At 35.5% G+C, this 60,675-nt stretch overlaps 3 protein-coding genes and 1 long non-coding RNA gene across 53 annotated transcripts in view; 3 read left to right on the plus strand and 1 right to left on the minus strand.

Annotated features, from left to right (window-relative positions):
- LOC130589635 (uncharacterized) overlaps nucleotides 1–367 on the plus strand; it is a 759-nt gene extending 392 nt beyond the window's left edge. Inside the window, exon 1 of the mRNA XM_057391043.1 lies at nucleotides 1–367. This exon is cut by the window's left edge and continues 392 nt beyond it. Coding sequence (XP_057247026.1) covers nucleotides 1–367 — 367 coding nt within the window.
- Nucleotides 368–8,447: 8,080 nt separating this feature from the next.
- LOC104905818 (uncharacterized) lies at nucleotides 8,448–37,137 on the minus strand. 50 transcript variants are annotated; one of them, XR_008967824.1, is made up of 15 exons: nucleotides 36,899–37,117; nucleotides 36,722–36,813; nucleotides 36,509–36,600; nucleotides 17,758–17,842; nucleotides 16,848–16,936; nucleotides 16,637–16,725; nucleotides 16,489–16,543; nucleotides 15,976–16,020; nucleotides 14,564–14,634; nucleotides 14,306–14,387; nucleotides 13,908–13,954; nucleotides 11,737–11,778; nucleotides 11,624–11,663; nucleotides 9,943–10,011; nucleotides 8,974–9,115 (listed from the first exon to the last, which is right to left on the minus strand). XR_008967824.1 is itself a non-coding variant. In XM_048646485.2 (13 exons), exons 6-12 carry the CDS (start codon nucleotides 16,523–16,525, stop codon nucleotides 8,950–8,952), a joined length of 498 nt encoding a protein of 165 aa, XP_048502442.1. In that variant the 5' UTR covers nucleotides 16,526–16,543; nucleotides 16,637–16,725; nucleotides 17,758–17,842; nucleotides 36,509–36,600; nucleotides 36,722–36,813; nucleotides 36,899–37,091; the 3' UTR covers nucleotides 8,448–8,686; nucleotides 8,894–8,949. The 50 variants fall into 50 exon arrangements, 11 of the variants coding, with proteins under 11 accessions (XP_048502442.1, XP_057247891.1, XP_057247881.1 ...); XR_008967821.1 differs by having other exon boundaries at nucleotides 13,751–13,954; nucleotides 36,899–37,111; XR_008967816.1 differs by adding an exon at nucleotides 14,166–14,184 and having other exon boundaries at nucleotides 9,943–10,226; nucleotides 11,624–11,778; nucleotides 36,899–37,108.
- Nucleotides 37,138–43,815: 6,678 nt separating this feature from the next.
- LOC125494102 (uncharacterized) lies at nucleotides 43,816–46,391 on the plus strand. The gene is made up of 3 exons (XR_008970236.1): nucleotides 43,816–44,396; nucleotides 45,921–46,003; nucleotides 46,109–46,391. It is a non-coding gene; the product is annotated as an uncharacterized LOC125494102 (long non-coding RNA).
- Nucleotides 46,392–56,427: 10,036 nt separating this feature from the next.
- On the plus strand, nucleotides 56,428–57,836 carry LOC125494100 (uncharacterized). Its single transcript, XM_048637665.1, has 3 exons — nucleotides 56,428–56,656; nucleotides 56,760–57,519; nucleotides 57,764–57,836. The coding sequence occupies exons 1-3, from the start codon at nucleotides 56,428–56,430 to the stop codon at nucleotides 57,834–57,836; spliced, it is 1,062 nt and encodes a 353-aa protein (XP_048493622.1).
- Nucleotides 57,837–60,675: the final 2,839 nt, after the last annotated feature.

Raw genomic sequence — 60,675 nt, forward strand, 5'->3', positions numbered from 1 at the left:
GTGGGCTCAACACCCTCCTTGGATGATGTGGCCCTGGGCTTACCCTCCTTGCCCGTACCCCACTTCATCCTGGGCTCGACCCACTTATGCGCCTAGGTCAGCAGTAGCAGCACCTGGACAACAACATTATGGGGTTCTTGGGCCTCGTCCTCAGGCCTATTCCACTGATACTCAGACCACGGACATTGAGGCTGCAATGTACACCATGGGTATTAATCCACCGGATCCAAATTGGTATATGGATACGGGTGCCACTTCTCATATGACGTCTTCCCAAGGTAATATGTCATCTTATTTTAATTTGAGCAAACCTAATGGTATAATTGTCGGAAATGGTAATAGTATTCCAATTCATGGTTATGGGTGATGCTTCCTTACCCTCCCCTAACCCTCCCTTAACTCTCAAAAATGTCCTTCATGCTCCTAAATTAATTAAGAACTTGGTCTCTATTCGAAAATTTACTACTGATAATTCTGTGACTGTTGAGTTTGATCCTTTTGGGTTTTCTGTGAAGGATTTTCGGACGGCGAGCCCAACCATGAGGTGTGAGAGTCAAGGGGCCCTTTATCCTATTACTTCCTCCGTCACTTCTCGAGTTTCATCTCCATCTAGCTTTGCTGCTATTGCACCATCTTTGTGGCATGATCGTTTGGGTCATCCTAGTGCTCCTATCTTAGACTCTCTTAGGCGTAATAATCTTATTGAATGTAATAAACTTAGTTCATCTAATGTTTGTCATTCTTGTCCTTTGGGAAAACACGTAAAATTGCCATTTGTTGCTTCTACGTCTACTACTATGATGCCATTTGATATTGTTCATTGTGATCTTTGGACTTCTCCTGTTTTGAGCTTTATGGGCCATCGTTATTATTTGGTTGTTTTGGATGATTACTCTAAATTTATTTGGACTTTTCCTCTAGCTAAAAAATCACAGGTCTACTCTACCTTCCTACAATTTAGAGCATTTATCAAAACTCAATTTGAAAGAGATATTAAAAATATACAATGTGACAATGGACAGGAATTTGATTATGACCCCTTTTGGAGATTTTGCAAATCTAATGGTCTCTCATTTTGTCTTTCATGCCCATATACTTCCTCTCAAAATGGAAAGGCTGAGCGAACAATACGTACTATAAATAATATGGTGCGTACTCTTCTCTCTCACGCCTCTCTTCCCTCCACTTTTTGGCATCATACTCTTTAAATGGCCACTTATCTTCTCAATATCCTTCCCCATAAGACAATCGCCTATTATTCTTCACTTCATCTTCTTTACCACAAAGAACCATCATATTCTCATATGCGGGTTTTTGGGTGTCTTTGTTTTCCTCTCTACCCTTCCACAAATATTCATAAACTCCAAGCTCGTTCCCCACCATGTGTCTTCTTGGGCTACCCTTCCAACCATCGTGGATATAAGTGTTATGACCCGTCCTCACGCAAAATAATCATATGTCCCCATGTCATTTTTGATGAAAGAAAATTTCCATTTTCTTCACTTCATACTCCAACCTCTACCACCTATGATTTTTTGCGCCCATTAAGCCCCCTACACTTCCCTTCTCTGCCTAATCCAGCACCTCCCACTGTTGGCCCATCTCCCAGGCAGCCCTCTCCTAGCCCATCGCTTACGTCTGGGCCCTCTACGCCCATCAGGTCCTCACCTTATCCAAATGGGTCGAATCCTGTTTCTCCTGCTCTATCCTCTCCTGGGGCCCCTGTCCGTGTATCTTTTCCAGCTGGGCCGCCCCCACCTGCTGGGTCATCCGGCCTTTCTTCTCCCCTTTCTTCATTTGGGCCTCTCTCTCCACCTGCCACTCATTCTCCCTTGAGCCCCCTACTAGTCCGCCACATCCCCACATCATCCAAGCTAACCCACGCATTGCGACTCGCAACCAACACGACATTTTCAAACCTAAGAAATTTGTGTCTCTTCACACACAAGTCACCCGCTCTCCTCTTCCTAAAAATACTGTGTTAGCTCTCCGTGACCTTGCCATGGATGATGAATTTAATGCTCTTATTAAAAATGAGACTTGGGATTTGGTACCTAGACCTCCAAATGCTAATATTATTCGATCTATGTGGATTTTTGCTCATAAAGATTGATGGCTCTTTTGAAAGGCATAAAGCTCGTCTTGTAGGTGATGGAAAAACTCAACAGGTGGGAATTGATTGTGGAGAGACTTTCAGTCCAGTGGTGAAACCTGCTACTTTTCGAACAGTCTTGAGTTTGGCTCTCTCTAAGGGGTGGTCCCTTCGTCAACTTGACGTCAAAAATGCTTTTTTACATGGTACTTTGAAGGAAACAGTCTACATGCATCAACCTTTGGGGTATCGGGATCCCACATATCATAATCATGTGTGCTTGCTTAAGAAATATCTTTATGGCCTTAAGCAGGTCCCTCGAGCTTGGTATCGTCGTTTTGCTGATTATGTTTCTCAGATGGGATTTCAGAACACTAAGTCTGATAATTCGTTATTTATTTATCGTCAGGGTAAGGATACGACATATCTTCTGCTTTATGTTGATGACATTATCTTAACTACTTCATCTGATGCTCTTCGTCAGTCTATCATGTCCACCTTAGCATCTGAGTTTGCTATGAAGGACTTAGGTCCTTTGAGTTATTTTTTGGGTATTGCTGTTACCCGTCATGCAGGTTGTTTATTCCTTTCTCAGCGGAAATATGCGGAGGAGATTATTGAACAGGCAGGCATGTCTGCTTGTAAACCCTCCCCCCACGCCTGTTGATACGAAGCCTAAGCTGCGTGCTCACTCTGCGCGAGCTTGCCCAGATCCGACTTTGTATCGGATTCTTGCAGGTGCTTTACAATATTTGACATTCACAAGACCAGACATTTCTTATGCTGTGCAGCAGATTTGTTTATTTATGCATCAGCCCATGGACGAACATATGCAGGCTCTGAAATGTATCATCCGTTACGTTAAAGGGTCTCTTCATCATGGCCTCCATTTGTATCCCTCATCCACCTCCACTCTTCTTTCCTATACTGATGCAGATTGGGGTTGTTATCCGGATACTCGTTGTTCCACCTCTGGTTACTGTGTATTTCTTGGGGATAACGTACTTTCCTGGTCGTCTAAACGACAGGCTACGTTATCTCAGTCTAGTGCTGAGTCTGAGTACAGAGGGGTCGCGAATATTGTATCTGAATCCTGTTGGCTACGGAATTTGCTTCTTGAACTCCATTGTCCTATCAAAACGGCCACCTTAGTCTATTGTGATAATGTGAGTGCTATATATTTATCAGGAAATCCAATTCAACATCAGCGCACTAAGCACATCGAGATGGACATTCCTTTTGTACGGGAAAAAGTTGCTCGTGGTGAAGTTCGTGTCTTACATGTCCCATCCCGATATCAGATTGCAGACATCTTCACTAAGGGTCTTCCATTAATCCTTTTTGAAGATTTCAGGGACAGTCTCAGCTTCCGTCCTCCTCTGGCTTCGATTGCGGGGGTGTGTTAGAATATCAATGTAAATATAAAATATTTCCATAATGTATATTCTGTGATAATTTGTTCCCTTAATCAAGGAGATTAGTTAGGCTTGTATAGCTCTATACTATTAGACTGTAAACATGAGAAAAGGTCAACGAATCAATTCTTTCAGTCACGAACAAAACTCTTTCTTCAAACGACCTATACTAGCATACGTCAGACATTCATACTCTCAATTACCAACATCATGATCGTGATAAAGCTAACTCATAACTGTATAATGATATGATTTACAAAAAAAATTATCAGTCAAAGCATAAGTTATAATGAAGACAATAAAACAAGAATTCTAACCAGCAAACTCAAGCAAGAATAACAACACAACAGAATCATTGTCTTCCAGAATATTTAACACTCATAATCATTAATGTATAACAAGTATAACATCAAAAATATGAAGCTTTACCCACCCACAAATCATAGGATAAAATTTACCCCGCAACTTAGATATCAAGAACCAAATAATTCCTATACGGATGCTAGTCATGTTAGGTTCGCCATTAGTTACTTGAATTTTATGTGGAAAAACAAAACTAGAGCGGCGGAGAAAGAAGAGAATAACATGGCTCCCGAAGATCCCAAGAAAATCGCATGACTCGTCTGTTTGAAACGCAATCTGCGACCAATTCTTCCAGTATCTTCGAAACTTGATGATAACACGAGCAAGATATTTCCGAGAAGATGAATTTCGACTACTCACACGTCCAATTCCGATAAGAGACGAAAGAGATATGGGGCAAACAAGATGGGTGTGCAGAAATGGCCAAAAATGCGAGAAGGGAGAATGACTCTTTCTTTTTCTTTGTAAGGCTGGCGTGAAGGGAGTTTAGTGCAGCAAAAATAATGTGATGGTTCATATCATTAAGCAAAGGTTTAATTGCATTAAGATGGGTTAATGGGGGGATGACTCTTCACCTTTTGGTGGTTACAAAGAGGGATAGATAGAAGATGCTAATACTATGCTTAATACTTCTCCTCTAAATTTTGGACAACATAAGAAGGATATGTGCTTGCAAAAGAATTCTTTATGTTGGTCGACCCATATTATATACAACACGTAAAAACTAAAATCACACGTTACTTAAATTTATAGAATTACTAACTATATGATAAAATAAATACGCACATTATATACACTTTAAATTGATAATCACAACAACATAACACAATATAAATAATTATACACTTTAAAAATAGTTTTTAATAATAAATTATTTTATTTTAATAGAAAATGTCATTTAATGTAAACAACACCAAAAATAATGAGTGAAAATTACGTGGTGTTACAATATTCCTCTATTCAAGCTATATGATCATAAAAGATAGTGTATCCTAGCTAAAATTAATTATCTTTTCTCAAAAGTCTATCTTTTAGTTCATATTCCTATTCCTATTCCTATTCTTATCCTATTTATCCAACTAGTATAAATAGGGATCTCCACCCATCATATTCTTCACACCAAATTTGAGAAATAAATCTCTTTTCTCAAGTTTAAACTCTCTCTCTCCCTCTTAGCCTACCTTTTCTCTTCTCCCTAGTAGTTATTATTTTTCAAAGGTATGTGTATATGTAGATTCTTAATATATATTTGACATGTGTAGTATCATGTTTCTAAGTTGGTTATTTGGATTAAAATACATGTTTTATGTTGAGTTTAACTATTTTTTTTTTTTTTTTTTTTTTTGGTGAACAACCAAGGTATCCACCGCCGATAGCAGTGACTAATCCCCTCGCCCCGGGTGCTCCACTTAAGGGTAAAGGGCTGGCCAAGAATCTCTTTCCATTCCCAAAGGTTGAGGATCGAACCCCCGACCAATTGGTTAAGGGACAAAGTGAACAACCACTATGCCAAGACCACTTGGTTTGAGTTTAACTATGAACGATGTAATTTTGGAATAATACTTGCAAGTTAATGTTTAAGAATAAGAGTTGTTTAATCTACACTAATATGTTTTGGTATTATATCAATCTAAAAAAATAAGAAGACAGTAGGTGGTGATCTGTGATTATAGTAATTAGGAAAGGATAGTTTTGTTGCATGAGTTATGTTTTGGTATTCATCTCTACTGACGCTAATAACGGAATTACGGAATTACAGAAATAGCCTAATAGTAGGTGATCACTAATGTTCAGTATACATGGTTGCTAGTTACTTGTTGCGGCAGTCTTACTGAATTTTTTTTGTTAGTATTGTCATGGGTATTAGCTTACACTAATATGTTAGTATCATTAGTTTTTCCAAAGCTCAAGTATCTATCTTGTTATATTGTTGCCTAATCATTAGCATAATTATCATTACTATTCATATTAGTATTATAAAAAAAAGGTATTATTTCATGTATGATCAATAAGATTTTTCAAGATTATTTCATGAACAAGTTATCTATTTTATATGTCTTTATATGGCTAAAGTTTTATACAAGAATTACTATTATTTTTAAGGAGGATTATTTCCGAAAGATTTTTATTAGTTATATGATCTTTTATGATCACAATTATAAAGAGACAACGGCTTGTTATTTATTAGCAAGAACAGTAGCCATTATATTATTTACCCATGTACTTTTTTGTATAAGTCATGTGGACAAGGTAGTTTCCCCTCGTAATAGACTCATTAAGGAATACTAAACTTGGGGGGTGTGCACACTTTAGGAAAGGTACCTAGGCAAGGAAAATGAGTTTTTATTAAAGTTATATACTTTATATTATACAAGTTATTACAAGTATTCAAGGAAGGTTTATATAAATATTTTGAGTGTTTAATAAAGTATTTAAATTTCCGCATATACATGTACTCAGTATTTTTACTGACATGCATTTTGCTTGTTTGTTTTATAGCTTTGTCCCTGTGATGACCCTTTTGGTGAGCAAATTTTACAGGTTGATTGATGCATACTTCGTATGGGGGAGCTAGTGAGGAGTAATACATAGCTTAGTTTAGTAGTTGTTATTTTTGTATTTCCCCTTTGTTATAGTAGAAACAATAATTTTATTTATCAATAAAGAAAAGTTATTTTTATTAATTCCGCTGCATTGTTAAATTAGTAGGAGTAGTTAGTAGTTTTAGCCTTTAACGTTATCACGTGGCGGTAATGCTCTCAAGTTTCTCAAGTGTCTTATATTAAAATATATTCTTCAAAAATAGAGAGAAATTTGGGGGTGTTACAAGATGTCTCATATCGCATATAAAACCTTTACCATGAATTTTTTTACCAAAATCTTGTAATGGAGTTATGTAAACTTTTATTGCTCCAACACACATGTAATGGTATATTCTTTTGGATTTTCCTTTTGCATTTTTCTCTATGATATGTTTTTCAATATTACTCCAATTAATCATATTAATTAGGGTGTCTTGTTTTTCACAATCTTCTATAACCATACTACCTTCCATTTCTTCACAAACACATTTTGTTCTCAAATTAAGACTAAGGAGTGAAGTTCTAAAAGTTTTTTCTTTTGTTATACTTGAGATGTTACGTTCATGTTTGTTTCTTATTTGCTCTATTTCTTTATCATCTATGACATATTGACATATTCTACGTTCATCAAGGCTAATTCTAGGGCTTCATCTTCCGTAATCTCCACGTAATCCCAACTTCCTGGGGTTTGCATTAATTTTAGGTTCCCTTTTTTACATTCATTAGCATAATGACCTTTTAGGCCATAGGACCAACATTTAAAATTTATTTTCTTTTCAGGGAGATATGTAGACTTTTTGAAAAATCTACTTGGTCTCTTATACTTATGCTTGTAATGTTTCTTCTTATATTGTTCACCTCTATTTTTATCAAATTTATTCCTTTTGTAGAATTTTCTCCTAGAATACTCATTTTTAGAACCATACTGACTGGGAATGTCCCAACAAGTTAGAAGTTGCTTTTTAATTTGATGTGTGCCAGCAACTTCTCTACATTTCTTTTCAACCCATTTTCTTAAGAATGTTATTGTTAACAGTAAAGCTCACATGTGAGTTAGGAATAATTGTCCCACATTGAAGAATTAGAAAGAAAATGACTAACATATAGATTGGTGGGGACTCCCCCTATCACCAATTGGTTTTAGAATGGAACCCTGCCCACCTTTATGTGGTCACTCTCTCCTTAGTCTTACAAACTTACATTAAGTATTAAGATTAAGGACACTACTCATACTTCTCTTCCATTTTTCTAAGACTAGTTGTTGTACCGCGCACTACGCGCACGCTCCCCCAAAATATCGTAATGGCAAGGGTTAAAATTTTCTCAAATAGTTCAATTGTTAAATACGAAAACATAAATTTTGAGTAATACAAGTCAAAGCTCGTTCTACATAATATCGCCTTTTTTTAACGTAGCTCTACCTTTTTCGTAAGTGCATATATCTTCCTTATCTCGAGCTACCTTTTTTATAACGCGCATGGTTAGGAGTAGCTGGCATCAATGTCAGTCAACTGACTTACTATAATTTCTTGTTATTATAAAAATTGTCGAATATGTCATGAGAAACAAGCAAGAAAACAAGACGTTCATTTTCTCTCATGAGCATCACTCTTTATCGCGAAACAATAAAAACCCAAAAACTAAAATAAACAGGGGGGAGAGAGTGTATGTGTGTGTGTGAAGAGAGACCAATGGCAGTCAGAGGGAGTGTGAAAGAGACTGGAAACTAAAAGAGACAGAAATGAACACAAGTGTGGTTCTGAGGAAAGGAATTGACCTGCCTATTCCTAGTCTGACCGGGGAGCACATGCCATTCAACAGAGAGATTCTTAAATTCCTGAGGCTTGGTTCGATCAAGCCATTGAGTATTGGAAAAAAGCTACAACGCTTACTCCTGGGAATGAATGATAAAACAGAAGCTGGTATTCATTAATAGATTGTACTGCAATTATAACATTAGCAAGCACTTACTTTTAGCAGGAAAACAAAGATGGATTGGAGGAAAGAAAGAGCCATAAAGGCATATGATGTTTGAAATTGACTTGTAGTTATCATAGAGAGCTTATACAGTGCAATTGAGTGTATTTGCTAAGAAAGTCGTACATTAATGCCCATAACTATAAAATTTCATGTCTGTGGGCAAAGCTGAGTTGATAAACAGCCTCAATTGCCCAGAAGGTCGTGATTGCCACTATGTGTAATTGTCTTCTGGTTGCATCAGGCTTTCTATAAACCTGAAAATTGAGCGCATAGTTTAAGACATAACTAGAAAGCTATGATTGTATTTATCAAAAGGTTGTGTTTCACAATATTATTTCTATTACTTTGATTATGTCATATAATTTCTTCATCATTGGGTCCGTCTATCAGCGGATCCTGTAGCTTTCTGAATGCATCATTATTTCTAAGGATGATCCATGAAGGGAATTTGAACGTCTTACCTGAAGTAGCTCTGGTTTATCTTTTGAGGAGTGACAGCATTGAGCTGGACATCCCATTATGTCGCTTCTTTCTTGAACCACTGGATTTCATCATTCAGAGAAGCCAAACCAGCCAAAATAATTTCCATATCTGATTCATCATCTGACTCCTTACAAGCTTTTAAAAGGACGCTAGCGACAAAAGGAACAGATCTCCTGATGAATAAGTATCCTGACCCTGTACTTGAAGCAGAAAAGATTATTACTTGCGATTTCAGTGCCATTAGCTTCAACACAGCAGTAAAGATGGCATCAGTATATTAAGTCGACACCACGATTTATGGAGGGTTATGTATAGGCTTGTTATTTCGATTTTAGAGTGAAACCTTTCAGGAGAAAATAATTATAAGGGCCGATAAGTTCTGAAAAGAAAAAATATGATTAGATAGGCTATCTAAATTCAATTCACAACTAAAATAAATTCTGAAAAGGTTCAATAACTTCTATTCAGGGAAATTCAGACAAAATATAAAGAACATTGAATGGCACTTACAAGATACACTAAATACCTCAACTCAATACAAACATTCTATATTTGCTCTTCATTTTGCTATTACAAGTACCAACTTGTAGATGTTTCTCAATGGAAGGCAAAAGTGCATTATTGACCGATAAAAGAAGCAGATTAGTATAAGGGAGAGATCCCAAACGCAGTTGTGCAAACAGTAATGTGCAGGCAGATTAGATGTTTTCTTTTAGGACAAGCATGTGCTTACTTTTAGCATAGTTAGATTAAGAAAGGGCGAGCTAACAATTGTGGTAAGCATGGATATTCCTTCTATTTTGTATTATTTAAAAGCTGCTGTAAAGAATGAATTGGTGGTCGGGGCAGTGGTGCATGGTTAGGAACAATCCCGATTACGTTTAGTTGAAGCCCACTTGTGGTAATCTTTCAATCTTACTGGGGTGTTCACTATCCTTGAATGCACCACTGACTGGCCCATCTAAAGCAAGCACAACCATGTGAACACTCTAAGCACTGGATAACAAAGTGGGTTCAAAGAAAATACCCATGGATCTGTCTCTTTGGGGTAAAAGGCTTGCATATGGAACGCGATTGACAACAGCAGGGCGATTACCTGCATTTTTAAAACACCAAAAGTACAGTAGTGCTACTCCAGATAAGTAAAAAGATAATGGTGAAGGAAAGGGTTCAAACTCAAGCATTATTAACCAAAGGTAACAGGGCCTAGCTATTTTGTACGCATTGGCAGTTGCGATGGGCACGCAGTTATCAGGTGGAGTCTGCATAATATAGGCGGAGGCTTTGTACACGAGGCTCTCCATTAAATAGCTGTTTTTGAGTGGTCACCAAGAGATGCAACGTTGAATAAATTCATATTAAATAATCGCTTGAAATCAAATAAAATTGAGATGCTATATTGAATAAACTCGTACACTGAAATGAAATCAAATATTTGACACTATAGATTGAAACTTTACACAAAACCACTTTAAAAAAATCAATCACATTACTCAAAAGGTTGAATCCTTTGAAACACCCACTAATGGCACATCTAGTACTTCGTTGCAAATAATGGATGTTGTGTGAATTGGTGAGATATTGAAGTTAACCAACACACCTACACAATTAAGAGCCAACCAAGAATGCCCTAAATCCCAACAATGCATACATTTAAGCAGATATTAACCCAAACTAAGAACCGACACTCAAACATGAAATTTAGAGGGAACCGGCTATATTAAACTAACCATGCATAGTGCAGTTCAAAGCAAATACAACATAACTGCATGTTGTTAAAGGCATTATTCTAGGCTAAACTTGTCCAAATAATAATCTTGTCCCTGGAATCACTCATGTTCACTCTCAAACCTAGGCCCTCGCATGTTTAGCCTTATCATCATTGGTGGGAAGTGGAAAAGTATAAGTTACCACCTCATGAAGAGCCTCATCTGCATTCTCTGGCAGCAGAGTATTCATGAGTGGTTGAGGAAACAGTAACGAATCTGCATAGCTGGTAGTCCCCACTAATGTCCCCTTCTGCTACACAACCCAATCTCAGGGTCCCATTACCTCTAGCTATCACATAGATTTGACTTCTCCCCTTGATATGAAACCTCATTTGGAATAAAGTCAAAAAATGGCCACTTTCTCATTAGAAGCTTCCCATGTCCTTGCAAAGTGCATACTACTTCACACCTGGCCTTAAAAGAATAGAAGAGAAGATTGACCTCCCTTGAGTAGCAATGTGAAATTGATTTATATTCCGATAGCATTGTCCATATGCTCCCCACATGCCTCACACAAATCAATCAAGTGCTGCACGCACTAACACTAACTACTGACTTTTGTCATTAAGATAGAGACCTTGATGGTTCCCACACTTCAAATGCAGCTTATTACCGGGTACCCCCCACATCCTTGAAATTATCCGGCCACCACCTCCAACCAAAAAACCTTACCTGAGAAATACCACAACTAACTAATGGCACCTGCATAACTTAACACAACCATCCACTCACACCTTTTTATCCCTTCTCCTGAACTCCCAAGTTTCTAACAGAACTGTCATATTTGTAAAATTAGTATCTAAAGTTCTTACATTTCATTGTCAAGTGTCATCAACAGTAGCATCCTGCTTCTATAATAATTTCAAGTAATGCTACAATCAGGAACGTGCGGAAGGGGGAGGAACTACCCAATGCAAAATAATCACAAAAAAAACACACCTTTGCTGTGTCTGTGAATTATCATGGCCATCATTGAACACTGCATCAGATGGACTTGTTAAAAACCTCTTGGGATTAAGTTCATCAGTGTACTTGAACTCGACATTACATACTTGATACGTTCTAACTATGTGCTTCGTAAGTTTCGATACCAACTACAACACACAAATAAAACAAACACAACACCCACAAATTAGCATGAAACACAACCAACCAACCATCTCATTCATGATCATGATCATGCCAAAAAGAAATAACAATTGCATTCATCTAAATTAACTTGATCATACCCTAATTACATTACTAAAAACTAAAACAATTACACACAGTTTAGCATGATACACAACCAACCAACCATCTCATTCATTCATGATCATGCCAAAAAGCAATAATAATTGCATCCATCTAAACAACTTGATCATACCCTAATTACATTATTAAAACTAAACAATTACATACAAATTAGCATGATACACAACCAACCAATAATCTCATTCATGATCATGCCAAAAAGCAATAATAATTGCATCCATCTAAATCAACTTGATCATACCCTAATTACATTACTAAAAAATAAAACATTTACATCATCAAGTCCAGAACATTACCGGTTTTCTAACCACAACCCTTAAAGTCGTAGGCTCATTACTCGATTGATATGGACAGAAAACCAGCTGCCGAGGACAAAACCCCGAACTGATAGACGGCGAAGATGATGGCAACTCATCCAACAGCTCACCGTAATCACTGCGACATACTTCTTCATCCATCACAACCACCCCAAGGGATTCAGTGGGTCAACTGAACCCCCAATTTCTCAATATTTTCAACTTACCACTCAAAATCATATAAATTGAATTCTAAATTCTTACTTAAACATGTAAAGGCTACAAATTTGGTTAAAATTTGTAGTAAACAACCAACCCTTTGAAATTTTTGGAAGATCCAGGTCTTGGGTGTTGTAGAAAGAAGATAAATTTGATAGCAAATTCTTTGATTTTTGTTCTCTAACAACTCTTGTTAATTGAATTATCAAATTCAGAAAGGTAATTTGATGAAATTGATGATGATGGAAATATGATTTGTCAATTTTTTAGATAGGAAATTGAAATGAATGAAGGTAGAAGAAGAAAGAGATGTAAAACAAAACCGAGGGTTAGGCTAAAAAACTTCTTTTGTATGTTTCTTTTTCCCATTGTTTTTAAATGTGCCAGGTTCTAAAGGGAAAATAATGCTCTAATAGAGGCAAAACTTTTGTAGTAGTACTTACAACATTAAACAACTTGAAATCTGGAATATGTTCAGCACACGAGCATCATAAACATGTCAAGTTTACCAGGGAAAATGTTGCTAAATTAGATATCATGTAAGCTTAAGCTAATTTACAAAACCTGCAAACCTTTTCTGACATAAGATGGATAGGATGGACGTCTTAACATAGGGTGGTTCATGTAACCTGCAAATAGATAGTAATTGGTAATCCAACACAGAAAACACAATAATATTTGCAGGTTTAAGATTTTCATTCTTCTAAGCAAAGTATCTTTTCTCTCTTTTTAAAGTTGGAAGTACCAACATCAATGGAAGTACCAACATCATAAGATTTGCAGGCTTCCAACTTTTAAAAGGTCTAAGATTTTCATTCTTCTAGGCAAAGTCCTTTTAGCAGATATCACACCGCACTAATCAACCGCATTCCCCAGTCTACAATTGTTCGAAAAAGCAATTAATCTTGATATACCTCTTTAAACACGTGAAGTATAATCAATCTCATTTTTCCCTAGTAAAGTAAAATCAAACTAACGAAACCAGTTGAACAATAATCTCAACACTTCTAATAGATATCAATCACAATTTCTTTGCATCAAAAGCTTTGTAAAGAGAAACAGCCAATTCATCAAACCATTAATTGGTAATCCAACATAGAAAACACAATAACAAAAACTTAAATCAAGACACGGAAAGAAAAAGTTTCAGCTGCTAAATTCTTTGGTATCAAGATGAACAGAAAAAAAGCGCAAATTTTGAAAAACTCAAGTAAATTAAACCTAATTCAAAAACAAAAGCAAACATCATAAGATTAAAAATTTAAAAGAAAGGAAAAGGCGGAGATGTAAGAAAATATACGAGGAGAGAGAGAGCGGATGCGATGAGAGAAAGTGAAGGTGCAGTGATGACAGAGGTCTTTGGATAGAAAGGGTAACCAGTTTCATAAGAATTCGAATCGCTCCGATTCGTCGTAATAGTGAAGAAATTTGTTGGCGGAAGGTTGAGGATCGCTCACCTTCAAACTCGATCGTTTAAATTTTTCTCTCCTCTAATTCGCATTTCCTTCATAAAACCCAGGAAAACAAATTAACCAACGGAAATCGAGAACAAAGAAAAACATAAATAGTAATGTAGATAAAAGGAAGTTGTAGCTAAAAAAAAACATGAAAATCATAATAAATAAATAAAAATAGATGCAAATAGTCTTCCTCTGTTTTGAAGAGAGAAAAATTGGAGAAAATAGAAGAAGAATGAGAGAGATTAAGAAAAGCACACTGATTATCCAAGTAATGCTGCCAAGAACATGAAAAAAAAAAAAAATTGATCCATAATCAGGGAAAAAATATTGAAAAACAATCAATGGTTTCAACTTTATACAAAATCTAATCAAACGCAAAGTTTATTTTGGTCTACCTCCATAAATAGAGACTTCATGTAATCGATAAATTGCCTCTGAAGAAGTTGCACAACATCCATCTTTTCTCTCTTGTTCTTCCTATGGACAAAGAAAGTATTTTAGTGTAATTTGCTAAATAAGTGTAGTTACGCAAATTGCAATAAATTCCTACTCAGAAAGTATTCTTTTTTGGTGTTGTAAGAATTTAAAAAATCATTTGATGAAACCAACATGAATAAATGAACAATCGCATGAAAGTTCATTGAATGAATTACCAAATGAAATTCGAGGTTTCTTGAGAAATTCGAGGAAAAATCAATGTGTGGCCTTGAAAATACACCACTTCCTGCAGAAAGGGAGAAGCACACAAAAAGGGAATAGAAATCCTTTAACCAAATTCAGCTTGATTAAAATACGATGAACACATTCGAATCAAAGAACCAACTAAAGTAGAATTTAAGACAAACGGGGGAGAATAACTGAAATGAAACTCTTGAAAACAATACAGAGGAAACGAAATCCTCGGAAAAACGGAGAAAATGAAGATAACAAGAGATATAATTTGATGATCAGATTAGAAATGAAGAGAAGGAGAGAGTATGAACTAGAATTTGCAGAAAACGAACCAGAATCGAAAACCCATAAACTCATAGTCGCAAAGGAGAAAGTATTAACCTTGGAAGTTTCGTGTGACTCAAATTGAAGATCATTCAAGGGTAGGTAAACCCTAAGTGATCGCCGGAATTTCATTGCCGGAGATGGCATGCTTGCTGCCGTATTCTCAATCGTCTTCGACTGAGATAGATGAAAGCGATCAAAGAATATGAGGAAGCTGAGGAATCGCCATTTTTGTCTAACAATTCAAGCTCAACACGAATGAATTTGTGGTAGAAGCAATGAAAGGTGAAGGAAGTGATAGGGGTGGTCTAGGGTTTCACTGAATTTTCAATACAGGAAAGAGTGAGAGGCGTAAAGAAGGGGGGAGAAGCAAAAAACGTGTGGCTGAGATGGAAGCACGCGATGTAAGGATGAGGAGAGGGAGAAGCGGGAGTGTCATGTGAAGAGTGCGTGGGATGAAAACTAAAGCAGGTCATGTGAGCCGCACATGTTGGTGGAATGAATAGTGAATTTCAAGCTTTTGTCACCCATAACACTATTGAAAGGAATAGTATAGGGAACTCCTACTTTTAAAAGGTCTAAGATAAGAAACATAGAGCTTTGCTGTTAGATTTGGGAGCTTAGGTAACTAATATTTGTTGCTTGATCTTTAAAGCGTAGAAACTTGTTTTAAGCTTATTATGAGACCTTTATGAGTGCCATACAAAATTAACAACTTTATCATAATAACCAGTCAGATTGCATTTAGTAAATGCAAACACAACCACTTATGTTAAGGATACTATATTATAAATTAGTAATCTTCTTTTAAACAATATACTCCAAGACCTTAAATTTCATTCTTCAGATTAGTCTCATCAACGAAAGATTCTTTTCTCTTATAACAAACTCAATGATGAAGAGCTAAGTTTTCAATCTGACCATCTTTATTCAACTCATACTTAACATAATATCCAAAAACAATAACCAATAAATTGCATAAAACAACAGCCAAACACCAAGCAAGATTGAAGATTCAGGCAGTAACTCAAACAAAAGCATAAGTAAGATTGACGAAAACGTCACTCACCGGATAGTTGATCTAGTATGTCCAAAATTATTCCTGGAAATCAAGCTGAGAGCAAACTTGCCAAAATCAGTAGAATTATAAACCAAACCCTCCAACATAAGCATCTCAATAGCAGAAATAAAAGGGTCAGAATCAGTAAGCTGGTTGACACCAAGGCAAACACTTATTTTCTTTTAAGGACACTGCTTTTCAATTCAAACATTGCTTCTGCATTTTGGGTTAAAGGATCATGCAGACTGCAGCACAACACTATGGAACTTTCTAGACCGCATTCATAGAGGGTGACAATGTTCATCTATTTTTTGTCAAATTATCCAACATTATTGCATGCATCGTATGAGTTAGACAAATGCATGATATAGATCAAATGCGGAAGTGAAGCAGTAAGAAAAGGCAGAGGCCGAATAGAACCACAATCCACCATCTGATGGAAAGACATAAAAATAAAACAAAGAAACGACTCTTGGCCATCAAGAAAAGATTTCAAATCCATAACCAAAATTATCCAATTACCTTGATGGCTTTCTAAGAAGTTGATCACTTCCTCCATATGATTACAATATAAACCCTGCATGATGTTATTCTATTCAGAATTTGACAGCATAGGTAATATTGTACTGAAAGTAGAACAAAGAGACTGCAATAACATAATGTCAATTACCTCTAGCTATCCAAAAAATCCTGAGCTCATAATCCCATAGCAAGAATATTCTCAGTAATATATGTCATATCCAAATCATATCCATCTTCCTGGAAAATGAGGCAAACATAATCAAAATCACATAAACTATTATAGCATCTCCATATCAAGAAAGTTAACAACCAACAACATGACTCAAATATGCCCAATAAAAAACAAAAATGTCGCATACCATCTCAGGCATTTGATAGGACTTTATCTTTGCTTTTGATTCAACATTAAATATCTCAAGATGATCTTGAGTAGTCCCGGGAAGTTGAACTTAATATTAAAGATCACAAATCAGCAAGTGTTCAAAGAAAATAATTAACTCACAAGCATAATAAACTTTAACATACTAAAACCCCAAAACAAAATCACCAAAATTAGAAAGTAGGAAAGCAGAAAGCCCCCTACATTAAATCACAACCATAATAAACTTATTCCCATCTCTAAACTTATTCCCCAAAACAAAATAACCAACTGGAAACTAAATAGGAAATCAGAAAGGTTATAAATTAGAAAATTGTCTTGCCCTATTAACTTTAACATACTAAAAACGCAAAACAAAATCACCAAAATCATAGTAAAAAAATAAATAAAAATAGATGCAAATACTGGAAAACAAAATCACCAAAATCATAGTAAAAAAATAAATAAAAATAGATGCAAGTACCGGAAAACATAATAACAAATAATCGGGAAACTCATCAAGAATCAGAAATTCCAGAAAGTTTGGCAGAGAAGAACAGGAAGCTTCATTAAGTTCTTCGATAATTGTGGTCTCCAAGCCATAATGATTGAAACCCTAAAATTATCGAGTCTCCTAAGCATGAATTACAATGGTCACAACGCATGCCAAAAAAAATTTAAGTTAGGTCTAGATCTAGCACAACATAAACAACATGGTGTTAGAATACCATTTTCATTCTAAATGGTCATACTAATTATTAGTATTCTCTAACACCCATCATTAGTATTATGTATGTGAACGATTCTATAACCTGACTTAAATTTTATCTCCTGTGAAACTATAGGTAGCAGACCTCCATCAACTCAGCAAAGAAACTTTAAAAATGAACATGAAAGAATTGAAATCTTACTGCTGAAGAGTTTCGGTCAATCTTCAGTGAAATCATAAACGCTCATATCTCTTGGTTTCATATTTAATCGAGAATTTTGGGAACCCTAATTGAAGCAAGTGATGTATTAGAGAGGAGAGAGAAAATGAAGAAGAAGTTGACATTAAATTGAAAGAAACGAAGGGCGATACCACCCATGAAAGAAACGAAGTTGACATGAAATTAGATTAGAAGATTAGATGAGAGAGAGGAGCAGTGAAGAGGAGGGAGAAGAAAAGAAGATTAGATGAGAGAGAGGAGCAGTGAAGAGGAGGGAGAGGAAAAAATTTGTGCGGTGGAGATGAGGTAAGAAAGGGAAGGCTGAGATTGTCCAAGTGAAATGAATAGTGAATTTCAAGCTTTTACTACTCATAACACTATTGAGAGGAATAGTGTAAAACTTCCCACTTTTAGGGTGCGTTCTGTTCAACTTAAAAAATTAAGTTTCAGGTCCAATAAGTTTAGATAAGTTCAGATAAATTCAGATAAGTTGCAATAAGGTCTAATAAGTGCAATATGTTCCAATAAGGTCTAATAAGGTCCAATAAGTTCCAATCAGGTGCAATAAGTTCCAATCAGGTGCAATAAGTTCCAATCAGGTCTAATAAGGTGCAATAAGTTCCAATCAGGTCTAGTAAGATCCAATAAGGTCCAAATAGTCAATATTTAATAAACATTTGTATTATTGTCCACTATTTTGTTATTCATAATTTCATATCACTATTAGCGGATTATGTTATTATTAGAATTATAATTAAAGTATCACAATGATTATATATAGTATTTTATACTTGTATTAGTGTCTATTGTTTTATTATTTATTTGTATTATGTCTATTATTTTATTATTCATATTACTATTAGCTGATTATGTTATTATTAGAATTTTTTATTAAAGTACCACAATGTATAGTATTATACTTGTATTATTGTCTATGATTTGATTATTCATATTGCTATTGAATAATATTATAATCATGGTCAAATAATTAAGGTTAACAATAATAATAATAATAATTATAATTATAGTTATGTATAGGCAAATATATAAATAGTATTTTTTTTGTTAAATTAATTATCATAAGAGATAATTAATAATCATATTTTTTGGAGAATTATAATAATTATTATTCCATAAAAATTTTGAGGGGTAGTATTTACGTTAGTGGTAATATTTATGTTATTCATGGTCAATGTTTTTGTCTAATAAGGTCAAATAAGTTTCAATCAGGTTCAATAAGGTCTAATAAGTTTCAATCAGGTCCAATAAGGTCTAATAAGTTTCAATCAGGGTCAATAAGGTCCAATAAGGTCAATCAGGTTCAATCAGGTCCAATAAGTTCCAATCAGGTTCAATCAGGTCCAATAAGTTGAATCAGGTCCAATCAGGTTTAATAAGTTCCAATAAGTTCAGTTCAGGTTCAATAAGTTCAGTTCAGATAAGTTCCAATAAGTTCAGGTCCAATAAGTTGAATAGAACGCACCCTTAATAAGTTCCAATAAGTTCAGTTCAGGTTCAATAAGTTCAGTTCAGATAAGTTCCAATAAGTTCAGGTCCAATAAGTTGAATAGAACGCACCCTTAAAAGGTCTAAGATAAGATATTGACTCTATTTCGTACTCCATCGAAATTTAACTTATTTCCAGTTTGACTTATTGACTCAAGACTAATTTCTTCTTGTTTTGGCCTTTGGGATTTCATTAGGCATAACCTTAATATCAAATCGAGAATTCCTTCCTGATATATACCTAGGTCTCGTACAACTTAACTCTCCTCTATACATTTGTTGTGGGACAATATTATTAACATAATTAATTTCATGAATGTCATCATGATCTAAACTTTCTCCAATTTTATTATTATTAGTTACAATCATGTTCCCAGCTCTACTGTCCACGCTCTCTTGAATTTCTTCTAATGGTATAGTATCAAGATCTTCTAATTTAAATAATCCCGTTTGTTCATACAGGTCTTCTTCAATTGAAAGATAATTGGACTCTTGTTCTTGTTCTTCACTATCAGAAAAAACCCAATTTTCACAAATTACAGTCATTATTTTGTTTAATTCAATAGGATTAGTTTCTTTATCAAATAACTCTGGTAATTCTTCAAGACTCTTATTTCTAAGTTCCCGAAGTTGCTCCATCTTTGTGGGAATTTTAATGTAAATCTTTTGTATTTGATTGGAATGGATAGTTGTATTTAAAGGGGACTAGTTTATTTGTCTCTGTAGACTGTAGGTGGTTATAATTGGAGATGTCTAACTTCGCTAATTAAAGAAAGTTTTAATTCTTTAATATCTCCAATATTCTCTCTTGTCTCGTTTTTCTATAATGTGTGTAGAATTATTAATACCGAGTATACCTTTTTCAATGCCGTCAATTTGTGATTTAATTTCGTTTAATTGGTCTACAATATCATTAAGGACTTTACCAACTAGACTACTACCTTCAGCTAAGTGATACAGATGAGGTGATTTAGGTTGACTACACTCTACGGGTGCTGTACTTGATTTTTCCAGATTTCCTTGATTAATTGCTCGATAATCCTTAATCAATAAATACTAATTATAATTTTTCGGGTAACGTGGCTCTGATACCAAGGATAATCGGACCGACAAAAATACAAAATCTGCAGAAAATAAAAATATAAACTTAATTTAATTCGGGTTATAATAGCATGAGTTATGAGTTTATTAGGTGAAGGATTAAAGTTGCAATTACTAAAAACTAAAAGGATCTAAAAGCAAAAGAAAATGGATGGTGCTTGACTAACTATCCCAAGCCCTGTTCGAGATATATACTTCCTCGTAATCAAAATGGGGATAGCCTATCCTCTTGCGAATTAGCTAATATAAAGATCACACTTTGAATTAACTACTTGTATTACATTATTAAGGAGTACATTTCATTTACGCAACACTCCATAAAGAAGTAAAAACGCTAGCATATTTTATGACTAGCATTTTTTGCACGCGATGCGTGCTTGGATTTTTTTTCAAAACAGAAACTCGATTTTTTTCGTTGTATGTAAAAGTCAAAATTTGAACATTAGACATACAAAGTATAATGGTTTTTATCTAAAAAAATTTAATTGGTTTAGTCTCTGTCACTTAAGTCTCTCACCAGTCTTTTTTTTTTTTTACTTTTCAAGTTCAAAATTCTATGAACAAAATAAAAATTTTACTGAATTTATCTCTGATTTCTAATATTATAATTTTTTAGTTGATTTTTAAATTAAGTACACTACTTCATATATTGTGAAGAAAGTGGACACTTGGATTTCAAGTCAAATTTTTGTGAGTATGTATTGATGTTGTAGTGTATTGGTTGTAGTTTGTAAGTTAATCTTTTGGTTTTTGTAAAGTTTCATCATTTGAGTGATCTGTATAATGTAAATTATACAATTCTATGATTTTAGTTGACTTGTGAGTGATTGTTAAAATTTTATTTCCAGTATATTTTTTTTGAATCTCCCTTTGGTTTGTAAGTGGATTTGTAATTTAGAAAGGAAAAGGGATAAAATAGTCTCTTCATTCGGGGACATCATAGCTCCCCCTTCCCTTATATAATAGAGATATGTTGTATTTTAATTCTTGAATGATATTTTACATAAACCTTTTACCTTGATAATTAATCGCTATAATATAATATAAAGAGATAGGTCCAAATATATGTAAGAGTTTCATTATATATAGAAAACACTATGAAATAGTAAATAATTTTTTTTCCTCGTCTAACTTCTAAATCATAATTTCACTACAAATACAACTCAGTTTTTTTTCCTTGTCTAACTTCTAAATTTTGTTTGCACACATTGATATTTAAAAATTTCCATCATTTCAAATTTGGTCCTTTTCTAAATTTTAACACTTTTAGCTTCAATTATATTTGAAATAAAATTTTGATTTTTTTCATACACAATTTGATATTGGAATTTTTTTTTAGAAAAACAAAAATTGTTACTTTTTGCAAATTAATTTAGTTTTTTTTCTAGAAAATGGATTTTTGCAAAAAATTGTTTGCAAAAAGTTTGATATTGTTTTGTTTTTCAAAATTTATTTATGAACATGGATTTTTTGCAAAAGTTTTGGGCAAAAATTTAAATATTGGCATTTTTTTAAGAAAAAACTAAATTGGTTTTATATGAAAATGAATTAAATTTAAGTCTGATTGTATAAAAGCCCTTATGAACTCATTGTTGTCATCTCCATTTTTTTTAACTACATAACAGTCAACTAATTTCCTATTGTTTATTTCAACTAATGTGAAATAATTTGGAAGCTCGCAAATTATGTCGATGGATGATTGTGTGATATCACCGTCAAAATCTTATGTTTTTCTCAAATTTGTGTTTATAGGTAACTTTTGTGAGTAATTGTGAATGGTTCTTGAGAACAGTGATTTGTAAGTAAATTTTTGTAGTAAATGTTTTTTTATGTATTGATGTTCTAGATTATTAGTTTTAGTTTCTATGTTAATTTTAAGTTTTAATTAAGTTTTTTGATTATTTGAATGATTTGCAACATGATTTTCTTAATTGTATGAGTGATTTGTAAAGTTTCTTCTTTTAAGTGATTTGTGAGTGAGTGTTGTAAATTAATTTTCGGTAGTTTTTTTTGAGTATCGATTTTAATTGTGAGATTCCTTTTGTAATTTAGAAAGGGAAGAGGGGCAAAATAGTCAGTTCAAAAAAGGACACCATAGCTCCCCCCTTCCCTTATATAATAGAGATATAGAAGCATGTTAGTAAAGTTGGCATTCTTAGCTACATCAATAAAATTCTCAAAATTAACCAAAATATGTTTTGCTAGCACAATTTTATGGATTTCTTACAGCAATATTAATTTAATTATTAGCAAATTTTAATGTTTAAACCTTATTCATTTCACCTGAAATTTGCTGACTAAAATTTATTAGAACTGATTAAAACATATTAGAGTTGACTAAAACTGATTAGAACTGATTGGATTTGATTAAAACTTATTTGTACTGAACTTATTTTCATTGAACCGATTACAACTGATTTTTACTGATTTACACTAATAAAGGCTGATAAGTTTTCCTGATTTTCACCTAAACTGATTTTTGCTGAACTTATTTTTACTGATTAAAACTGATTGAAACTGATTGAAACTGATTAATACTGATTGAAATTGATTAGAACTTACTGGAACTGAACCTTATTTTTTTTAAGGTGAACTGAACAAGGCCTTATTCAACCTTTAAATCAATTAAATATTATCATCTTTAACACTATCAACTACTATATGATACAATAATTATATTTATACTAAAAAAAGAGAGATTAAATATTAATTTCTCTTATTTATCCCACATTAAACATGTTAAAACTTTACCCAACCCGTTAACCTGACCATAACTCGACCCAATTTTTTGTGTGTTTAAACACAATTTTTCAACCCGAAACCTATTTTAACCGAACCCACTTAACCCGTAAAAATGGCGGGTCAAAAAGGGTTTGGTCAAGATTGACCCCTTGGGTCAAAGTGCTTTTATATATATACTAGTTGTTGCTCCGCGTGCCTACGCGCACGGCTCCCCAAAATAGTGTAATAGTGATATTTGTATTCCGTTAGTCTTAAGTAGTGAAATGTTTATTTAACACGTAGTCCAAACATGCGGTAAGTATACACGTTGTATTAATTGCATCAGGCAAACCAATGAAGCATTGTGTGAAAACATAATATATTTTTCTCGTTAATTCCATTTGGAAAGAGAATACATAATTAAGTTTATTTGAAGTGCAATTCTAATAGCTAAGTTAACAACTTTGATTCAGAACTTGTTGTTAACTTGTAAGTTTCTCGCGTGCCGTTGAACTGTTTTTGAAACAAAGTTGTAATCTATTCCCGTAAGATAGATAGTAGGCTCAACTGCAACACCTATTTCTGGAAATTTATGCAGTTGTTGTGATTTGGATTAAGAATCTTGTTGTCATTAGTTCACGGAAGATGTTGGTAAAAGCCTAGCAAGAAGACGTAAATAGACAAGGAATTAGATCAATGGAGCATTTAAATCGAATATGAGTACGTATGCAAAGTAAGAAAAAGTGTAAAGTGCAAGAATGCTTACATTGTTCGATAGCTTGCTAACATGTTCGGCTGGCGTTTTGAAAAGCACTTCACATTCTTTAGTGTAGGCAACCAAAGATCCAAGCATGAATTTATTTGAGTCAAATCATTGTTGTTATCATTTATAATGTATTTGAGATACTCAAATTAATATAAGATAATTACTATATTGAATGTCAAGCTATATGTTAAGATATTTGATATTTTTTCTTTCAAAAAAAAAGAAAGATATTTAATGCTTTATACTTGCAATTTTAGCCTATATTAGATATTATTAGGGACGTAGAGTATATTGATGAAAAATATAAGAGTAAAACATTTTCTGTTTGATGTTACAGATATATATTGGTGAAATATATATATGTGACCATGATGCGTACATTAAACTATCAAAGTCCTAAACCTACCTTCCTACCTCTCGATCTCTATCCTTCTTTCTATATGTCTATTTCTCGATCTCTATCCTTCTTTCTATATGTGTTTTTGCGAATATAGAAGATCTTTTGAAAGTGTTCCTCTCTATCTTTGTCCTCCCCTCTTTCCTGGTTGTTATGTTTATGTTTATAATGTCAAATACTACATTATATGTCTCTCTTTTTGTTCCCTATTTTCTTTCTTTCCTTCTCTCGTCTTTATAATTTTTAAATTTTCAAAAAAGTCTTAGATGTGTTTTTTAACTCATTTTTGATTGCACTCTAAAATAGTCTTTTTCTCTCTCTGTCTCTTACTCCCTCTTTTTTCTCTCATATGTATCCTCATATCCTCCCCTTCTTTTTAACATTAGACCATCTTGATTCTTCCTCCTTTCACTCTATTCTTATGTGTTTGTGAATTACCCTTTTCACCTTTTCTTTTAAGGGACAAGATTGCATACATGAAGTGATTCCACTAAATGCAAAAAAAATATATATATAACATAAGTAATTCGTTAAAAGTACAGTCATATTTGAGGAGGGAGTATTTTAGAGTAAGAGTTTAATAAAACTTTTAACAACAAACTAACAAGCTTAACTAACTATTCCAACAAACTTATTAACTACCTAAACTTCTTGTAACATACTTCCCTGGATTCTTAAAAGACTTGCCCTCAAGTCTATTAAACATATCTAAGACTTCCTTTAATGTCCATATCATACTGTCAATAAGTTTTTAATCCTCCTGTTTTGAAAAACAACAGCTCCAACCCCCTGAACAATATCATGATATAAACAGCAAAAGATCTTTATGCAATACCAAATTGGGATCATTCTGATTAAATTTTAGATCTGAATTCTCTGGAGCACATGCTTTTGAAGACCTTGCAATTAAAAAATGATGTGAAGCCACTACTGCTGACGAGAAATAAGAAAATAATCAGTATTTTTAGCAATTCAACTCGGTAAATGTTGTGAAGTGATAAAACAAAGGTCAAGTGGTCAACATAATTTTTCGGAGGAAGATTAACATATTCCCGTAGTTGTAAAGTGGTAATTCTTCTGGGAAACATTAGTTAAGTCTACTCCGTGGTTGTTGCATTGTCACCAGCTCTCATAAGATTACTCCAAAACTGTAAACATCTAATTTCTCATTACAAGGTTCTTTGTGTAAGAACTAAGGGGCCATTAATTCAGTCTATTTGAAAATCATAGTTATTAAACATATAATTTCTCTCATTAATGCCTCTATGAGTTACCAAAACAGAAGTGACCCTTTTATAATTTATTTACTGTAAATCAGCAACCATAACGAATTGAACAAACAAAATACATGTCTCAACTCAGAAATCAACAGAAACAACCTGTAAAGGCTCTAAACAATCAAAGTGCTACAATTTACTATCACATAGTGTTTTTTAGGTCGCTAATTAAAATATACATTGAACGATTATTAGACATGACAACCTTTTAACACTAAAAGATAGAGAATCACCACCGATGTAATTCCATAAAGAGGCATCATCACAAAATAATGAGGATGGAAGATTAATTTAATTCAATCTAAGAGATGGGAATAAACAGTTGATTTCAAGAGATTTCTTCACAAAATTATCCTCAATATGGCAAGGGAAGCCCCAAAAAGACCCCTATGACTGTTCAAAAATATCAAATAAAGCCCCTAAGACATTTCATAGTTAATGAAAAAAGACAAAAAAAGGATAGTACAAAATAGCGTACTTGTGATATTCAAATTACGGTGTATTTAATTAGCAAGATGGTTGTAAAGTAACTATTCTCAAACAGTTGGCGCTTGCACTTGTTGTTTGGGTGTAAAGCACAAAAGCAAGGTGTACATATACATTTATTCATACTCCCATACTATAGGGTAGATACTTTACATGTTTGTGGTTGTTAAAGACTAAATATAACAATTATAGAGAGCTTTAAACTGGGACTTATTGCTAACTTGTAATTAGTTCACATGTCTCCGAACTGCTTTCAAACTAGAGTTTTGGCCTATTCACACAAGATGGATATAAACTTCAACTGCAAGACCCTATTTCTGAAAATTGATGCAATTGACGTGATACTCTAATCGCTTCTATATATATACCCTCTTCACAGTAGAAAATCGCTTCCTACTTGATCCCTTCATCCTCTCACTCTATCCTTTTCCTCCTCTTCTAGCTCATTCCTCCTATGTCCTTTATATAAGCTAAGTAAATGATAAGATTTCAACGATACTATAATTAAACTAAAATGAGAGAGAAAATAATTAATAAAGCTAATTCTCCTCCTACATTCGTTTTTCACCTTAAAAAGTGTCTTCCTACGAGGTCAACATCCTCTAGGTCCCTCCTCCCCTTTGTCCTTTATTCACTCGTAATCTAAGTATATAGTAATATTTCAGCCAACATATATAATTAGACTATAATGAAAGAGAGTATATATATAGTAAGATTTCAACACACCTAAGATTCAGCACGTCGTTCAAGACTCATGATATATAGTTCATGTCGTCGAGGGGGGAAAAACAGAAGTATCACTCTAATCACAAGCCATTCACGTGTAGCAAGAATTTAGATAAGTGAAAAATAGAGTAGTAACATTCAATATGTAATTTGAAAATGACTACCTTTCAGATTTTGTTGAAATAAGTTTTATAAACAGAGGGTTAGATCTTCTATCTAACAACATATCATTTGAATTTAAATTTTTACATGCAAATTATATGAACTTGCCATACGAGTGCAAGTAACAAAAGAACAAACGAATTGTTTATTCTCCCAAACTAATAACAAGGTGAAGAACACTGTTGTAGCACTACCAAACACATAATTTCTGCCATCGCTCTACCTAACACATGGATGGCAAAGAAAAGCAACTGAATTTTATGAACCATGATGATAGGTGCTTGACCTGCTTCGTTCTGTTGCATCTTCTTCAAATTCCTTCAATTTGTTCTTTATAATGGAATGCAGCCAATCTAAAAAAGTTCTTTGTCCATCCTTTTTTATAAGTAGCTCCAGAGACAATAAACCATTATTTCTAACACTAAGCAAAATCTCTTTGCATACATAAATATATTTAACAATAAAACTATATAGATTCATTCTCAAACAAAAGACTTTATGTCCTAAGAGTCAAGGACCACAAGCAATACAACATGTCCAACAGTGATATCCATTGCATTTTCCAAACACATAGAAGGCACTACATCTTTATTTCGTAAAATGCTAGAACAGGTGATTCTAAGAGAACACAATCATGCATACCAAAACAGAGCAAAAATAAACAGTAAAAAAAGTCAGAACTGGTGACTCTAATAGAGCACAATCATGCACACTGGAACACAACTAAAATAAGCAGTAAAAAAAGGAGGATATAAACCACAAGAACAACGGCAAAGAGCAAACACATTTACAAACAAAACATGATTGAGCACGCATGGCTTAAACAAACATCTAAGTAAGCTACAAGAAGGAGGGCCAAGGAAAAGCTTACCAAGTGTTGCTTTGTAAACTGATAAAATCTGATTGATGAGAGTCAAGGACATTCCTACAGGAAAGGCAAGAGATAGTCAGCTTTGCAAAGCCATAGAATTTACAGCTATCTAATAGATGTACATAGTTAACAACCAAGAGGGTAAAAGTGCAACCTAATATTCCATTCAATTCAGCAAAAAAGTGAACAAACAAAATTATCGAGGCTCCTAAGCATGAATTACAAAGGTCACAAGGCATGCCAAATAAATTTAAGTTCTGTCTAGTTCTAGCAGAACATAAATAGCATGTTGTTAGAGAATGTCATTTTCATTTAGACTTTAATCCATCATTAGTATTAGCATCCTTAAACAAAGTCTCATCAAGAATCGATTTACGAAGGCTTGTTTTCAAGAACCAGGTTTCAAACCACAGTGTACGCACCATAACAACCATAACCAAAGGTACTGTTTCTAAAATGCTACTCCGCATGGAATGCGAAGCCATGATTTCTGTATAATTGAACACCGAATTAGAGGGCAGAGCTACCATTTTCAGAGCATATAGGATATCAAGGCAAAGCATGATTCAAGCTTGGAATTGAAACACAAAATAGCATGCGTTTCCAAAAATTTGCTGAACTCAAAATGAAGCTGAAAATCTAGAGCAAATTACATTCTATAGCATTTTTTGTTGTAATCTTCCCTTTTGAATGAGAGTCCATGTGTCAAGTTAGTTTTTTGTGTAAATGTTTGTTTGTAGTCGTCTTTTTAAGTTTCTTTAGAGATTAATACATGTCAAGTTCAAATTGTCTGTAAAAGGTAATCTAGGACATCATTCTCCTTTCACTAGTGAAAACAACAAAAGAAGTTTTTACAGACTAAACATCACATATTCTGCTAATAATCAACCGATTGACTGTAAAAGGCAATCTAGGACATCATTCTCCTTCCATTAAAAAAAAAGCAGCACCACATTAAGAATTACAAAGAAATAATTCCCCTCTTATAGCTTCCCACAGTAGTCAGCATGAAATTAAAATACCAACAGAAATAATACAAACAATTCAGGCATCTGATTTTTTAACATGAGTTCAGAAAGCAAAATATGGGAGAGATTTCAAGATAATATAAAAATTAGTCAAAAGAAAGTCATAATGACAATGGAAAGCTACACCTTATAAGTTGATAGAATAATTTAGAGCAAGGAAAGAAGTGTTCATTCAAAGGAAAATTATCCTATCCATCCTCTAGGAAAATTATCCTATCCATCCTCTAGAGCAGGTAAGCAGTATCATTAGCTCAAAATTATCCACCACATTATCATACTATATGTGATAAGACAGCAAAAGGTGAAATAGAGGATGAGGAGTAGTAGAGAGTGAAGGTAGGTTTTGATCCGCCATTGTAGAGCACGCCTTCTCTATTACTACAACATTCGCCGCAATGGCACCAAAGACGACGACGACGTTTGAGGACAATCCCTAGCACAATGGCCTTCCTTTCCACACCTGAAACACGCACTGACGGTAGAAATTCGACAACATCGGAACCCTAATTGTTTATCTTTTATGGGTTTTGTGTCGACTTTTATGGCAAAAGAGGAGAAAGTAAGAGACTTAAGAGAGAGAAGAAGAGAAAAGAGAGGAGAAAGAAGAGAAGACGCAAAATACGAAAGACAGGGAAAGAGCATAGAAGGGAAACATCGTGTGGCTTAGATGGAACAACAGATGAAGGGATGAGATTTGTCAACCTTATGAACAATAAATTACGAGCTTTTAAGACTCCAAACATTGTTCCTTTGAAATACCGCATATGATATGAGTTTCCTACAATTCAAAATTTTGACAAACAACTTAAAACATGGAATATCCATATCAGAATTTTGACAATAAGAAGACTGGTACATATATATTTCTCTTAAGCTGAAGCCCTTCATACGAGCAACCCTATCATACGAGCAACCCTTTTAATTCCCTTTTAATAAAACTAATCAGTTTGGGAAGGAAAATGGAAGCTCACTGCTCACTCTTCCCTCTCATTCCCTCCCCTGTATTTCCTTCCATCATTGCTAGCCCAAACAAATGTAAGCAATTCCTTGTTTGGTTGCTGCTAATCAATATACTCCTGAGTTGTAAGGTGGCCTCACTCAATCCCTTGAAGAAAAAGTCGGCTTATCTTTGCCATTGTGATACGGTCAAACAAAGTCATGCTAAACATACAAGTCTTTAACTGCTTCATGATGTACAAGTACTGCTCTATTTTTAATTGCTCGTGATTTTCTTCAAATGGATACAAATTAACATTTCTTCTGTTACGTTGTCTACAGAGGGGACCTAATTTTATAAAAGAATTACTTGAAGTGATCCCAAATTCATCTTACCGTAAGAGAGGGACCTATGATCTGAAGAAGGTCAGAACTTATTACCTTTTGCACTGATTGATTAAAAAAATAAAGCATGTTAATTTTCTTCTTGCAGAATGTCTCATCTCTCTGCTTTCTTTGACATTGGTTCAAATCATTACATATGCAACTAAAAAGGATTTCACTTCTTTAATGGTTGTCCATACTAATAGAAGAAAACCAGGTCAGTGGCCATTTTCTCTAATCAACTGAAGGATTTTTGGTGAAAGATTCAATCTGATCCTTGATCTCTTTCTCTTTAGTCTCTGTGACTACATGTTGAACATTGTCATTGCAATTTTTGCCAAAAACAAACAGAACTTGCAACTTTCTATAGGATCAGTACCTGTGTTGGAGGCTTTAGCACAAGGGAGTTTCTAGCAACAAGCGCAGGCGCAATCTTTGAGACAGCAAGGTTGACGGGATAGTTAAAGGGTGGTATCGCTAAAACAACCCCCAGAGAAATCTGCAAATGGGTAAAAGATAAGTTTAAAAAAAAAAACTCTAGACGTATAATTGAGGAAATAGTTAATGAAACAAACATAATTATATTTGTCTATTCATCTATGTATTGATCTATCTGTATATAGACACACACATAGATTAGTTATCAAGCGACAGAAGTTAATGAAGGTAAACAAAGCTTGTTTTGGGGAAGTAAGTTGACACATTACTTCTTGCTTGAATATATAAACTGGAAGGGCTTCAGCTTAAGAGAAATATATATATATATACCAGTCTACTAGACTTAAGGATGAGAAATTTATGGAGCAGGTCAAACGGTTTTGTGGTGATTTTGCATCATTCTAGCAGCTTATATTCTCTTAAGAAAATTGAGCATAATCAAATCACTAATTAATACATAGTAGTAATAGGCAAAGAAAGCAGTTGAATAGTTTATGTTATTCAATCAGTTACGTTCTACTATTGTCATCACCATAAGTTAACTTCTTCTAGTTCTCCTCTTCCAATTCTATTTCTTAGAATTCACCCCTTTTAAAATTGTGATCTCTATTATGAAATGGTCTTAAGCCAGGTAATAATGGTTGCAGTAGTAAATACTTTATCCATATCCATAAGTATGAGCCGGAGAGAAGATTTTCATCTTTATTACCAGATGGACAGGCAGAAAAATGTATCCACGCGGAAATACCGAGGATAGAGGGATTAAATCAATTTATCAGTTGCAATGTTCATATTGAAGCGACCCAACTCATATATTGAAGAAACATTAATTCTGATGTAACTCTTTCAGTTGTATTCTTAAATCTTAATTCACAAATTATATGTAGGTGTAAGGTGGGTCACAGAGTGACATGCTTCACAAATTTCAAAAGGTTGGTTTTACAATACCACTGTCCCTCTCAATTTTGCACTGTAGTGGTTCACCATCGCCTATCCATATAGTATCCACATCTTACAAGGGGACCATTAGCCGGTGGCTAGTAAAGTCTTTCAGCTACCATGAAAGACATGTATAGTGGAACTATTCGTTTTCGTATATGTAGGAAGCGTATGATGTAAACCTATACAATACTAATTGACAAACAACTTAAAACAAAACAGGTCTGAAAACGATAGTATCGTGGTCCTAATCATATGAACCCCACAGGCTAGTACGTAAGCCAATCTAGACTTACTTTCGACTTTTAATGATGATTAAGCATAATCACAATCCAATATATGCAAATTTTATAGATGAACAACAAATATCAATAAATAAAAACTAAATAAGAGCATACGGTGAACAACGATGCAAAATAATAAGTTGTACAATTTTTTTAGAACTTTAGTAGCCAATGACGTGATACACAAAATTAGGTTCAACAATTCAACAAAACACTTGAAAATTAACCAGCACTTGGAAGCAATAAAAAACAACACACATTAATAATGATATGAAAGTGTGAGTAGCATGTGATGCATAGAGAAATGTTTAACCTTGGATGTTAAACAATACTTGGTCCTCTCATTTCCGGGAAAACTGTGAGAAACCAGGAACTTTCCTTCAGCTAGAATTCTCACCCCTTCTTCGGCGTAATAAGACACCAAATCTCCAGACCTGACAACCGTTTGGCCAAGCAAATCAAGACAGGAATATATTAAAAGTTGAAACCGGAATTTCATACCAAATTAAACAAATATTGATCTGTAATGTAGAAGAATATCTGTACACCAAATTCGAAAATAAACTTACACTAATTCTTTCCTAATCAAGAACCCATTACCCACCTCATTCTAAGAAGATCCCACTTAATTTTACACAGATTCTGTAAACTCAAAAGCAGGGGAAAATAAAAAAAAAAACATTTTAGCAAAGACTTTAGAGTTAGGACAGGACACACATTCTGTACACAACACATCCATTGCAAGATCAACTACAAATATCGCATGTGGTACGACCACTCCTACAGTCCTACTACTACCACTCCAAACCCTACTCAGACCATACATAATGCAATTTTCAACGAACACAAAATGAGCTGCTTGAACTGAGATTATGTTATTAATGAACTCTATTCAAACCCTAATTTACTCAAGATGTATGGTATGCACATAATATACACACTACACAAGCAATCAAGCATTAATCATGAAAAGTTATCAACTTCTAAGGAAAATTAAAAGGGAAGAAAAAAACAAATTTTAGAAGGAAAAACAAAACGACCTCTACAAAAAGTAATTAATTTAACCTTGAAAAGTCCAAGAACAAATCATTCAAGAGCAATAAAGGTTAAGGAGTATGCCCTAGAAGTTAAAGTTACAACTGTTTTATTTGAAAGCTTAAATCGAGCATCTATAAAATTAAGAAAGTTGACTGTGAGGGAAAGGAAATTTACCATGTATATAAAATTTAATTTAAGGCAAATGTTTCCGTTTTAGTTGAGTATCTTGTAAAATCTATATTTAAACCTTAGAATGCCCTAGACAACTAAATGCATCCTCGTTCCTCACATTTAAACAACTAAATGCATCCTCGTTCCTCACATTTAAATGCATCATTTGCAATTTTGACTCAATAGAACTCATAGTCAACTAATAGTGTGTTTGAATATCAATCATATAGGAAAGATGAGAGGAGGGAAGGACATGGAACGGGAAGGAGTAGGCTAGCATTTTCTTTCCTCACCTTTCCAACTGGAAAGATGATGAAATTTAGATCCTTACAATTTTCTTCTCTTCCCTTAGTTTTGTTTATGGCATATCTAAATAAGAGAAAATGGACCTCTTATTCCACCCCTCTGCTAAGACCTCTTCTTACTCTCTTATAATTTACACGTACTGTAAGAGAGGGAAAGGTAAGGCACTGAGGTCATGAATCTAGTAGCAACAGATGGCACAACATCATAACAGAATAGGTATGTGAGTAAGCAATGTCAGTAGAGAGAGAAAATCCTGGCTGTAAATGTAGTAGATAGAAGTTCAGTTCTTTGTTAAGGTTGAATCCTTTGAAACACCCACTAATGGCACATCTAGTACTTCGTTGCAAATAATGGGTGTTGCAGCCGGATAATTCTGTGAATTGGTGAGAAATTAAAGTTAACCAACACACCTACACAATTAAGAGCCAACGAAGAATGCCCTAGATCCCAACAATGCATACATTTAAGCAGATATTAACTCAAACTAAGAACCGACACTCCTAGTTATTCAACATGAAATTTAGAAGGCATCGGCCATATGAAACTAACCATAGTGCAGTTCAAAGCAAACACAACATAACTGCATGTTGTTAAAGGCATTATTCTAGGCTAAACTTAAGCCTATCATTCTCATTAACCTCCAAAGGCAGAAAATCCCAAACACTTTACATGTAACCCACAGGGAAGGGCATTTTAAGAAGGCATAGCTGACTGTACAGGTCTAAAATCATGAGCGCAATACTATAAGAGCATGACACTCTAAACTAAAAGGAAGATATCACTACCATCCTTCAAACATTAGAGCTTTTAGTAAACATAAAATGCTTAAACGTCAAAGTTTTCAAGGAGAGGCATGAAAGTAAAAACTGCATATAATTAAAAGGCTTCAAATAAAAGAAAACAGAGAGCATATTAAGTAATCTTCATCATATACCAATTAATTTATTCGAATATCACAAGTACGCTATCACAAGAGGAATTGATCTTATGTCCCAATAAATAAGCAAAACTCAATAATTTGTCTAATTTCTATTATTGACTGTACTATATTAACAGTACCTAAAGATCATCTCGATGTACAACTCTCAAGAAGTAATGACTGTCAACATAAGAAAGGAAAGGAAGGTGATAAAGTGATGCAAAGCTGCAAAGGAAGCTTACCAGGCTGGGCACCAAGTTCAATGACATGCAACTTTGAAGTAACCTGTCTAGCATTAGATGTCTTGCTGGCAAAGGAAATAAGAGGTGAAGGACTTTCGTTTCCGGGAACCTATACCAAAAATACGAATCACTGGTGAGTATCAATGAATGGTGACAAAATACTTATAATAACCTACTTAGACTATGAATACAGATATTTCTAGAGAAAAAGAGAGGCATTCAAGGATGAGGATGACCTTGAATTGAGCAAATGAAGCTGCATGAGCTTCAAGAGCTTGACTACGCTGCTGGTCCACTGAAAACAGCTGCATATTTCCTTTAACCATGCCTAACATCTTGGGCGTAATCCATTTCCAGATACAGCCTAAAGAAAGGAATATTAAACTATCATAGCATCTCCAAATCAAGAAAGTTAACAACCAACAACATGACTCAAATATGCCCAATACAAAACCAAAACGTCCATACCATCTCAGGCATTTGATAGGACCTTATCTTTGCTTTTGATTCAACATCAAATATCTGAAGATGATCCTGAGTAGTCCCGGGAAGTTGAACTTCATATTAAAGATCACAAATCAGCAAGTGTTCAAAGAAAATAATTAAATCACAAGCATAATAAACTTTAACATACTAAAACCCCAAAAAAAAATCACTAAAATTAGAAAATAGGAAAGCAGAAAGGCCCCTTAATTAAATCACAAGTATAATAAACTTATTCCCATCTCTAAACTTATTCCCCAAAACAAAATCACCAACTGGAAACTAAATAGGAAATCAGAAAGGTTATAAATTAGAAAATTGTCTTGCCCTATTAACTTTAACATACTAAAACCCCAAAACAAAATCACCATAATCATAGTAAAAAAATAAATTAAAATAGATGCAAATACTGGAAAACAAAATCACCAAAATCATAGTAAAAAAATGAATAAAAATAGATGCAAATACTGGAAAACAGAATCACAAAAAATCGAGAAACTCATCAAGAATCAGAAATTCCAGAAAGTTTGGCAGAGAAGAACGGGAAGCTTCATTAAGTTCTTCGATAATTGTGGTCTCCAAGCCACAATGATTTAAACCCTAAAATTATCGAGTCTCCTAAGCATGAATTACAAAGGTCACAACGCATGCCAAAAAAATTTAAGTCAGGTCTACATCTAGCACAACATAAACAACATGGTGTTAGAGAATACCATTTTCATTTAGAATTTAATCCAACATTAGTATGACCATTTCACTAATAAACAACCAAGAAAATTGATAAATGAGCCAGAAAATGTCCAAAATAAGCAAAAATTCCCAAAACAAAGACTACGAAAGCATTTACTCAATTAACAAATTGTAACCCAAAAACACTAATTAAACAAGGCATTCATAATATAAATACATAAAATTTTAAAGATACCTGAATGTAGCATCCTCGGAACAGAAGAATTAGAGTTGCTACAAATCTACAAAATCCATAAAAATTAAACCAAAACTAAGCACTAAAACAGGAAAAAAATCATTTAATAAAACAGATTAGGTTAGTTTCACAGGAGACTAAACTTGATGATCAGGTTATAGAATCGTTCACATATAGTGTTATAGATTCGTTCGAAAAAAATGGTATATTTCCTAAAATAGTGGTTTATGAAAAGTGAGAACTCAAACAGTATTTGACAAACTATGAGAGCTCAAACAGAGAGAAATGGCAGGGCAGAAAAGTGTTATCACAGACAATGATTTAGCATTGATCAACTGAAGTAGTCACCTATGGCAAACACATTGTCACAACCTTTAACCCACAACCACTCGTCAATTGCTAGGACATGTCTGTCACCCTGCACGTAGATTTATATACCATTTTTTAGATTCAGATTGCAATAACCAAACATCAAAACGCTAGGATTTTCTAACAAAGAGAAGCCCAAAATATACCAAAACGAATCAGGAAAAAACTTGTTAAAGGCAGTATAGGTAGCAGATCCCAACAAAATCCATCAACTCAGCAAAAAAAACTTCAAAAAATATGAAATAATTGAAATCTTACTGCTGAAGAGTTTCGGTCAATTCGTCATCTTCCGTGAAATCATAAACGCTCATATCTCTTGGTTTCATATTTAATCGAGAATTTTGGGAACCCTAATTGAAGCAAGTGAGTTGTTAGAGAGGAGACAGAAAATGAGGAAGAAGTTGACATGAAATTGAAAGAAACTCGGCAAAAAAAACTTCAAAAATGAACATGAAATAATTGAAATCTTACTACTGAAGGGTTTCGGTCAATTCGTCATCTTCCGTGAAATCATAAACGCTCGTATCTCTTGATTTCATATTTAATCGAGAATTTTGGGAACCCTAATTGAAGCAAGTGAGGTGTTAGAGAGGAGAGAGAAAATGAGGAAGAAATTGACATGAAATCGAAAGAAACGAAAGGCGATACCTGAAAACTCGATGAAATCAACAATTCTGCATGCTCAACCATATCCAAAACCCTAACTTTTTCGAGCTTAGATAGATTAGAAGATTAGAAGATTAGAAGATTAGATGAGAGAGAAAGGAGCAGTGAAGAGGAGGGAGAAGAAAAGAAGATTAGATGAGAGAGAGAGGAGCAATGAAGAGGAGTGAGAAGAAAAGATTTGTGCGGTTGAGATAAGGTGAGAAATGGAGGGTTGAGATTGTATAAGTGAATTTAATATTGAATTTCACCCTTTTGTCACTCATAACACTATTCAAAGGAATAGTGTTTGCATCTCCCACTTTTAAAACGTCTGGTATATATATATATAGGGGTGATAATGAGCCTGATAAGCTCGCGAGCAGCTCGGGCTCGGCTCGGTCAAAGCTCAGCTCGTTGAAGCTCGAGCTCGGGCTCGGCTCGACGAGCCGAGCTAGGCAAAGCTCGGCTCGTAAAGCTCGTGAGCAGCTCGTTTATTATTTTATATTAAAAAAAATATTTTTATTAAAAAAATATTTTATATTAAAAAAATTTAATACTAATTTACATTTTAATTTAGATTACAAATTATATATTTTAATTTGTGATCCAACTTCACCTCTACTCCACTAGGCACTAAAGTCCCACATTGGTTAAGAAAACAAGGATCAACCTTATTTTCTTTATAAATAGCTACTATTCCTTACTTCAACTTAAAGTTTAATTTTGTATCTCCTTGGTTGGAAAACAAAAATTATACTCTATAATCTTCATAGAGGGAATGAAGTATAATTTTAGATAGTTGATTATTTAATACTTAAAATATTTGATAATTTTTTCTTTAGCAAAACATGGAGTCCCACATTGAAATTTTAACAATGCTAGGAGGGATTCCAAGTTATAAAAGCATATGTAAACAAAACAAGAGTTTTTTTTTCTTAACAAAACATGGAGTCCCACATTGAAATTTTAGCAATGCTAAGAGGGATTCCAAGTTATATAAGCATATGTAGAATGAGTTTGTTTATCTTAAACAAAACATAAATTCCACATTGAAATGGGGATAGTGAATTTGTTTATCTTTAACAAATCATGAAGTCCCACATTGAAATCTTAGCAATGCTAAGAGGGAAATCAAGTTATAAAAGCATATGATGGGTGAGTGAACAAGCTCACCTACTTCGAGCCAAGTCGAGCTCGCGAGGCGAGCCTAAACGAGCCGAGCTCGAGCTCGGCTCTCCCAAGCTCGGCGAGCTCACGAGCCGAGCCGAGCCTGGGAAATTTTAAACGAGCTCGAGCCGAGCCCAATGCTATTCGGGCTCGGCTCGCTCGATAAGCACCCCTATATATATATATATATATATATATATATATGAATAATGACAAAATGGATAGTTCAAATCTAGATTGCATAGATATGAATACGGATACAGAACGGATACGCAATACGTCAATTCTAAAAGTAGGGGATACGGATACGGGATAAATATAATATAATATATTATGAAATTTTGATAAATTTATTAAAATTTTAAGAAAAATTTATCAAAATCTATGAAAAATTATAACATCATAATAAATATTATGAATCTAATTACTCTAGTAAGTTGAAAAAGTCTTTTTAGAAAACATGAAACATGAAAAATACGGGTAAAACTAGTGAAAATTATTTCGAAAAATATATTTACATTAATAGTTGAAGTATCCGGTATCCACGGAGTGTCGGTATCGTATCGGTATCCGAAACGAATACGTCAACTAAGATGAAGTATCGGTGCTACCTAGGTTCAAATCATCTCTTATTCAATTTTATTAAGTTTTTTCTGTTTAATTGTAGCTTAATCTCAACAGAATCATAATTGACATCATTTTTTTTTCAGAAGAATCGATATCATTTGTTGCTTCTAGGGTGAAATAGAAGGGCGTCAAAAGAAAAAAAGGCGGAAAAAAAGTTTAAAATACCTAAATTTGAGGCAAATTTTTGTAAAAAGATAATTACGCGCAAATCCGTTGGGTTAACCCAGACCTGAAAATTCGGGGTATGGTCTCATGGTTTTCAACATGTGACTTAAAATGACCTGGCCCAATATAACCCATATCCCAAAATGACCCGACCTGCCTGACTCGAGCGACAAGTCTAATCACAGTTCATGAGAATAATTGTTCCGTATGTAATAGAAAAATTTGAACAAAATTAAAAGGATTCGAGATCTGAGCGCATGTAGACTATGATTGGTAGGTGCCAAATTTAATTTGCTCGAGCACACACTCCTATTAAGTAGTTATTAACTCTTAACCCTGTTTGTTCCTCTTACTTCTTAAGTCTTGATCTAGTTACAATATTGCTCTTTCTTTTTTTTGGGTGTAAATGAGCCACAAGGGCGGGTACATATTTACAATGGGTGAGGGGGTATGAGGATTCGAACCTCTGACCACAAGGATCAAAGGTGAGGTTGAAGCCACTACTCCAAACCTCTTCCTCAACAACATTGCTCTTTATAGAATGTAAAAAAATATTAAGAAAAAATTGTAACATTTCTTATGATGATTAATAATTGAGCACATATTTAATTACATAAAACACAATTTTAATTGTAATAAGCCCACCCATATGAATAGTAATTAAAGGTAATAATCCATTTTATATTATTTCCTCACATTATACTTCATCTGTAACAAAAAAAATGCAACAATTGTACTTTTCACGCATGTCGAGACAAAAATTTTGAAGATTATTAATATCTCTTATGTATATGTAAAAACTATAAACACTGGATTAAAAAAAAAACTAGATTTGAGACGAATTCAACGAGACCCCACATACATAACATGGCTACGAACTAAATTTGAGTTTCCCATTACCTTAATTAAGCGACAAAATTACATATTACGTTGCCCTTTATTTACAGGCCAGTTCAAATTGAAGATCTCTTGCCCATACCAAATAGAAAGTAGTGAAAAAATAAAACTAGCTCCAAAAGTTTCCCACAAAACACGTTCCTTCCCCTCACACCCTCAAGACTTCAACTGCTAATGAGAAACTCAACTCACACTCTCTTCGGTTCACGGTGGTTCAGCGGTGGCATCATCTTCAATTTTTCCCGGTGAACTGGTGATTTCCGGCGAGATATTGGACGTCACTCAGGTGACGAGTTCTATTATGATGGCCAATTAATTATTTCATGAATCAAACTGCGATGATTGACATACCTCACGTTTCTCAGGTTTTTCGACATTCTCAACATCCTCAACTACCTCATTCACGTTCTCAGCATCTCGACGATCTCAGGTGATGTTTCTTTGATGAATTCTTTAATTATGATCGAACTTTTGGTTGATGGTCAATTGTTACCCTCTTATGCTCTGCCCTAACTTTTCTTTACCTTGAATTGTTGGTATGAATTTGTCAATGTTTTTATTATTGGTATGAAATTTCTAGGTATTCTACTTTCTTTTTCTCTCTCTTCTTCATCATTATTCTTTAGATTTTTTTATTTCAAATTTGTTGGTTTATTTATTGTATTATTACCATTTTTTTGGTTTGCAGAAATTCGGCTTAATTTTAGCGAGATCAAAAGTATTTTCTCCGCGCTGCATCAAATCAGAGAGAAAGTTGAACAATATAGCCTGAAGAAGAAGGAAGAAACGATTTCTAGGTCTGTTTTTGTTCTCTAATTGTTGAGATTTTGAATTGAAATTATGATTTCCGAATTGTGAGAATTTTTGCTTTAATTTTAGGTTTTACTGCAATCTTATACGTTAAATTTTTGAATGAATATGAATTATAACTTTTGATGTGATGCAATGTGCTTTATGCTCACTCTATCAAGTTGTTTGATGTCTTTCTCTCATGCTTGTAATTTAGCATCTAGTAAATTGAAGTGAATCTAATTAGTATTTCCTATAATGTCTTAGAAGATGTAGTACAATTTCGTATGATTAAGTATATTTTTCTATTTATTGGCTTAGCATGTATCTTTTGGTATCTATCATTTTCCTTGGATCCTAAGCTTGCTATGAAAGTTGTGAATTATGAAATTATGGTTTGCTCCTGGCGATCTGTATGAAAGGTTATGCTGTTCTATATTGATGTATATGTTGTCATTTTTATGGTTATGTTTATATTGTCACTATATTTATTTGGCACATAATGTTAGAGTATGTGCCTAGTTTGGACTTTGGAGTATTGGTATACTAAATATTCTTCTTAAGCTGTTGGTTATGCTTGTGGTACATTTAGTGGGTTTTAATTATAAATGTGGCTCCAATGCGTGTAAATGCATGACATTTTTTGTTTGCGTTCTTGTTTTGGTTGAATTGAGCTGTCATAAGCTTATCGTGTTGTGCAATCTAGCATTAGTGTACTGGTCTTTGTAGTAGGAGAGCAAAGGATTCTTGTCAGAAAATGAGAATTTTTCACTACATCTTCTATCTTGGATGTATCTCAACATGCTTATGGTTTAACATAAGTGTTTATTTGGGCATCTATTATGCTTCCGATTAGGCAACTGTCAATGTAGTTCAATTTTCTTTTTCATGAAAATCAATTGACCTTTTCTTGCAGGTAGTAGTAATATCATTATTATTGCAGATAATGAGAAACTAGAACTGAAATTTGAAGTTTCTAGATATTTATCTTATTCTAGGGAACAATAGAATTGAATGTTGTTAGAATAGACGCAGCATGCTCTCCAAGTGCTAGACCAACTATTAATATAGGAATGACCTGCAAGATAAAGAACATAGTTAGTAGATATCATCAGTGTAAGAGGGGCGGATTTACAGGGGTACAGTGGGTACAGCTATAACTAGGGCTGTTCAATGTCGAATATCGGATCAGAGGAATTTTTCGGATATCCAAACTTTTCGGATTGTATCACCGGGTTTTCAGATCGAGTCGTTGAAATTTTTGAAAAATTCCGATCCGTATCCGATCAGAAAACCCGAAATTTTTTCGGGTATCCGATCCGAAATATCCAGAATCTTAAAAACGGATCGGATATTCGAAATTTCGGATCAGATTGGCGGATTTTCGGATCGGATATTTTTGAACACCCATAGTTGTACCCCATTTTCAAAAATTTTTTTGAAGGAAATAAAAGCAAAAAAGAAAAAAAAACGCTGCCCAAAGACCAAGACTGGCAAAAAAAAGGATGCTTCTTCCTCTCACTCACGGGTCCCTACTCCCCTTCTTCCTCTCTCCTCTGGTCAGTAACGTTTCTTTTTTCTTTTCTCTCTCTTTTTTCTTTTTCGCCTCTGCCGGAGTTCTTGTTTTCTTGTCGCCGCTTTGCAGCCGGAGCACACAGCTCTTGATTTGTTGTCGGACTTCAGGACTTTTCGCCATTTTGCAGCTGGAGCCCGGACTTGTCGCCACTTTGCCCATTTGCCGGAGTTCTTCTTGTCGCCACGAGACGCCACCGCCGGCCACCCACCGACCACACTCGCCATTGCCAGAACTCAGATTCGACAGTAAGAACTAGGGGTGAGCACAACCGGGCATCCGATAGAATTTCATAGACCCGGATCCAGATCCGGACCCATCAGGTATTAAAAATCTGGAATTGGAACTGGTCCAACCGGGTCCTAGATTTTTGTACCCAGACCCGGAACCGCTGGGTACCAGGTCCAAAACTGGATACCCAGTTGTAAGTTTAACAACATATTAAGATGGGCCAATTGAGCTATACAATTTTAAAAAAACATTAAATGGGCCTAAAAGACCTACTAAATACTAATTTTTACTTAACAACTATTATCCTATTACAAGCATATTATTATGCTATCAAATATCATTCATCTCCATCCTCCCAATTCAACACCTCACTATCTAGGACAAAAACCCAATTTTAAGTATCGGGTACCCAGACCCAGCACTAGGGATGGCAGTGGGTAATGGACCCGACCCGGATCCGTGGATCCAGATCCGTTTTTAGCGGATCTGGATCCTCAAAATTTGGACCCGACGGATCTGGGTAGGATCTGGATCCTCGTGTTTGAAAACGGATCTGGACCGGGTAATGAAAAATTACCCGGATCCGGATCTGTTTACCCGTTTTTTTTAAGTTAAAATAAAATATTAAATAAAAATATAAAAGTAAACCCTAAAGCACTTAAGCAGTTTAGCCGTTTCAAACATTCACTCTCTTAGACTCTTACTCGGTCACTGTCGCATCCCTCACCAGTGACGCTGCCTTCACGCCGGCACCGGACTACCGCCAGAACTCAGTCGGCCGGCGAGCAGTAAGACCACCGCGCCAAAGCAACGCAGATTCGCAGGACGCAGCACGCAGGTATTTGGCCGTTTTTTTCGCCGGAACCCTAATTTTCGGTTTGCTTTACGTTTTCGAAAGTTATTTGGAGTATTTTCGTTGGTTTTTTGTTGTTGATTTCCGTTAGTTTATCAATGTGTATCACTTTGCTCGCGAATTTCAGCATAATTTCGGTTTTCTATTTGAGCATAATTGAGTTTTTATATTTAAGTACCGTTAAATTTTTATATTTGAGCATCATTGTTATTGTTATTGCAAATCTTGTGTATTTTCTGGAATATTGATGGAGTTTGTTGAAATTACTCTTTTATTTGTTTACTTTTGATGATGTTTGTTGTTGTTGTTACTTTGTATCATTGTGTATAATCATATTCTTGTGTTTATTTTGTGAAAATGTAGTTTGTATGTTGAATTTTGTTCAAGTTTGCATGCTGAATTTTTTTTTGTGTTTTTCAGAGTAGTGTTGTTTGTAAATTGTAATTATGGATGAACAATTGTCGTTTAAAGAGAGTGATGCTGGTTCTAGTCACCCTAATGAGGAACCATTTGTTGTGTTGGGTGTTCTGATAAAGAGGATGATGTGGAAGGATTTGTTGAGATTGGGGTTGATACTAGCAAAGAAGAATTATCAGGTGGTAGTAAGAATGTAAGAAATTAACTTCTACAGCTTGGGAAACTTTTGATGTAGTTGTAATCAATGGTGTTAAAAAGGCAAAATGTAAGGATTGTAATAGCTTACTCTCATACTCGGGAGCTAATGGAACCTCACACCTCAACAAACATGCTAGAAAACATTGTTCGGGAAGACACTTGAGGCTTGCTAGTGGTCAATCACAATTAAAGTTCAAGAAAGAAGATGACGGGACCACTTCTTTGTCACTTAAGGAAAAAACAAAGAAAGTATCATTTGATCAAGATGTTTCAAGGCGAGAGTTGGTTAAGATGGTAGTAGTACATGAGTATCCTTTGTCAATTGTAGATCACATTGGTTTTAGGAGTTTTGTCAAGAGTTTGAATGATGATTTTAAGATGATTTCAAGGAATACATTGAAATGTGATGTGGTGAAGATGTTCAACAATGAGAGAGGTTCTCTTAAGGCTTTTTTAGTTGCTAACGAGGGTAGAGTGGCAATAACAACTGATATGTGGACTGCCTCCAACCAAAAAAAGGGGTATATGGCCGTGACATCCCAATTCATTGATGATAAGTGGATTTTGCATAATCGAACAATAAGGTAATTTGCTTATTTCATTTATAATTCTAACATGTTTTTGTTATTTACTTTTGTTCTAACTTGTGGTTATTTACCTATTTGCGTTTATAATGGTTAACTTGTTGGTGTTTTGGTCTTTTTTTGTTCTAAATCTTGCTTTTTATCATGGTTAAATAGGTTTTGTTATGTTCCAATCCGCATACAAATGGGGTCATTGCTAAGATTCTTATGGAAACTTTGTCTCAATATTCTTTGGAAAACAAAATTTCTTCTGTGGTTGTTGATAATTGTAGCACAAATGATGCAATGATAAATGTGTTGTTGGAAAAATTGGAGAGTAATTGTGTTGGTGTTAAATGGAGAATTTTTGCATATGAGGTGTAGTGCTCATATTCTTAACTTGATTGTGAAAGATGGTTTACAAGTAATTGATCATGCTATTGCCAAAGTAAAAGAGTGCATTGCATTTTGGATGTCCACTCCTAAAAGAATTGAAAATTTTGAGGATGCATGTCGTGTTTTGAATGTGACTAAAACAAAAAGGATTTGTCTTGATGTGAAAACTAGGTGGAATTCTACTTTCTTGATGCTTGAATCTAGTTTGCCTTTCAAAGATGTTTTTAATAAATTGAAACGTCTAAATAAAAGGCTTAAATTTTCCGTTCCTAGTGATCGTGATTGGAATATGGCTACTATTGTTTGTCAAAAGTTAGAAATATTCTACAAAGCCACCAAAGTTTTCTCCAATAGAAATCATCCTACTGCAAATTTGTTTTTTCGAACAATTTGTGAGATTAAGCTTGCTTTGAGGCGTTGGGTGGAAGATGGTAGTAATGAGGTCATTAAGACAATGGCTATGAGTATGGTTGATAAGTTTGACAAATATTGGTATGAGATTAATGGGATTTTAGCTATTGCGGCTATTCTAGATCCTAGAAACAAAATGGATTGTGTGGCTCATTATTTTGAGAAATTATATGGAGATGAAGCCAATAATGAAATGGCAAGAGTGAGAAGGACCCTTGATAAACTTGTTCGTGAGTTTGAAAGTAAGAATGATGTAAGGAATGGACAATCATCACCACTAAAGAGAGGGTTTAATGAGTGTGGTGATGAAGATGATTTTGCTAGATCTAAGAGACAAAAGGTTAGAACAACACCATTAAGGGATGAGGTTGATAACTACTTGGAGAGTGCTACTATGCCGGAGGATAATGAATTCAATGTTCTTAATTGGTGGAGGAGAGACACAAATTATCCAACTTTGAGAAAAATTGCTAAGGATATTCTTGCTATTCCCGTGTCTTCGGTTGCTTCAGAGAGTGCTTTTAGCATGGGTGGAAGAGTGATTAGTGCTCACCGTTCTAGGCTTCATTCTCAAACCGTGGAGGCTTTGATGTGCTTGCAAAGTTGGTTGATTGATTATGTGAAAGGTAATATTTATTACTTATTATTTATGTATAAATATAAGTCTTTTTTCTTACTTTTATTATATAACTTACATTATTCTCTAATACACTTTTTTTTGGTTTATAAATGACAAAGGCACACTTGATGGAAAGAATTTGTCATACACAATTAATGAAGATTGTGATTATGATAATGAAGCTCAAGATATCATTGACATGGTGTGTAGTGTGTCATCATTTCGTTGTTTTTTTATATTTGTATATAATTTTTTACTAATATTCTTATTTGGTTGGTTATTGTGTTGTTTTTTTTCTTTATTTTAGGATGTTGATGATGTTAGTAGTGATGAAGAATAGCCCTCTTGAAGTCTTGGACTCTTGGACTCTTGGTAGATGTACCAAGTGAAGAATGAAATATGTAAAATTGCAAAGTGCAAACTATGTTTTAATTGTTTGTAAGAATTGTAGACTTTGTAATATTATTGAAGTTTGTTAAACTCTTAATGTTATTTATTTTGGATTTGGAACTTAATGTAAGTGGATGCTTGTATCGACAAATGGCGTTGTTATTGTCGTTTCATTAAACTATTTTAACGTTAGGATGAAAATTAAGAAAAATAAGTTAGGATCCGTTTTGGACCCGGATCCGTAGGATCTGGATCCTCAAATTTATTACCCATCGGATCCGGGTAGGATCTGGATCCTACCCGGATCCTACCCGTTGTCATCCCTACCCAGGACCGCTCCTACCGGATACCCCGATCCGGAACCGGGCGAACCAGGTACCGGGTCCGACAAAATTCTATCCGGAATTGGAACCAGATGCAACCGGATCCTTTTTTTAGACCCAGACCCGGACCCAGTTGGACTGGGTCCGGACCCAGCTAGTCCATATCGGGTCCGGGTCTGGATCTGGGTACTTGAAATTTCTGCTCCTCCTTAGTAAGAACTAGTTCAGAACGGCAGTGAAACAGAACTCCGTAAGGTCGCTACTTTTTTTTTATATATTTTTTAATTTCTGCTAATTTGTAAATTATAGATTTCTCATTTTGATGTGAATTGATATTTTAAATTGAAATAAGAAATTATGAAAATGAAATTTAAATGTTGTGAATTGTGAAATATGGAATTGAGATTACTTGAATTGAACTTAGAGATTTTAATATTGAATTGAAAGTGAGATTACTTGAATTGAACTTAGAGATTTTAATCTTGAATTGAAAGTGAGATTACTTCAATTGAAATTAGAGATGACTTGAACTGAAATTGAAATTACTTGAATTGACATTACAGATTACTTGAATTGAAATTGAGTTTACTTGAATTGAAATAGACTGTAAAATTGAAATAGAGGTTGTGAATTGAAATTAGTTGAATTTGGAATTAAATATTTTGAAATGTAATTTGAAACAAGGAACTTTAGTATTTAATATCTAATAATATGTTTTAGTTGAATTTGGAATTGACATTAGAGATTTTGATTTGAATTTTTAGTCGTAACTTTATTCAAGTATTGTATTTTGTTTTATTTGATTTTTTCTCATCCGTACCCCCATCCCGTAATTTTGGGTACGCCACTCAGTGTAACCCAAAGGGGTAACTAGATAAGTCAAAGCCTATAGTCAGCACCATACTTCACATAACGAGCAAACAAATTATTTAATATTTAACAAACAAGCAGAGGAATAGTATGTACTCATTACAAGGTGGTTTAGTATTTACTAGTATTTTAACCCTAAGCAACAACCAAAAAAGAAGATCATAGTCATATAAAGATAGCAACACTTAGGGAACGTGGTGATGTGGCTCAACAACTGAAATCACTAACTATTTAAGATGCTTAAGTTCACTACAATGGTAAGTGTGAGTGCCAGACTCACCACAATATTTCTTTACCTAATTGTTATATCCTCAATGAATAAATGATATTGACAAGGGAATAAAGGATAGCAGCTCCTAGGCAAATAAGAGTACCCATTCACCAAGAATCGAGCCCAAAAAATAGAACTGATAATGAGTCATTGAATAAAATAAGATTAGCCAAAGCCTTTCACTTTGATTACAAGATAAAGTAACACCAACAGTAACAGCTCCACAGTTGTGTTTTAACAGTACACATTCATACATAATTTAATTAGTAAGCTCCCATCTCTGCTCCAAAACAACAGCCCTCACGACGACAAAGTCCAAACCCCTTCAACATAATATAGAAGATCACCCACTTATATCTGAAAGAAGGCTCTCCTAAAAGGCCACCATCAGGTTTCATATATTCCCTAAACCACTTACAGGAGGACATGCCAAGGACCTAGACCTCGGTTGTTGCACTAGATAGTGAGTTCATCAGTGTTTCACACATAGTAGATATGAGTATATGACCAAGAAAGAGCAAGTGAACAACAACCTATAGGAGGCCTAAAATGGATAAAATATTATTCTCTTACTTTGTCATATGTTTTCTTGATATAAAGATTTTTGGGTTTATACTTTAGCTATTTCCCCCTGTGTCGGGACTATGGAGTTAGTCTCTCTGCAAGTACTCTTCCTTGGTCAACGTTGTTGAGATTCAGAAGTTACTATGTAATGATTTGTCCCTTTTACCGTAGAAATTAAGTTTAGATAAAGTTCCAAGAAGTTCAAACTTCAAACTCTTTGGCAAAGAGAACTTAACATAAGAAAAAAACTCAAAGAATGGGTCTAGAGAGAGAAACTCCCCCTTCTCTCTAGAAAATACCGTTCCATTAGTTCTCTCTCTCAGTGTAACTTAACACTGATGCCATGGCACGAGGGCGAGCTAGGAAGAGTGCCCGAAAAGGGAAAGGGAAGAATACGGGATCGGGTCCGTCGTCGTCTCCGGTTAGAAAAACAAAGAGTGTTGATGAAGTAACTGGTGTTTCGGTGCTAAATGTGCCTAGCCCGATATCAAAAAAGTCGAATAGAGCTGAGAATGATGCCAATGAGGTTGGGAAGAATATTCCGGTAGCTACGGTGACGAAAGCTGGTCAGAAGTCGGTGGAACAGTCGGTTTTATCGGAATGGCTTAATGTAATACATAGTAGTGAAAAAGAAATGGGCACTATGAGAAGGCTTTCATGGGCGGAGGATGTGGAACAACAGGAAAATCAGGTGAGTACTCCTTCTAACCTTGTTACAATCGAATCTGATGATATTCAAGAGGAAGTAGAATTTTGGTCGTCTACTGTTGTGTGTTTTGTATTGGGGGATAACCCACCATTGTCAGTGATGGATGGATACTTTAGGAGAATTTGGGGGAAGCTAGGAATCAATAAAATAGCTATGGTGGGTAAAGGATTATTCATTGTGAGGTTTGACTCCTTGGAGTCCAGTATTAAGGTAACGACGGGTGGGTTCATTTTCTTTGATCAAAAGCCTTTGATCACTAAGCTCTGGGATCCCGATATGTCTATGGACAAAGATGATGTATCAAATGTGCCTATATGGATTAAGCTCCCTCAAATTCCCTTCAAGTACTGGGGGGGGGGAGAGAAGCTTGTTTAAGATAGCTGTACGGTGGGTAAAGTGATTAAAATGGATCAGGCAACGAAAGAGAAGGAGAAACTGAACTTTGCTAGAGTTATGGTGGAAGTAGGGATCAATGATGTCTTGCCTGATAGCATTGTATTCTGTAATGAGCATGGGAATAGGATGGAGCAAAAAGTTGAATATGAATGGAGGCCCATTCAATGCACTCAATGCAAGGGATTTGGGCATGAGTTGGAGAATTGCAGAAATAAAGGAGGAAAGAAGATGTGGGTGAAGAAAGGTGAGGGTGTGAAGGACAAAGATGGTTTTCAGCAGATTGGTGTTAGACAAATGAATGTGAAACAAAAAGAACCTAGTATCCCAACTCATAACTCATTTCATGTGTTAAATGAGGAAGAAGAGACTAGTATGCTGGGGAGAAATGGAGGCAGGGAGATGCAGGATGTGATGCTGAAGGAAGGAAACAGTGATGAAGATGATGTGGTGATTCAATTGGTTGATAAAGGGTAGGGGGTGACAACCCCTAACAATGATGGATAACATCATGGCTTGGAACGTTAGAGGGCTAAATAACAGGAATAAACAAAATGAAGTGAGAAGATTTATTGATTCCCACAACATTAAGTTATTTAGTCTTCTGAAAACTAGAGTCAAAGTGAAGAATCTAGGGAGTATGTATATGAATGTCTATAATGGGTGGTGTTTTACTCACAACCTGAGTTGTCATGAGAATGGGAGAATTATGATAGGGTGGTGTCCTAATGCCTTTAATGTTGACATTAAAATTGAGAATAGCCAGTTTGTCTACTGTTGGGTACAACCTAAGACAGGGGCTGCTGGGTTTGAATGCACATTTGTGTATGGTTTTATTGACCAACAAAGTAGGCTTGAATTGTGGTCTGGTCTGAACAAATCTACTGTAGGAAGGTGGGTGCTTGGTTTATCCTGGGAGATTTTAATGCAGTAAGTCATACTGATGATAGGATTGGTAGTACTGTGAGAAGATCTTAGCTTACACCAATGTTAGAAAGTTTTCCTTAATTTTGCTCCAAATTCTGTCGCGCCCACGGTCACCGCGGAGCCTGCCCGTACAGCTTCCTCCTTCCTTTCCTCGTGATGCTTCATCATTTGATTAATACTCACTTCCATCTTTGTTTCCTTGCCACTTAAATGCATACTTTGATGGCTTATTCCACTTGCACACTTGAGTTTGTGACTTGACATTTTCTTCAATAGCAAATTGTTCCAATTGGACCCTCTCACCAACATAAAAGAAATTAAAGAACCCAAATACAAATTGTTGAGAAAGAGTTCAAAATCATACCAAAACATGTTCAAGTCCACACAAAAATAGTGAATTAGGTACTGAAAAATGCCATATGAACATGGCATATCAAATTCCCCCATGCTTAGACCTTTACTCGTCCTCGAGTAAAATCCTAACTCCTTTCTATCTCTAAGTTCTATCAAGAAAAGCATGGAGCAATTCACAGAAAATCCAAACCTAACACCACTACTCCAATCAAAAGCGAATGAACGATGAATCGCAACTAGCTAAAGTTTGGGCATAAGTAATCTCAACGTACCAAAACTCTAGCCATCTTATCACTCCACATTTCACAAGGATCGATAGTTAACTTGGGGTAGAAATGAACTCAACACACCCAAGCTAACTTACACAACAAACCAAAGAGCAAGGGAGCTAACATGTCCTAAATCCCCCAAGCTCAACTCACACATCCTCACCACAAAACAAGCTTGGTTCGGAATAACACCATCAAACCAAGAGCTTACCTCTTTAGAAACCTCCGACTCCCCTTATGGCTCCAAGATGAAAAACAAGAGGCTTTCTAACCTACCACCATCTAAACCACAACCTCCTTATTTGAACAATGAGTAACCTACCCAAACACCGCTTCAAACACCCTTCATATGCCACCACTCCGAAAAATAAATGACACTAGAGTCCTCTCCTTTTGCCTAGGCGCCCTTCCGGGTTTTCACCTAGCCACTCATCATTTTTTTTCATCTCTCATTTTTTTGTTGTTTTTTTTTTCATCTTTTTTTTTTCTTTTTTTTTCAATATACACATCAACCACATCTCACTCCCCCATGCTTGAAGGACACATTGTCCTCAATGTGTAAAATATGAAAATAATTAGCAATAGGGAGACGAGAACCTCTAGTAACCACCATAAGCAATAGGCAACAAGAGCAAATCACACAATACAACTCCTTCCACTCTACACAAGAAACTCCTCCAACTCCAAACTTAAAATTTCACCACAACAATTTCTCAACACAATAAGTAACCACAAACACAACAAGTGATTATCCACAACTCCCAATCACAACAACTCACCACAAGAAAAATAATCAACCAACCACAACTCTTAATCAAGGTAACTTTCAAATTAGAGTATGAAAAGTTCAATTTTACCTCAAAGAAGGAAGAACATTGCGATTGATTGACTAACCAAGTAAGAACAACACCCCAAGTGCACTCCTTTGCTCCTTAATTACCCACCAACTCCAAGAAGCAAAACCCCCCCAAATTTTAGGGTTTTCAATGGATTATGTAAAAAAGAAAAGAAAAGTGGAAATTTTTGAAGAGGATTGAGTGGGAAATGAAATGAAAGAGTGAGAAAAAGGGATTGAATGAGTGAAAGAGAGGAATTTGAGTGAAGGAATTGAAGGGAGATGAAAGGTGATGAGGAGTTGTGAGAATAGAGAGAGAAAGGGTCGAAAATGATGGGAGGAGGAAGGAAGAGAAAAGGGCGAAAAAATTACTCACCTGGCGGAAAAACGCAGCTCCGCGACCGCGGAGAAAATGACCGCGCCCGCGGAAGGGTTCTGCGCCCGCGGTGAAGTCGCGGAGTTGCTCCCGGCCCTTTTTTATTCTTTTCTCGTGCAAACAGGGTCGCGCCCGCAAAAGGCTGCAGCGCCCGCGAGCAGCCCGCGGAAACCCTCTCGGCTTTCTTTTCGTCTTCTCTTTTAAATTCGAAGGGAGTGGTGATGAAACCCACCCCTTTCAGCTCTCTTGTTTGCTTCAAAGGTTCTCCTACAAAAACAAAACACCAAAAACACCAAAAACAAAACATAACAACTATCTCCAAATAAAATATATACAAAACACGGGTTGCCTCCCGAGAAGCGCTTAGTTTAAAGTCGAAAGCTCGACATCATGCAATCACAAAAGTTTTACCTCACATCGAACCATCATGAACACTGGCTTAACCACATCAATAGAATAGATAGAGTGATCCTCTTTACATCCCATGGCATCATGCATTTTAAACTCAATGTTTTGACCATCAAACTGCATGGTCAAAGAACCGGTGCCACAATCAATCCTAGCATTAGCCGTTTTCAAGAACGGCCTCCCTAAAAGAATAGGGGCGGAATGCCTATCATGCTCCATGTTAATTACATAAAAATCAGCAGGAAAAGTCATCTTATCAACTTCCACTAGAACATCTTTCAACACCTCTAGGAATGGAAGTGGACCGATCCGCTAATTGTATGACAACATTAGTAGGAAGCAATTCACCAAGTTCTACGGACTCATATAAGGAATAAGGAAGCACATTAATGGAGGCTCCCAAATCTAGCATAGCCTTTCAATCTTTGTGTCACCAAGGGTTATAGGTATAGTGAACATGCCCGGATCATTGCATTTTTTGGCATTCTCTTTTGAAAAACGGCGGAAACATGTTCACTAACCTTCACCTTTTGCTTCCTTTTAAATTTCTTCTTCTTTGATGGAACAAATTTCCTTCAACCACTTAGCATACAAAGGCACATCTTTTATCAATTTTAACAAAGGAATATTTACGACACATTGACTAAATGTTTCATAAATATCCTTAGAAGATTCAAGCTTACGATTGTCCTTTAATGCTTCGGGAAATGGGGGTACCGGTTTGAAATCCGGAAAAGATTTTACCTCTTGGTGAGAGCTAGGACTCACCAATTTTTCAGCTTCTTTTGATGGGACTAGAACCTCCACCTCCTCTTCCTTTGTTACAACTCCTCCACAACCTTGCTCTTGCCGGCTCTGATCACCAACTCTTTCCACTCCAAAGTCATGGCACTCACATTTCTTTGGATTCACCTCGGTTTGAGATGGTAGCTTCCCCGAACTTTGGGCCTCAAGTTTATTCACGACACTAGACATTTGGCCCACTTGTGTTTCCAAATTGTGAATGCTAGACCTTGTCTCCTGTTGAAATTGCACCATGTTGGACTGCATAGTAGTCACATTTTGAGCCAAGGCCTTGATCATATCCTCGGTGGACATTGAGTTGGAGCTAGAGGATTTCCCTTGAGCTTGATATGGTGCATGTAAGGAGGAGGTGATACCTTGTTGAAAATTCTGATTTCCTTGAAGAGTTGGATTCCCTTGCTTGTAACTAAGGCCGGATGATCTCTCCATCCGGGATTGTAAGAATTTGAGAATGGATCATACTTCCTTTTCCTTGATATCCCACGGCATTCACCTCTCGGGTTTCCTCTTGCAAAGTCGGACAAGAATCGTCGGATGGCCGGTGTTGGAACAAATACCACAAGCCTTCACTTGTTGTTGATTGCCACTCACCAAAAATTATCAGAACATGCCCTTAAGGTCGGACACTTCCGACTCCAAAGATGATTTAGAACTTGTCGCTTTAACTCCCCGAGTGGTATTTCTCTTAGAATAAGTGCGGGAACTTCAGCAAACTCACTTATGAGCTCCATGGCTTGTTGTGGTCTTTTATCAATGTTACCCCCACAAGCAGCATTACCATCCTTCTCTCATCAGGAAGAGCCCACCAACTAAGTACAACACAGATCTTCTCGGCAAAACCATGATAGGGACAACAAGCAAGAGCCTCTTAAACCTCTCTAAGTAGTCATAAAGGATCTCATCATAACCTTGCTCAATGTTGCTAATGGCCCTCTTAAGCTCATTCAACTTGCTTGAAGGAAAGAACTTCTCCAAGAAAGCTTGCTTCATCCCCCTCCATGTGTTGATACTGTTGGGGCTCAAATGATAGAACCAATCATTAGCCTTATCCTTCAATGAAAAAGGAAAGGCCCGCAGTTTGATTTGATCCTCCGTAACACCCCTTGGCTGCATACTAGTACAAACAGCATGGAATTCCGCAAGATGTTTGATTGGATCCTCCCCATTTAAACCATGGAAGCTTGGTAGTAAATGAACAAGACCCGACTTCATCAAAAGTAACATTCTCCCCAAACTCTGGATATTGGATGGCCAATGGTGCCTGGTCCAGATTAGGGAGAAAGCTCCCTCAATGTCGGATCAGCTCTAGGCGGTCTCTTCTTCCTCAACTAATGTAGAAAGGTAACTCACGAAAATGACCCGAATCTCCTTTCTCAACTATAAAGTGTCCTTTCGATCTCTGAATCAAACAACAAAGACCAATATGAGAAGACGGGTGTGAACCATAAGACGGGTTCACACACCAACACAAAGAAATAACAACCAATTGTTGCCGTCCCCGGCAACGGGGCCAAATTTGGCGAGGCCTCAGTCGTATCGGCTAACGCGCAAATAAATCAATACTAGCCTACACAAACGTAGTATAAGGGAGTAAGGTTCGAATCCACGGAGAAGGTAGGTTTTGTCTTGACTAGACGTGTGCTATGGTAACAATGGGGGGTTTTGAGGAATGAAATATTAAACATAAAGCAAAACAAGGAAAATCAAATAATAAAGAACTTGGCAATCAATCTTCACAACCAATTCAACCCTTGATCATTGAACAATTCAACACCTAAGTTACTTGAACGCCCTATTGTGAATCATAAGATTCAATCTCCCCTAACGTAGTGGTAAGACTAAGCGAGCGCTCTAATCTACCCTTAATGGCTAACAACCTAGCCGAGCGTTCTAGTTAATTAAGCAATTAGATAACAACTAGGGAGATTTCAATAGGGTAATCTAGCATTCACACAAGCGGTCGAATGCGAAATTATATGATGATTCTTCTTATACTCAATCATCCACGAGCGTGCATAATTGGGCATAAACTACAACCCTAGATAATCTCAAAGCAGACAATTATCTAGATAGTAGAGATTGCAATAAGCAAAAGTTAATTGATCAAGTTAACTTAAGCACAAAAACAATCAAACATGAAGAACATGAAGAATCATCAACATTCAAGCAATTTAAAGGAAGAATTAAACTCACAAGTTGATTAAAATGGTTGATTCGATTGATACACCAAGATGGAAGATTAACTCTCCATAATATAAAGGATTACAATTTTTTTATTTGAATTCTCTAAAAAACAGATAAAAAACGATGCCAAACACAAAAGACGAAATGTTCTTTTAATCAGCAAAACAGGGGAAGACGAAAAGCCGAATTCCTCGTTACAGGGCTCCACGACCCCGGAGGAAAGCAACCGCGACCCCGGAGGAAAGCAACCGCGACCGCGGAGGGGGTCCGCCCCCACCGTGAGGTCGCGGAGAGGCTCACGGCAGTTTTCCTTAATTTTGCTCCGAATTCTGTCGCTCCCGCGGTCATTAGCTCCGCGACCGCGGAGCCTGCCCGTACAACTTCCTCCTTTCTTTCCTCGTGATGCTTCATCTTTTGATTAATACTCACTTCCATCTTTGTTTCCTTGCCACTTAAATGCATACTTTGATAACTTATTCCACTTGCACAATTGAGTTTGTGACTTGGCATTTTCTTCAATAGCAAATTGTTCTAATTGGACCCTATCACCAACATAAAAGAAATTAAAGAACCCAAATACAAATTGTTGAGAAAGAGTTCAAAATCATACCAAAACACGTTCAAGTACACACAAAAATAGTGATTTAGGTACTGAAAAGTGCCATATGAACATGGCATATCACTACTGAAGGTGATTAATGTGACAACATTAACCTTGATACCTAAGGTTAAAGTTCCTGAGAATGTGAGTGAATTCCGTCCTATTGCCTGCTGTTCTATGCTGTACAAGTGTATTACTAAGCTGATCAGTGAGAGATTGAATAGTATTCTTCCAGAGATAATATTAAGCCATCAGGGGGCCTTCATTGCTGGCAGGAGTATTCTCCATAATGTTTTGATTTGCCAAGATTTGGTCAAACACTACAATAGAAGCAAGAAATAGAGCTGGATGCATGATGAAGTTGGACCTGAAAAAGCCTATGATTCAGTCAATTGGGATTTCATTCAGCAAATGCTAGAGGGGGTGGGATTCCCTAGGAAATTCATTGAATTGGTTATGGTGTGTGTTAGAACACCTAGGTTTTCCACTATGCTGTATGGTGTGCCAACGGGCTTCTTTGAAGCTCAGAGGGGTATAAGGCAAGGGGACCCAATGTCTCACTTGCTCTTTGCACTCTGTATGGATTACCTTGACAGGATTCTTTCATATGTGGAGGAATTAGAAGGATTCAAGTTTCACTCTCAATACAAGTTTGCATCTTAAGCATCTTTGCTTTGCAGATGATCTTTTGATGTTTTGCCATGGTGATATCAAATCAATATATATGTTATTACAGGGTTTCCAATTGTTCTTTCACACCTCAGGGCTGGAGGTTAACAAGCAGAAATCTGAGGTGTACTTTACTGGCATGACTCAGAGGGATATTCAAAGAGTGACAGAGATTAGTGGGTTTAAAGTTGGGCAACTTCCTTTTACATACCTTGGTGTTCCAATATCTACGTCAAAATTGAAGGCTAAGGACTGTCAAGCCTTAGTTGAGAAGATGGTGATCAGGATAAGAGTATGGGGAACTAGACACTTGTCGTTTGCTGCTAGGTGCCAACTAGTCAATAGTGTGCTCATGAGCATTCACACTTACTGGGGACAACTATTCATCATTCCTAAGAGTATCCTGAAAGAGGTTAACTCAATTTGTAGATGTTTTCTATGGTCTGGCACCCATAATGACACAAAACCTGGTGCAGTAGCATGGGAAAAGGTGTGCAGAAATAAAAAAGATGGAGGATTGGGGTTTAGAGACACAGCGATTTGGAACATGGTTGCCCTTAGCAAACTTGCATGGGGTGTGGCTCAAAAACAAGATAACCTATGGGTGAAGTGGGTGCATGGTGTTTATATTAAAGAGTCAAGTTGGGCAAGTTATACAGCTCCTACCCATGCCAGCTGGGCATGGAAGTATGTATGTCAAGCTAAAAACCTGATGAATGAGAAGACAAATGGGGTTCAATGGCTCATGAATGGCCAGTTTAGCATCAAACAGTACTACCAACTCTTAATGAGGGGCAACAGACAAGTGACTTGGACTAGATATGTCTGTAACATGTATTATATACCTAAACATCGAATAATTATGTGGCTGGCTATTCAGGATAGACTGAAAACTAGACAAAGATTAAAGTTGATGAATTTGTGTGTGGATGAACAATTCTTACTTTGTCAACAACACCCTGAACTATCACTCACCTGTTGTTTGAGTGTAAGTTCAGTGAGATGTGTATTTTAGATGTGCTGCAATGGCTAGGAATTACATGGACACAAAGGAAACTGCACCAGCTCTGCAGGTGGACTATGAATAGATATAAAGGTAATAAGACTAGGAAAATGGTCCTGTTAACTGCAATAGCAGCTACTGTGTATGTAATATGGAGAAACAGGAACTCTGCACACTGGGACCAGGTTATAATGACTGCTAGCAAGGCAGTGCAGGAAATCAAAATGAATGTAAATCTGAGAATCACTCAGATCCTTAGTGTTAAGGTTAAAGAGAGTGATAGGAGATGGATTAATGAGTTGTAATGTTGGGCATGTCCAACTTTAGCTTGGTTGCTGGCTTTATCTAGCTAGCTTTAGGTTGTGTTTGTGGGGTTGTGCTATGAATCTTACTTAACCTCCAAAAAAAAAAAAAACTTAACATAACAGTAGAAGTGGATTACTTATATTAGAGGGGGGGAAGTTGCACACTTGCAAGTAAAAAGTTCATCTCTTCTGTGTATTTCTCTTTCATCTCACTAGATTGTCAGTAAAGCGCCTTTAGCTCCTCTTAATAATCTCCATGTCAATTATATATTTTCTATTTTTCTTGAGGGTGGGGTAAAGAAATGACTTCTGCAAGTCCAATCTATACAGATTTTAGAGTTTGCTGAACCTGGAAGAGTACTAAAAAGAGATGCAACAAATAGTGTCAAAAAGAATATGAGAGTGGAAAATATGGCTAAGAAGAGAGGAAAGAGAGTGAGAAGATTAGGTTTTCAAGTACCCAATATGTTTATTTTTTAAAGTAATTTTGTAGATGGGTCTACGGGGTGGGTTTGGGGCGGACATACGTGAACCCAGACGCAGACGCGCTTTTCGTTCGTAGGGGCCCAGACCAGACTCATACCCAATGGGTCTCAAAAATTTAGGCCTTGACACGTATAAATGGGTCGGGTCCTAGTGAGTCTGGGGCGACTCCAGACCCATTGCCATCTCTATCCCTAATTGCAACATTGTAAAGAAAAAAGAAAGGAAAAGAGTAAGGCTATATGGGAACCAAAACAAAATTGTGAGAGGGGGTCATATTTGTCATTTCACTTTTTTTCTAGGGAGCCACAAACTCTATTTCACATTTCACAAGCGAACAGTTCTCCAAACGGAGTATTTTAAAAGAAAAGAAAAGAAAAAGAAAGGAAAAGGGGGTAAGGACTACTAAAAGACAAAAATCGTTTAAGAAAAAGAAATAAGAGAGAGAAAGTATATATTATACTGTAAGTCTGTAATAGTGTATCACCATTTCTATTTTCTTCCTCCATTTTAAACACTGGTTCATCTATATTCAATATCAAGTGTTATGTTATATATGTCAACGCTAAAAATGAAATCATAAGAAGGAACTCTATGCCGGCTTGAACCCGAGCACCTAGAAACATTGAGTTCTGTGTTGTGTTGCGTCGACTACTCCCTCCTCCATACTCAGATGCCGCTGTTCTTTCTATTGTAAGATATCCTTAAATTTTTTTTGATCGCTTAATTTATATACGATTTCATGTGGCATTTAATCAATTTTTAGTAATTATTTAAAACTTTGCATATGTTAGAAAAGTGATGATAAATTATGGGTGTTCTTGTAATTAATTGGGCTCTCAAAGCAATTATTAATTGCAAGTTCTGATTGGATTGGGATGGGGATACTGCACTTGCAAAGTTAAGGGGTGCGTAGGAAGAAGATGGGTTTGGCTTTTGTGTGGTGGGTTGTTGGGTGGGTGGGAAGGGTGGATTAGACTTGGATGCCGACGAACATGCACTGGTGGGGCTGTGGGTTGTTTTGTGGAAGGATAGAGAGAAAGAGAAGAGAATTGTATTTACTGGTAGAATGTAATAATATCCAAAAATGAGCTAAGCTACAGCTTATATACTTAGCTCAAACATAACAAACTTCCAACTAACTTCTAACAAACTTTATTACAAAAGAATAAATTATATAATATAACTCCTATACTGCCCCTACAAGTTGGACCTTAATTAGAAATAAGTCCAAGCTTGGCAGATAAGACTTGATGCTGAGATGAAGCAAGAGGTTTTGTGAGCAGGTCTGCAATCTTATTTTTGCTGGAAACATGGGCAGTTTTGATGAAGCCAGACTCAACCTGTTCACGCACATAATGCATATCCCTCTTAAGATGCTTAGTCTTCTCATGAAACATAGGATTTTGAGCCAAATGCTCTGCTGAAGTATTGTCAGTGAGAGGTAAAGAGATTGCAACTTGAAGATCTTCTTGTAAACCTTGTATCCACACAATCTCACTAGTTGTGGCCGACATACTTCTATATTCAGCTTCAGCACATGATTTACTCACACTTTGTTGCTTCTTAGTCTTTCAAGAAATTAAATTAGAACCAAGAAAAACAGCACATGCACTAAGGGACCTACTGCTAAACTGACATGAGCTCCAATCTGCATCACTATATGCAGTGACTTGAGAAGCAGAATGAGCTGAATACCATAAACTAGAGTCCAAAGTTTAAATATTTAAGAACATGAAGAACAACTCTTAAATGTGGCACTCATGGAGAATGAACAAACTGACTGAGATGTTGAACGCAATATGATAAATATGATAAATTTGGTATGGTAATTCCCAAATACAACAATTTGCCTACCAGCCTTCTTTATGTATCACGTTCAGCAAGTAACTCTCCATCAGCAGTAGACAACTTTAAACCAGAAGATAATGGAGCAGAAACAGCAATACAATCCACCATACCAACATCATTAAGAAGATCTTTAATGTATTTTCTTTGAGCAAGAAAAATACCATTAACATTTCTATGCACTTCAATACCCAGAAAATAAGTTAATTGACCAAGGTCTTGTATTGTAAAAGTTTGTTCAATGCAAGCTTCACTTCTTCAATTAGACAAATTAGTTCCAGAGACTAA

This window comes from Beta vulgaris, chromosome 1 (assembly GCF_026745355.1).
Source record: "Beta vulgaris subsp. vulgaris cultivar EL10 chromosome 1, EL10.2, whole genome shotgun sequence".
Taxonomy (NCBI): Eukaryota; Viridiplantae; Streptophyta; class Magnoliopsida; order Caryophyllales; family Amaranthaceae; genus Beta; species Beta vulgaris.

Excerpts from the sequence above, each read along its gene's own strand:
- LOC104905818 (XM_048646464.2), bottom strand. The coding sequence starts at position 16,525 with ATGGAGGAAGTGATCAACTTCTTAGAAAGCCATCAAG. Across the intron at positions 11,779-14,305 it reads TGAAGTCTCTATTTATGGAG|TTGGTATCGAAACTTACGAA; the intron begins GTAGACCAAAAT and ends TGTGTGTTGTAG. Across the intron at positions 10,227-11,623 it reads AATTCACAGACACAGCAAAG|CTATTTAATGGAGAGCCTCG; the intron begins GTGTGTTTTTTT and ends ACTCAAAAACAG.
- LOC125494100 (XM_048637665.1), top strand. The coding sequence starts at position 56,428 with ATGCATGATGAAGTTGGACCTGAAAAAGCCTATGATTCAGTCAATTGG. Across the intron at positions 56,657-56,759 it reads TCACTTGCTCTTTGCACTCT|ATGATCTTTTGATGTTTTGC; the intron begins GTATGGATTACC and ends TTTGCTTTGCAG. Across the intron at positions 57,520-57,763 it reads GGCCAGTTTAGCATCAAACA|ATGTGCTGCAATGGCTAGGA; the intron begins GTACTACCAACT and ends TGTGTATTTTAG.